Genomic DNA, 72,089 nt, shown 5'->3' with positions numbered 1-72,089 from the left:
CTGGGGTCATAATGAGGCCCAAAGTCATCCCAGCAGTAATTGGATTTTAGATGGTTGACGTGGTAAACCAGATGCATCTGCATTGGGGTCTTACTGTCCATGACGTAGTTGACCTTATTGATCTTTTCCAGCACCACATAGCGCCCAGACCACACGTTATGCAAAGCACTGGGCTTGACTGGTTCCATGATTCAGACCATGTGGCCCTCCAGTACAAGCCATGCTCTATTCTCCTCCTGTACAAGATCCTTAAACTAAACATCCCATGCACACTCCACCCTCGAGGCCAACACACGGACCTTAGCCACTGAAACACCAAAAGCCACTTCTACTCTTCTTATCCTACCCCAAACTGTCCCTCTCCCCAAATACCATTATCTTCCTTCGCCTCTTCGGCTCAAACGCATACACTCTCCATGGGGAGCTGTGCTCACTCGCCAAACACCTCTTTGATTATCTCTGCCCCACTCCAGCAATCCATATTAAGGGTCACCTTCCTACTCGCCAACTCTGAGACCCATTCGCCTTGACCTCAACAAGACGTAAACATACAACCCATGCTGGCCTTCCTCCTCGCTGATCTACACCCCTCCCCCAACCTTAGCTAAACCCTCTGCTCATGACCCTCTTGACACTTGGGCTGAGTCCAGGAGAGGGTCTGAGAGGGCAGGTCCCACCCAAAATCTGTAAATGCCACTTAGCAGCGCTGTGTGGGTGTTGTATAATGGTGCCTGAAGGAAGACAGGAGTCAGGCAGGCTTTTCACCAGGACTTTATTTCCCCAAACTCTAGATCAAAGAGGCATGAAAAATGTCCAGGATTAACAGGGCCAAACGTGGCCAACAAGGGTTTGGGTGCTGTAGCTTCAATCCGCTACAAGACTCATAAAATAGCTCCCGTGCTCGGAGGAGCCGGGAAGACGCTGCTCTTCGCGTCCTCAGCTCGTCCCCGTACTCGCGCGTAGCGCGCGGGGGCGGAGCTGGTCGCGCGATCGAGATCTCGCGAGAGCGGGGCTCTCGCGATACCTCTACACACCTCCCTTTTCCCAAAAGCAGAGCGGGTTCACTGTACTACATAGTCATTGTATCTCACCGGTCTTCTGTGCTCCCTCCGGGGCCTCTCACTGATTACAGGGCATGGTCTCTGCTGCTCTGGTTCAGGACTTTCACATGGTTCTTCCCGTTCCACTACGGTTGCGTCTCTTTCTCCTTCGCCTCCCTCTGCTTCTTGTTCCTCGTTTCTCCAATTATCTCTTTCGGTTTCTAAGTGGGGTGTCTCTTGGGTCCTCGCTTCTTCTTGCCTTTTCTGGTATAGTGCTACCCTTTCCAAGTTCCAGGAGCGCCCGTCTTCCGTGCGGACGTGATTTGTCCCTTGGTGAGCTACCTTTATGGGCCTACTGTAACGGGATCCCGTGGCTTGGTCCTTTCTTGGCAGTTTGATTTTGACCCAGTCCCCTTCTCTTATGTTGGGCGCTTGCTTCGTCCTTCTTCTTTCATCACTCCACTCTTTCATGCGTCTCTTGTTTCTCTCCATGCGCCATACTACTTCAGTCATGTCAACTGCTTCATCTTCCCTTACTTTCGCCAGCCATGGAGGAATGAGGGTGGATGCCGCACTCCTCCCTCTCAACATTTTGAATGGGGATATTTGAGTAATTCCATTTGGCGTAAGCCTGTGAGCCGCTATGGCTTCTTTGACGGTTTTGAGGGGGTTCATTCCTGACGCTGTTGCCAGTTGGATGGCCCCTTTTATGAACCTGTTCGCCCTCTCCACCAGTCCATTTGCTTGGGGGTGATACAAGGCCGCTTTCTTTTGTTTGATGTGGTTCTTTCTCAAAAATGCTTCCATATCTTTGGAAACTAGTTGCACTCCATTGTCTGTGACGACTTCTTTGGGGAGACCTTCCCTTTGGAATATTTCAGTGAGTACCTCTATGACCGTCTCTGTGGTTATGTTCGGGACAAACTCGGCTTCGACCCACTTGGATAAGTAGTCGACCAGCACTATGCCATATTTATGTTCCGTTTCCATCGCCTCCAGGGGCCCTATGAAGTCAATGCCCACTTTGGACCATACCGCTTCTGGTATCTCCGTGGGAATGAGAGGCGCTTGTCGGACCTTGAGTCTTTTGTCACTGTTTAGGCATTCATGGCAGCGCTCTATCATGGCGCGTATTTCCTGGTCCATGGACGGCCACCAGTAAGCTTCTCTCACCCTGCGGCGAGTCATCGTGTTCCCGAGGTGCCCCGCGTGGGCCCTGCAGAGTATGGTGCGCCTCATTCCTGTGGGGGGGATGATCTGATCCATTTTCATGATTATTCCCTCCGTTTCCGACAACTCATCTTGCACCTTCCAATATGCTCTCATGCCCTCCGGCAGCATTTTCTCATGGGGCCAGCCTTCTTTGATCCAATTGCGTATCTTGGCCATGATTGGGTCCTTCCCGTCTTCTTCTTCCCAGTGTCTTTCACTGAGTTCCAGGTAATCTGGGGCCCTTATGTCTGATATGGATGCGACTATGCATTCCCCCTGTAGGAATGTGGTAGCCCTTTCCTTGTTCTCTGGCAGTCTCGACATGCAGTCGGCTTGCGAGTTTTTCCATCCTGATATGTGATGGATTTCGAATGTGTATTCTTGTAGTTTTGCTGCAATGCGAGCTAGCCTGGGCGTGGATGTTTTGGTGCCTCCCGGGCTGAGCATGTGGATGAGCGGCTTGTGATCTGTCACCAGCTTGAACTTTGTGCCCCACACGTATGTTCTAAAATGTTCGACTGCCCATGCGCATGCTAGCATTTCCTTTTCAATCGTTGAGTAATTCCGTTCCGCCTCTGATAGTGCCTTCGACGCAAAGGCCACCACATGTTCGGTGTCACCTCTCCTCTGCGTTAGCACTGCTCCTAATCCGTATGCACTGGCGTCAGTGGTAATGACCGTATCCCACTCTGGGTTAAAGGGTTGCAGACATGGAGCTTTCATGATGTGTTGCTTTATGGTGTCCATCGCCCTCTTCTGAGGTTCCCTCCAAGAAAATTCTGTCCCCTTTTTGAGTAGATCGCGTAGGGGTGACGTGGTTTCTGAAAACTTTGGTATAAATTTCGCGTAATACTCAGCCAACCCCAGAAAAGACCTCACCTCTTCTTTGGTGGCTGGTTCAGGAGCTTTGGTGATGGCTTGCATCAGGTTTTCTTTCGGGCTGATCCCCTTTTCCGAAATTCTGTACCCCAGATATTCCACTTCTTTTACTCCAAACGAGCATTTATCGTGGCGTAAACGCACTCCTGCATCTTGTAGTTTGTTGAGAACCACTTTGAGGGTGGTATCATGGGTCTGCTTGTCCTTTGCATAAACCAATATGTCATCCTGAAAATATACTACATTTTCGACTTTCCTGAGTAGGACGTCCATCATGCGCTGAAAGGCCGACGCAGCCGACGACAACCCGAAAGGCATTTTAGTGAATTGAAACGTGCCAAAGGGCGTAATAAATGCGGTAAGTGGTTTCGACTCTTCATGGAGCTGTATCTGATGATATGCATTTCTCATGTCAAGCTTTGAGAATATTTCGGCCTCTTTCATTAATAATATGAGTTCGTTTATGCTTGGGAGCGGGTAGTTGTCCGTGATGACTTCTAAATTCAGGCTGCGCAGGTCTATGCACACCCTTAATTCCTGTGAGTGGGGTTTCTTTATCAGGACGACTGGGCTCAGCCATTCGGACGCTTCAATTTCTTCTATCACTCCTTCCCTCTTCATTTTGTCCAGCTGCTGCCTCAGGGTGTCCCTTGCTGTGGCCGGTACTGGTCTCACCCGGTGCTTGACAGGGACGGCATTTCTTTTGAGCACGATCTTGTGAATGAAACTTTTAATGTGCCCCGGCTCCTCCGAGAAAAGTGTGGGGTAATCGCTCTTGACAACAGATTCATTTCTCGTATGGACTGATAGGACTTGATCTTCTGTGCTGGGATCCAGTCTGATTTTTAGCTTGTCTTGATCATCCCAGCCCAATACTGCAGGCCCTTCATGGCTGAAGTAGACTCTGGTGACGGTTTCCCTTCCTTTGAATTCGACTTTTCCGTTGATATACCCTAAAAGTTCGACTGAGGCCCCGCCAAACACCGTGGGCTTGTGTCGTGTGGTGAGCACTTCCACTTTCTCTTTACCCACCATGTCTTTATATGTCTGAAGGGGTAGGATGGTGAGGTCCGACCCGGAATCTGCCATAACCCGAGTCTCTCTTCCATCGATTCTGATGACGCAGTGAGGCTTCTCTCTCCTGGCTCGGGTGCTGTTCACCATTATGACCGTGGGTCTCCCCTCCTCATCTGACGAGGATTCCCTTTCCTTTGTGTGGTCTGTGGTGAGGCTCGCGACTTTCTTGTTCCTCCATCGACACACTATCGAGAAGTGTCCTATGCGTTTGCAGATTGAGCATTCCTTGTCTCTGGCTGGGCACTCTCTGTCATATGCCAGGTGTTTGGTGCTGGAGCACCTATGACACTTGAGGGGTTCTCTCTTGCTGTTTCTTGACTCTCTCGTGTCTGGTGCAGATTTTTCCTTTCTCGGACGGAATCCAACTGCTTGTATTTCCGTAGGGACTTGGGCCCCTGTAAACTCTTTCCTTCTCCCCGCGGTTTCCTCTACCGCTCTGGCAATTTCCACGGATTTTTCTAACTGCAACTCTTTTTCGAGGATGAACTTATCCTGGACTTTGCGACTGTTGGTATGGACGATTAGCATGTCGCATATGCGGTTTTCCGCGTCGGTACCGAAGTTACACAGGGCTGCTAGTTCCCTTAATTTCGTGACGTAGTCATCGACGGGTTCGGACTGCTCCTGTTTCCGTGTGTAAAACCTTATTCTATGGAGTACAGTGTTCTCTTTGCTGGCGAACCGCTTAATGATTCTTCTAACGGCCTCCATGAACACATCGTCATTGACGTCATCTACTGGTATCGGGGTAAGGCCCTCGAAAATTCTTTGCCCTTCCACCCCTAAGGCGTTGAGTAACATGGCCCTGCGTCTCACTGCTGAAAATCCAGATCCACCCATTGCCTCCACGTAGGTCGTGAACAGGGGCTGCCATTGTGGCCAAGGAATGGCAGGCCTACCTGGTGTCTGTAGAAAGGGTGGAGGCGGTGTGGCTCCCTGCATGTTTCTGCGCGGTTCTTGTGGTGATCCTCGTCGCCAATTTATGTTGTATAATGGTGCCTGAAGGAAGACAGGAGTCAGGCAGGCTTTTCACCAGGACTTTATTTCCCCAAACTCTAGATCAAAGAGGCATGAAAAATGTCCAGGATTAACAGGGCCAAACGTGGCCAACAAGGGTTTGGGTGCTGTAGCTTCAATCCGCTACAAGACTCATAAAATAGCTCCCGTGCTCGGAGGAGCCGGGAAGACGCTGCTCTTCGCGTCCTCAGCTCGTCCCCGTACTCGCGCGTAGCGCGCGGGGGCGGAGCTGGTCGCGCGATCGAGATCTCGCGAGAGCGGGGCTCTCGCGATACCTCTACAGTGGGCCTTAACAGATGTTAATGGCACTGTGGTGGGCTCAACTACATGGGCTTCAGGACCCACGTGGTAGACAATCCTGGCTATGCCTCTGCGTTCTGACCAACTCTCCATCTTCTCCGAGCGACATCCCTCCCTCTCTGCTAAACCCTTTAAAAAGAAACCCCACCACATTACTGCTCCCTCTCACTTCCCTTAAGCCTCATTTCCCAGGACGCTGAGAACGAAGCCCAAGCTGACCTTCCCCCCATCCTCCACTCCACAGACCCCACCAACCCCAAACAGCAGCGCCCGACCCTCAAATATGTTCGCGAACGCCCAATGCCCTGTGGGCACACCCTCTGGTCATCGTATGATATTGCTGACCCCATATTGTATGGTAGGCCCTCATGCCTGCACACACGTAACCACGTCACTTTTTCCTAGCCGCACACACCTGACCCTGTCGCACCCCTTCCCAGCCAAGATAGATGTCGCCCCCACTCCCTTCCAATGCTCATAAACCCCATCCTTCGATGGACCCCCGCCATCTTTGGCGTGGAGCCTTTGGCAGAGCCCCACGTATCCAGGTGCCACCCTGTGCAGCCACTGCCCTTGTACCTCAGTTTGCTCCCCCAGACCACCAGCCATGCTACCGACCCTGCTCACGACCTTAGCACCCATCTTCGTAGCTGAGCGCGGTCTCGCAACCCGGCTGCACTCGTCCACACCTCTGGAACTCGCCCTAACACCCCTCCTGCTGGATGGCCAAGGATGCCACCGCTCTTGCCCCTTCAGGAACCAGGTGATGTCAGCTGCCCATCCTGCCCACAGCTCTAACACCCCCCTTCATTAAAGTCCCCGCAGCCCACAACTGCCGCCGCGAGACCTGGGTGGCATTCCAAGCACAGACCACTCCTGTACCTGTATTGGCACACCGCTATATCCCTCCTCCTACTGCCCCATCTTGCCTGCCAGCCCCATTAGGTGTTAACTCATGCATTCCGTCCTCACGTTCTGACCTTTCCTTTGCTCATTCCCTTTGAGGCTTTCTACAGCTTCTGCCTGGCCGTGACACCAACATGTTCGGGGTAGAACTGGAGAGGTGTTCCACAAAACTCTGACCTGCTGGAAATGAAGTATTTCACGCATCTGGCGCTGGAGAGGTGTTCCACAAAACTCTGACCTGCTGGAAATGAAGTATTTCACGCATCTGGCGCTGGAGAGGTGTTCCACAAAACTCTGACCTGCTGGAAAGGAAGTATTTCACGCATCTGGCGCTTTAGTCGAAATCACCCATCCATGTCAATTTCCGTGACTATACAAATGCTGCACCATCTCTTGCTATTCTTACCCAGTCCACTATATCAGTAATAATGTGTACTTAGTGAACACAGTGCTGTCAGGGATCTGGGGGTCACCGTGATACTGTCCCATGAAAGAGCTCTCCCCTTGCAGTGAAGTTGTGAATTGTAAATGTAAAATCATATTCGGCGCCCGCACTCTACCAGCTTCCCACCTCACCAACCTTAATCTCTCTCCTGCTGCCAATCCCCATCTGCCTTCACGCCCCTGCCACCCTCAACCCCCTGACCTTCACCCCATATCCCCTTTTTGCTCCCAAGTCAACCCTCGCCACCCTGGCTCCCCTCTTGACACCGCCAAATCCTCTCCTTGAGGCCATCCTTCTTGTCCGGTGCCCACATGTCTGTGCCATATCCTGCGTGCCGCTTAAATAAATCAAAAGAGAGGAAGATGGGGTTGGTGAAGGGGCAGTAACCCCTCCTTGCCGTGGCAGTCACACAGACGATCGAGCAGAGCAACACAAAATAATTTCCCCAACCACCATCCTACACCCCCCAAGCAGCTCCCATTCCCAACTCCAGTACCGCCTTCTACCCACAGATCCACTTTTTCATGTAAATGCCAGGGCCATATCCCTTCCATACCCCCTTTGGTCCAAACCTCCCTCTACTTTACTGGGTACCATTTCCCCACACCTACGTGCCCCCCCCCACCAGCTCCCATTCCCATACTCCCCCCCCAGCCCAATATCATGTTCACGGCCGCCATTCCCATGCTCGCTACAGTTTCCCGTCATGCACTCCGTCACCCCACTATCCATGCCTTCATCCGCGCCCCTCTGTAGCTTCGCAGTTCCGGGTAGGCCATCTCCTCCAGGCGGGGATCCCTACGCATGCCCCAATGCTGTCCCAGAGGGAGCCATTCCATCCCTACCCGTGTCCCCTTTTTTTGCACCCCACCTGTGTCACACCGCTCCCCTCTGCCCATCTTCCACCAGCCTCAGGGAAGCCTCCCAGCCCTTCCAGGGCTTGAAGCGGGCGCCGCTCCTCTACTTTCTTTAATTATGTTTTATTGTTCATATACTTTATTTTAAAGAAGAAACCGTTCAGGAATGGTTAAGTTTGAAAATAAAAGTGTAGGAAGCAGTTGAAATGTGCAGTTTAGTGCACTGCACCTTAAAGAGCAGGCGCATTTGTTGGTGGGTTTGTGTTGTGCTTGTGAGGGATGTTGTAATGGAGTTTGTGGGGAGTGGGGCAGGCCAAAAGGGAGCATAGTTCCACTACATCTTTGCGTGCACTTTGACCACTGGCCCCTTACCCCTCTCAGCAAATGCTGAGCACTGGCAACCCTGGGGCTGTCCTGTACCCCCTGCATTTGTCCCACCCCAGGGGTGGGACACCTGATCCCCAAGCCCTTCCTCACATACCCCTTCACCCCCACCCCGCTTTCCTACATACCACCTTCTGCCCCCACGCCCCCTCACCTGTCTCGCCCCAAACCCCTCCTTCATAACCTACCAACCGTATGCCCCTGCTCCTGTCCAGGCACGCTTCCAAATGCCTGCACCAAAGACCACCTCCCCCTTCTCTCCCCCTTTGCAATCCATCCACTCAGGGAAACTGTCCTTGCCCAACCTGGAAATTAGCTGCAGTCCACTAAGAGGGCCAAAAGGGGAGAGGGCCTTCCTTCCTCCCTCCCTGGCAGACCGATGATTGCCCAGGCACCCCTAACCCCACTAATCACTGGGGACATCACCCCCAAAATCTGCCCTGCATGAGCACACTGCAGTATGCACCCCCCAAACCTCATCATAGAGCAGTGCTGCAGGGGTGCTCCTGGCCTGGTGCCCACGGGGGTCCAAGTTCCAGCACTGCTATCTACCCCTCCCCACACCCAGACCGGTCACACGGGGGGTGCAGCTATGCCTCCCCCACCCTGCTGCTTCACAATGGTCTAACACAGAATCCTCTCAGAGCCCTCCTGCGGGGGGAACCCAGCCCCGGCTGGCTGGACACTGAACAATACCGCCTCGAAGCCTGTGCCCCGGGGACTCCCCACCCTAAATCGCCAATCCATGCCCCTCACCAATGCTTGGACTCCCCAACAGCCCCTCATAACCTACTGACGCAAGGCCCCCTCCCTGGGACCACTCTCCCCGTCCCGCACCCAAATTGCCAACAGACCCCAAACCGTGTTTTTACCCACAAATCCCCTACAAATCGCATGCTACACCCATCCATGATCCCCACAGTTTCCTGCAGGCAAGCCAGCACCACTACTGCTTCTGCATAGGTGACGCTCCCCATGCTCCCGACATTGGGCCTCACCACGAGGTGGCCGTTAGCCCTTAAATGCGGCCTTAGTAGTATTTTAGCACCTGGAATACTGTTCTGCCTGATCACGACCCTGCAAAATTAGAGCCGGATTCAATAGGGACCAGCGTTATCACAGCCGGCGGTAATACCGCTGTCAACAAAGCGCGTTATTACAGACCTATCACAACTCTATTTCCCGCAGTGTTAACGCCCGAAAATCAGCGTTAATACAGCTGGAATTACCCCAGCCTCCAGCTGAAGGTAAATTAACCTAGGAGCCAGGAATAAAGCCACAGGTGGATACAATGCACACCAGAGGGCTACATAAGACCCACCCAGGCCCCAAACACACTTTCCAACACCATGCTGCCATTCTCTGCTGGGAGCTTTGACATGCAGTTATACATGCTGCGCCTGGAGCTACAGATGCTGGGCAACCAGGGCAGGGCACAGGGAGCACAGGGGAGAGGGGGGAATGAGGATGAGGAGGAGACCAGCCCCATCAAGGTATGCACCCCTCCCCAGGGTCAGGCTATCACCCTGGTCTGTAAAGAGGTACACCCTCGTGTTCAGCTTCCAGCCCCGGCTGGTGAAATGAACAAAATAATGGCGCGCCCCACAGCCCAATACTGGAGACCCGCCCTGAGTGGGGAGCTCAGAAAGGGTGGAGAACGAGACATGGATTATGGAAAATAAGGGTGAAGGAAAATGCATTTAGGGGGGAAAAAGAAAGAGGGAAAGAAAGAAAGAAAGAAAGAAAGAAAGAAAGAAAGAAAGAAAGAAAGAAAGAAAGAAAGAAAGAAAGAAAGAAAGAAAGAGGGAAAGAAAGAAAGAAAGAAAGAAAGAAAGAAAGAAAGAAAGAAAGAAAGAAAGAAAGAAAGAAAGAAAGAAAGAAAGAAAGAAAGAAAGACAGAAGATGAAAGATAAGGACTGCCGATCGTCTATGTTGATTTACGTATAAATAACTAATAATCTGTTTGGCCAGTTGCAGCCTTGTTTTCCCATAACTATGTCAGGGCTAAGTTTGTAGACATCAGGCGCCGAGCGTGAAGAAAGTCATCTAAATGTATAAAGGAAGTGGGGGAGGGGGTGGGTCCAGTGGCAGAATGCCCGTGTTATAACAGCATCTACTTCCCGGGGTTTTTGATCGACTCAGAGGGCATGGATTTCCAGAACCTGCTCTTCTTCATATAGGGATTTTCTAGGGATCACTGAGCTCGTGGTGACGGCGGATGCAGTGGCATAGAGGGGGGATGTTGACGTTTCCAATGAGCCAAAGCTTGCAATTGCCCATTCTTTGGGCTTAGAGCTGTGTCTGATGGCAGAACATGTGGAACTCAGAAAGGGTAGGAGGGATTAACTACAGAAGGCCATCAGAAGGCCAGCTTTGCCTGTGATTATGCACACAGAGAGAAGCGTGCAGCCTCCACGTCTGCATGCCAGACATAGCGGCATAGCGGAGCGATCCCCCATTGGCTGCCCCCACCTCTTCTGACCACAGTATGTCATAATTACATCACGCAATAACCACAGACAACTTTGTAAAGTCTTTGGAAAACAAGGTCACAGTTTTATTTTGGAGCAACATAAAAATGGGACGCTCTCAGCCACCTACTAAAGAATTACATGTACAGGGTTATCCATGTCATTCCCAGTCTGCCAGAAACATAAGCGGACATACGCTTCTAGTTGTACTGCCATTCAGTGAACATTTTCGGGAACACTGACAAGAGATGCTGTAGCCCAATACCCTGGGGTGGAGTCAGTGCCCGTCACTTGGATTGGGCTCGAGCCTGGCCATTCCTGAACCACTCACAGCCAAAACCGCAGCGTCAAAAAACCATCACTGGCTAGGACCGCCCGACACTGCACCTGTGACAGAAAAAGATAATTAGAAACATAATACCACAACACGATGCAATATAAATTAGATCATTTACACCATTACTAACACTGTCAAACTTCACTCCTATTGGTAATGCGAACGCCTCACCAAACTGAACTGCCTCTTCATCTAGATCGCACCCTTTTACCTTGCCATTTCCCTCCTACTACTTTCTTAATTAACGCTATGCTCCCAACATAGGGTGAGGGTGGGTGGGGATCAAAAGGTGGGGGGAGCGGCTGGAAAAGAGACTGACCCTCAGCATCCCCGCGCCTTATATGCGTTTCCCCAAGAGCCTGCCAATGGAAGTCAGGCCCTGGGAATGGTTCTTCCGCCTCACAGGAGAGGAAGAGTAGGCGCCAACCACCCCCGGAAGGAGGCGGCCAGAGGGGACAGCCTGCTATGTAGGCTGTCCCTCTTGCGCGGTCAGCCTCTCACCCTGGAAGCCGCACAGCCTTCATGCCCGACACACCCTGAGAGACGCATAGTCTGCATGCCGGACACACCCTGAGAGACGCATAGTCTGCATGCCAGACACATCCTGGGAGACGCATAGTCTGCATGCCAGACACATCCTGGGAGCCGCATAGTCTGCATGCCAGACACATCCTGGGAGCCGCACAGTCCTTAGGCTGTGTTCCGCCACTCTCTCCACCAAGCACCAAGGCCGAACGGGGCAAATTGGACAAGTAGAGCTGCTCAGAATGAAAGGTCCCTCGGGTCTGCGGCAGACAGTATGGGTGATATTGCGACAGGGTCTGACAACATCGACAGAGGCGCCCCCGGAGCATTGATCCTATGACACATGCATTCCAAATACTCTAAACAATCTAATTAACAGGGCTTTGAACACCAAGAGGATGTTAACCCAATCACTACCACTATGGCAATGCTAGGACACTTCTACTGCAGCTGTGTGAATCGTGCTAACTCAGAGTACTATGTTATGGAGCCATGTTCCATCATGTGACAATGCGTGTTACATCGACACACACTTTCTTCATGGGGGGTTTCAACCTACTTCGGGAAATCCTTTAAATGCGCATGTAAATATGGTATCCCTGGGTTTCGAGTCAGTAAATTTAAGGAAACATTGTGAAGGAAGAGCTCAAGAAAAAGGGAATACGTTTGACAGGTTAATTAGTCCTTATGTTATCAAGTTGTCATTCTCCTCACAGGCAGTAGACTGGTCCGACCATGTGGCTTCAACAGTGTCGATCTCCTCACAGGAGGCAGACTGGTTTGAGCATGTGGCTTCAACGGTGTCAATCTCCTCGCAGGCGGCAGACTGGTCCGACCATGTGGCTTCAACAGTGTCGATCTCCTCGCAGGCAGCAGACTGGTCCGAGCATGTGGCTTCAATGGTGTTAATCTCCTCACAGGCGGCAGACTGGTCCGAACATGTGGCTTCATCGATGTCAATCTCCTCGTAGGCAGTAGACTGGTCCAAGCATGTGAGTTCATCGGTGTCAATCTCCTCGCAAGTGGTAGACTGGTCTGAGCACGTGGTTTCATCATGTCAATCTCCTCCCCGGGTGGTAGACTGGTCTGAGCATGTGGTTTCATCAATGTCAATCTCCTCACAGGTGGTAGACTGGTCCGAGCAAATGTCTTCATCAGTGTTAATCTCCTCACAGGCGGCAGACTGGTCCGAGCATGTGGCTTCATCGATGTCAATCTCCTCGTAGGCAGTAGACTGGTCCAAGCATGTGGCTTCATCGGTGTCAATCTCCTCGCAGGTGGTAGACTGGTCTGAGCACGTGGTTTCATCATGTCAATCTCCTCCCCGGGTGGTAGACTGGTCTAAGCATATGGCTTCAATGGTGTCAATCTCCTCGCAGGTGGCAGACTGGTCCGAGCATGTGGCTTCAACGGTATCAATCTCCTCGCAGGCGGCAGACTGGTGTGAGCATGTGGCTTCATTGGTGTCAATCTCCTTGCAGGCAGTAGACTGGTCTGAGCATGTGGTTTCATTGGTGTCAACCTGCTCACAGGTGGTAGACTGGCCCGAGCATGTGGCTTCATCGGTGTTAATCTCCTCACAGGTGGTAGACTGGTTTGAGCATGTGGTTTCATCGTGTCAATCTCCGCCCCGGGTGGTAGACTGGTCTGAGCATGTGGTTTCATCAGTGTCAATCTCCTCACAGGTGGTAGACTGGTTCGAGCAAATTATTTCATCTGTGTTAATCTCCTCCCAGGCGGTAGACTGGTCTGAGCATGTGGTTTCATCTGTGTCAATCTCCTTCCAGGCGGTAGACTGCTCTGAGCATGTGATTTCATCTGTGTGAATCTCCTCACAGGCAATAGACTGATCTGAGCATCTGGTCTCATCGGTGTCAATCTCCTCGCAGGCAGTAGACTGGTCTGAGAGTTTGGCTTCATCGGTGTCAATCTCCTCGCAGGTGGTAGACTGTTCTGAGCATGTGGTTTAATCGGTGTCAATCCCCTCGTAGGTGGCAGACTGGTTTGAGCATGTGGCTTAATCGCTGTCAGTCTCCTCGCAGGCGGCAGACTGGTCTGAGCATGTGGTTTCATTGGTGTCAATCTCCTCCCAGGCGGTAAACTGGTCTGAGCATGTGACTTCATCGGTGTCAATCTCGCAGGCGGTAGACTGGTTTGAGCTTGTGGCTTCATCGGTGTCAATCTCCTCGTAGGCGCCAGACTGGTCTGAGCATGTGGTTTCATCAGTGTCAATCTCCTCACAGGCAGCAGACTGGTCTGATCATGGGGTTTCATTGGTGTCAATCTCCTCCCAGGCAGTAGACTGGTCCGAGCATGTGTTTTCATCGGTGTCAATCTCCTCCCAGGAGGTAGACTGGTCTGAGCATGTGGTTTTATCTGTGTCAATCTCCTCACAGGCAGTAGACTGATCTGGGCATGTGGTTTCATCTCCTCACAGGCGACAGACTGGTCTGAGCATGTGGCTTCATCGGTGTCAATCTCCTCGTAGGGGGCAGATTGGTCTGAACATGTGGTTTCATTGGTATCAATCTCCTCGCAGGTGGTAGACTGGTCTGAGCATGTGGTTTCATCTGTGTCAATCTCCTCCCAGGTGGCAGACTGGTCTGCGCATGTAGTCTAATCAGTGTCAATCTCCTCGCAGGCAGTAGACTGGTCTGAGCATGTGGTTTCATCAGTGTCAATCTCCTGGCAGGTGGTAGACTGGTCTGAGCATGTGCTTTTATCAGTGTCAATCTCCTCCCAGCCGGCAGTCTGGTCTGAGCATGCGGTTTAATCGGTGTCAATCTCCTCGCAGGTGGTAGACTGGTCTGAGCATATGGTTTCATATCTGTCAATCTCCTCGCAGGCAGTGGACTGGTCTGAGCATGTGGTTTCATCAGTGTCAATCTCCTCGCAGGCAGTGGACTGGTCTGAGCATGTGGTTTCATCTGTGTCAATCTCCTCGCAGGCAGTGGACTGGTCTGAGCATGTGACTTCATCGGTGTCAATCTCCTTGCAGGCAGTAGACTGGTCTGAGCATGTGGTTTCATCTGTGTCAATCTCCTCGCAGGCAGTGGACTGGTCTGAGCATGTGGTTTCATCTGTGTCAATCTCCTCGCAGTCAGTGGACTGGTCTGAGCATGTGGTTTCATCTGTGTCAATCTCCTCGCAGTCAGTGGACTGGTCTAAGCATGTGACTTCATCGGTGTCAATCTCCTCGCAAGCAGTAGACTGGTCTGAGCAAGTGGTTTCATCTGTGTCAATCTCCTCGCAGGCAGTGGACTGGTCTGATCATGTGGTTTCATCTGTGTCAATCTCCTCGCAGGCAGAGGACTGGTCTGAGCATGTGGTTTAATCAGTGTCAATCTCCTCCCAGGCGGCAGACTGGTCTGAGCATGTGGTTTCATCAGTGTCAATCTCCTCGCAGGCAGTGGACTGGTCTGAGCATGTGGTTTCATCGGTGTCATACTCCTCGCAGGCAGTGGACTGGTCTGAGCATGTGGTTTCATCTGTGTCAATCTCCTCGCAGGCAGTGGACTGGTCTGAGCATGTGGTTTCATCAGTGTCAATCTCCTCGCAGGCAGTGGACTGGTCTGAGCACGTGGTTTCATATGTGTCAATCTCCTCTCAGGCAGTGGACTGGTCTGAGCATGTGACTTCATCGGTGTGAATCTCCTTGCAGGCAGTAGACTGGTCTGAGCATGTGGTTTCATCGGTGTCATACTCCTCGCAGGCAGTGGACTGGTCTGAGCATGTGGTTTCATCTGTGTCAATCTCCTCGCAGGCAGTGGACTGGTCTGGGCATGTGACTTCATCAGTGTCAATCTACTTGCAGGCAGTAGACTGGTCTGAGCATGTGGTTTCATCGGTGTCAATCTCCTCGCAGGCAGTGGACTGGTCTGAGCATGTGGTGTCATCTGTGTCAATCTCCTCGCAGTCAGTGGACTGCTCTGAGCATGTGACTTCATCTGTGTCAATCTTCTCGCAAGCAGTAGACTGGTCTGAGCATGTGGTTTCATCGGTGTCAATCTCCTCGCAGGCAGTAGACTGGTCTGAGCAAGTGGTTTCATCGGTGTCAATCTCCTCGCAGGCAGTAGACTGGTCTGAGCATGTAGTTTCTTCCGTGTCAATCTCCTCGCAGGCAGTTGACTGGTCTGAGCAAGTGGTGTCATCGGTGTCAATCTCCTCGTAGGTGGCAGACTGGTCTGAGCATGTGGTTTCATCGGTGTCAATCTCCTCGCAGGCAGTAGACTGGTCTGAGCATGTGGCTTCAACAGTGTCAATCTCCTCACAGGCAGTAGACTGGTCTGTGCATGTGGTTTCATCGGTGTCAATCTCCTCGCAGGCAGTAGACTGGTCTGAGCATGTGGCTTCAACAGTGTCAATCTCCTCACAGGCAGTAGACTGGTCTGTGCATGTGGTTTCATCGGTGTCAATCTCCTCGCAGGCAGTAGACTGGTCTGAGCATGTGGCTTCAACAGTGTCAATCTCCTCACAAGCAGTAGACTGGTCTGTGCATGTGGTTTCATCGGTGTCAATCTCCTTGCAGGCAATGGACTGGTCTGAGCATGTGGTTTCATCGGTGTCAATCTCCTCGCAGGCAGTAGACTGGTCTGAGCATGTAGTTTCATCGTTCAATATTACATCAGAATGGCTGATGACAGCAGGTCAGAGGAAAAGAGCTATTTGTAGCAAACAAAATGTACACTTGGTAGATGAGAAATCATTGGGCCTCATTACACGGACGGCGGTGGACCAAGGTGCTGTTAGCACCTTGGTCCATGCCGGTAAAATACTGGCACCGCCTTGGTGGAAAGGGGAATTACCGCCCTATTCCAAGGTTGGTGGGGCGGTAATTCCCCCTTCCCCCATTGCCCCTCCCCATTCCCATTTTTGCCCCATAGGGCATAATGGGAATGGGGAAGGTGCTAATTACGGCACCGCAAATTGCGGTACCGTAATTAGCTCCCTGGTCCCTTTGCGGGTTGGTTTTTAACGCCTGCAAAAAGCAAAGGGACCTCTTAGTAAGGCGGTAAGGGTTAACCGGTAGCGGTAAAATACCGGTACCGGTAAACCCTTACCGCCTACCGTGTAATGAGGCCATTGTCTGAGGTTTCCCTCTGTCTTTACATTTTGATGCATCCTCTGTACTGTTGATGAAACTGTAGTTAAACTACAGGATTCAGCATTAGGAATAATGGACAGAGTTGCGCAATTTGTTCCCCAAGTAGTTAAACACCTAGAAGCAGAAGCTTAGGCGCTTAGAGCGAAAACAGTGCAGGGAATATTGTAGAAGCTAAATGAGTGTATTATACATTGGCTATTGGCATAGCCTTTACACCTAATATAATATTTTCCTTGTTAAAAATGATAACAAATCCAGGACAATTTCCCTTCCATGGGTCTGTTGGCAATACAGTGGTCGCGGTGGTGTCCGGCGGCATTACCACTATATTACAAATTGGCAGTAAGATTTTATGTTTATGTTTATTTTTATGTTTATTATTTGATAATGCGCACAAAACCCAGGGGTAGCCGGGCGCAGCGGGTACAAGGTTACTTAAACTTAGGTTACATACATACAGAGTACAGTGCATACAGGTCAATACAAGCAGTTGAGATGAGAGCTAGCATGTTACAATGTTAAGAGTACATCTATACAGAGAGCTAGAAGGGTAAAGGCAAAATAGTCTTAGACCCGGATTTCGGGAGTATCACGACAGTTAGGTACCGCGAAAATTAGTTGTCGTTAGACCAGAGCCAGTTTTTTACCTTGCTTCTAAAAAGCTGGAATAGGATAAGTTTGCTCTCAATGCCGTGGGCAATGCATTCCAGGCCTGGGCAGCTCTAACTGGGAAGCTTGCTCCGCCCACTTTGGATCGTCTAAATCTAGGGGTTTCTAGCAGGAAGTGGTTAGTAGCTCTGGTGTGGTGGCTGGACGATTTTCTGGTCAATCTGGCTGAGATGTAGGGGGGTGCTGTGTTGTTGAGCCCTTTGTGTGTGAGAGATAGTGTCTTGAGAAGGACTCTGTCGCTGATTTTTAGCCAGTGGTGGTCTTTCCTGATGTTGGAAATATGTACTCTACGGGGTATGTCGAGGGCTGCTCTAAGAGCGTTATTTTGTAGGATTTGCATTTTATTTATGATGGTTTAATTAGCTCCTGCATAGAGGGCGTTACAATAGTCCAGCTTCGACATTACTAATGCGTTAGCTAGCGTCATGCAGTTAGTTTTGGAGACGTAAGGTCTACAGGTCCTGATTAATTTACAGGTGTACGCTGTAGAAGATGCCAAGGTATTAACTTGTTTTTTGAGAGATAGAGTGGAATCAAGGTAAAAGCCTAATGTTTTTACCTCGGTTGCCACCTTGATTGTGTTACCATCTATGTTGAAATTGCGATAATTGGCGCTTAGTTTTTTTAGTGTGGAGTCGGAACCCAAGATCAGTATCTCAGTTTTGTCATCATTTAGGCAGAGGCCGTGGGAGGCCATCCATGCCTGAATGAGGAGGTACATTTTGTTTACTAGAGCTGTGTTTTCGACAAAGTTGCCTGATAGTGGTATGAGAATCTGCGTATCGTCCGCATAATTAGTATAGGTTACCCCTAATCTGTCAAGTTTGTCGAAGAGTGGCTTAGTAAAGATATTATACATTGTTGGGGAGACACATGAGCCTTGTGGGACACCACAAGTGATATGGATTGGGTCCGCTGCAGCTACAGGGGAGAACACTCTCATCGTACGGTTAACTAGGAAGGATTGTACCCATGCTATAGCTTCACTTGAGAAATGGGTGGCAGACGCTAAGTGGTTGCATAATACTGCATGATCCACCAGGTCGAAGGCCGCTGATAGGTCAAGGAGGAGGAGCATAGCTGTTCTACCTTTATCCTTCAACTCGTCGATTTGTGTCTTGAGGTCGATTAGGGCCGTTTCAGTACCGTGAAGTGGTCTGAAGCCAGATTGTTGTGAACCTAATAGCTGGTGTGACTCCAGATAGTTTTGGATCTGGAGGTAGGCTACTCTATCGATGATCTTAAGGAGAAATGGGACCGTAGTAATGGGCCTGTAGTTGGTGGGGATTGCTGGGTCAAGTGTCTGTTTTGTTTTTTGAGTAGGGGCAGTACCCAAGATTCTTTAAGGTTTGTGGGTACAGTACTCGTATTGAAGGAGGCGTTGATTAGTTTCGAGATGAAGGGTGCTAAATCTCTGGCTGCATCCTTGATGATTTGCGCAGGGCAGCTGTCACCTTGGCAGTTCGATGGTTTAAGGGATCGAATAATCTTTTCAGTTTCCAGTATAGAGATGTTAGTAAACCTGAAGGGTTTACAGTTGCTTTGGGTGGATGTGCTGGGTATCTCTTTCAGGGGGGTGGTATGAGTTCCACTAGGGCTCAAGGAGGCTTTTTTCTTAGCGATTTTAGTTTGAAGGGTTGTAATTTTATTTGCTAGGGCATTTTGGATGCTAGTGCACCAGGATTTGTCCTTGGGGACATTGTCTGTAGGGGGAATTGGATTTTCCAATTCCTGGAGAATAGTGAAGAGTTCTTTGGAGTTCGAGTTGGCTTTACTGATTCTTTCATTGAATTAATCTTTTTTAGTTTGAATTATTTCCTTCTTGTATCTTTTGGCAAAGTTGGCAAGTGTGGTTTTATTGTCAGCAGAGGGAGTGTGCCTCCAGATAGCTTGGAGTTTGCGTTTTTGATGCGCATTTCTTTGAGTTGGGGGGTGAACCATGAGTTAAGGTGAACTTCACGTTTACTTTTATGGAGTTTGATAGAGGCAATCAAGTCCAGAGCTTTGGTCATGGAGTTGTTAAATGACTCAACTAACTCACTGGGGTTGGATTCACTGGAGCTGGCAGTGAGAGCTGGTAGGAGTAGTGGGAGAAGTTTTTCAGCCGTGATTTCTTTTTTGCTTCTCGTTGGCTTGGGGGGTACTATTTTATTCTTGTTGGGTTTGGGAGGCTCTATGCTGGCTGTAAAGCATATAAGATAGTGGTCCGTCCATATTTGAGGTAGAATACTAGAGATGGTGATGTCACAGTTATGGTTGGCTATCCAGTCTAGTGTGCGTCCTTTTATGTGTGTAGGAGCTAGGACTTTTTGGGTAATGTCATGATTGACTAGAATGGATTGGATAGATTGGGCTTGTTTGTCCTCAACGTCGTTAAAGCCCAGGTTAAAGTCACCTAGTAAGAGGAGCTGGGTGGAGTCTTTAATGCTATTAGTGAGGAGACTGGATAGGTCTTCCTCAAAGTTGCCTAGTGGGCCTGGAGGTCTGTACACTAGGAGTATCGTTAGTGTGCTATTGTTGGAGATCGGTATTTTAGCCGAGAGAAGTTCGCATGATGTGATTACTGGGTGTGGGGTGAGTCTAGCAGCTAGCTGCGTTTTGGTTATGATGGCCAGGCCGCCTCCTCTAGTGTTGGGCCGGTCGACTCTTAGGATATTGTAATTGTCCGGTATGGCAGTCATGAGGGCAGGGCCAGCTGCCTCATGGAGCCAGGTTTCAGAAACAGCAAGGATATCTAAGTTGTCCATAGCAAATAAATCAGCTATTTCAGTATTGTGTGCTATAAGGGACCTAGCATTAATAAGGGCTCCTGATAAAGTAGGAGTTGTAGTGGTGTCTTTGACAAATCTTGGACTAGGGTGGTTAGGTCTCCTCTGTTTGTGATATGGGTCACCTTGTGGTTCAGGACGATTTACCGTCGCTGAGGCTAGGAGGTCAGGATTAGTGGCAATGGAGGTGCGTGTAGGGACTGGTGGACTGGTTCTTTTGTTTTTGATGTCATAAAGTCGTGGCAACCTAGCTCTGAGTCGCATGTTTCCCTCTTGCAGATTGCATGGGGAAGTGTTGGTGAGGGCCATTATTGTGGTGATGGTTAGAATGGTCCAGGCTAGGGACCAGGATGTGTATAGGAGGCAAGTCTGTAGGGTGCGCATGTTGGGCGAAAATGACACAGCGGCAGGTATATTGAACAGATCCGGTAGGGACTGAGATACAATTATGCAGATGCCATAGCACCAAAGTGTGGCAGTCTTGATCAGGGCTAGCGTGCCTTTATACTTCAAAGGGGCATCACAGGCATCACAGTTAAGCTAATGCTAGAGGCATGACTAGACAAAATGCAATATAAGGCAGATTCGATTGTCTACACAGTATGCAATTGTGGGCAGATTCGAATTTTGCAATAGCAAAGGTAGTATAACAGTATAGCAGTGGGGCTTTGTCAGGCTGTAACATATGAGATATACAATATAAACATATATTGTGATATATAGTATAATATAGCATTATATATTACATATAATATGACATGTGTAGTGACAGGTACCAGGCAACACATTTTGCGCATTGAGACTGGTTTACAAATACATATAACAGCTGTGTTGCATTGGGTTAGTTAAGATGTAACTCTAAGAGGTGAGTGTGGCTGATTTTGCTATTTCATACAGAAAACAAGCTAGGCATGGCTGGTTCTAAGTGGCACGGCATAGATTAATGACACGATAGTACCGTGTATCTATGTGTCCGTAACAGTGGTGGTATAGCAAGTAAGCTGAATCAGGGTGTGCCTGCTACTGATATGCTGGGCAGTTATGCATATTAAGATAAGGATAGATGGACTAAATGCCGATGCAGCCTGAATGGGTGAAATACGCTCTTGCAGCGTTAGCGTCGTAGTTAGATATACTCTTCATGAAGTTCGTTTGAATTGATTATTTGCAGCCCGGCAGATTCTGGTTGCAGACTAGACAAGACATATATCGTTGAGTTACATAAACCGCATTTCCCGCGCGGATAGGATGCAACAGGACTAATTAGTTTGACAAAGAGGTTTGGAGCTTCGTGAACGCGCAGCAGCTGATGCACACGCCCGTTCTGCTCGTGTGATCAGGCAGATCCGAGAAAGCAGATTAGTAGGTCGGGTGAGGCGATTAGCAGATGTCGGATATTTTGAAGCCAATGAATTATATAATAGGTCGAGACAGAGTGATAAGGATGTTTAGTTTCAGATTACAGATGACGCAGGCGCAGGCAGGCGCAGGCAGGCGCAGGCAGGCGCAGGCAGGCAGGCGCAGGCAGGCGCAGGCAGGCGCAGGCAGGCGCAGGCAGGCGCAGGCAGGCGGCACCCTTAATGAGTCCCTTCGTGTAGCGCCGGCTTACGCCTTCCGGTGACCCAGCATCACGGAAAAGCAGCACAGAGCCAATGGGCTTGCAATCTGTTGCTAGGCAGCATGTAAATACGAGTATGCAGCCCTTTTGATATTATTTCCTCTCGTGTGCAATGGCGGGCGGGGGCCAGCTGCAATAAATGCACAAATGGTGCGGATGGATCGAGTAGCAGAGACTTGATTGTAAAGTGGTCAAGGGGGTCACTTGGAGATAGATTGCAGACGCTTACCCCCGGTTGCATACATGCCAACATTCTGTGACCAAAAATCTGTAGGAATCTTAAAGTTTCAAAAATAGTCAGGCGAGGAGGTAATGATAGGAATAGGGCGCGTCAGCAGCCCATTGTCATTGAATGAGCCCGCCGCCGCGGGTGCATTCAATGACAATGAGGCGCCTGCCACGCCTTCTGCCATCACGCCAGCTCGGGGGAGCCCTTGAAAGACTCACTGGAGTTGACGTGGTGGGGGGCTAATGGTGCCTTTTGTGAAAGGCACTCGCGGAGGAGGGGCGCCCTTAGCCCACCGCCGTGGGTGCCTTTGACATTAAAAGCCCGCATGCTGCGCCTTCTCCCGCTACGCCAGCTCAGGGAAGTCCTTGAAAGACTCCCCCGAGTTGGCGTGGTGGGGGGCTAATGGTGCCTTTTGCCAAAGGCACCCGCGGCGGAGGGGCGCTTTTAGCCCACCGCCGTGGGCGCCTTTGACATTAACAGCCTGCATGATGCGCCTTCTCCCGCTACGCCAGCTCGGGAAGTCCTTGAAAGACTCCCCCAAGCTGGCGTGGTGGGGGACTAATGGCACCTTTTGCCAAAGGCACCCGCGGCGGAGGGGCGCTTTAGCCCACCGCCGTGGGTGCCTTTGACATTAAAAGCATGCATGCCGGGCATTCTCCCGGTACGCCAGCTCGGGGGAGCTCTTGAAAGACTCCCCCCAGCTGGCGTGGGCAAAAAAAAAAAAATGTAAAAAAAAAAAATACATTTTTTTTTACCAAAAAAATCGGTATTTGGTGTAAAAAAATCGGTAGGCGGTAGGACTGCTTAAAAAGCGGTATCCTACCGCCTAAATCGGTAGGGTTGGCAAGTATGCGGTTGGGTTCTCAGGCCGTGTAGTGTTGCTGCAGTTCATCTCCCGGCGTAGGCATCGGCTCCCATTCCAGCAGGGCTCTTACGTCTGCTCCGGGGCTCCTGCTTGCCTGGAGCTCGGGAAGGGGATTAATTCTGTCCGGTGGAATAACCACCGTACATGGTTTTTGAGTGGTAATTTCACCCAGAATCGGTGAATTACAGTTACTGCCAGCATGTCAATTGCAAATTCTGCCGGCGGAAAAATATCGTCATCGCTGGAACGGGAAGCCTGCTGGCGGCCATCCTGAAAAATCAAATCCACTCAAAATCACCATTAAGGGACTGTCATCCAAGCCCAAAAGACACGCCAAATATATCCACAGTCAAAGCCAAAGGGACGGTGCACGCGCAGGAGATCACTATGCTGGCAGGGGAGTTGGTGGCCCATGCAGAGGAACTGTATAGTCCAAACAGCTGCAAGACATCCTCCCAGCGCAAGAATGTCATTTGGACTGTAATAAGGGACAAGGTGGCAGCTGTGGGTAATGTCCCACGGGACTGTGAGGACATGCAGAAGCTCTGTAATGAACTAAAAGCCAGGGTGTGGATGCTCGTCTCCAACCACCATAGGGACACAGCTCACACCGTGTTAGGAGAGGGTGAGGAGCATCTTCCTCCTACCAGGCCTGGAGGGCATTGGCAAGGCGGAGGTGGAACTTGCCAGCCATGAAGACACTGGTGAGTACATGGGTGAACCATGGGTCACATGCACAACAGCTACCATGGAATGTCAACAGACACACCTGCAGTCACCAAGCAGACATTCAAAATAAGCCAATCGGCTTCCTCATTAACCCAGATGCCATAGCACACACAAGCTGCACCGCAACCTTGTACTAAATGTAATGACATCACCTCTGCTCCCCCCTGTCCCAAATCTCAAGATGCTCCAGACATGGCCTCCCCCTTATCTCCTCCCATTCCCAGGTGTCCAGCATTGCCGTGACTGTGGCAACGCTCTCGATTCTGAACTGCAAAGATTTCTTTGCTTAAATTGGGTCTCTAGATGTAGTTCATATGAGGTGTCCTCCCCAGGGCGAGGGCAGTAATGCCATACATCTTTGCCTGCCTCATTGGCCTCACAGAACACGGGCCCTATTCTCGTGAATTTGTACTTTAAAGGGCCTGTCCCTTTTTGCTCTTCTACCAACTAACATTCCGTTCCCACCATGTTCAGGCCCCGCAACTGGACACAATTAGTGCTTATCTCTGCGCACCATGGGTGCCTCTCACCTTGACTTCCCTCCTGGGGAACGGGAAAGGGAAATTAGGTTTTGGAGATAAACTACCAGAGCTGCAGCTCCAGACCAAGGCCTGCATTCTCTTCTGTTCATCGTGTGCTACCCCTTAACATACAAAACGGTCACACTTCTGGCAAGTTAGTTCACCAATCTCGCTTTGACCACAGTGCCTCACTGACTCCATCTTCCACTTATTTCAAGCCTTCCCACACATCACGCTATCCTACATCACTACAATACGTCAACTAAGCAACAGGCCTATACTGCTGCCCTATTTATGGTCTCAGCAACCACAACATTAAACCATTTGTTGCATTTTCTGTGTTGCTATATGTGTGTATCTACTGTGCATCCAACCTAAAAAAAACAACACATGCACTATCTGTGGCGCAAACTGCACTCCGCTCCGTCGACATTGCATTCTAATAGGTTTTCCTCAACCTGATCCTTTTTGCCTGGCTGGGCCGTTGCACGTGGATCCCAACAACCTGCCCTACAATGTGAGTACCTGACATTTTATGGGACTGGCTGGCATGGTCGTAGTATGGTGGTATATTCAGTTGTCAGGAGATGTCACATTGAAGTGGTTTGAAGCAGTAGCGTATCGTGAGACCAAGGTGACTGTTCTCAAAGTCCCAACAGTAGAAGTCGGGTTGTTGAAAATAGAAGCAGCAGCCCAAGGAAAGCATCCTGACAAATATACCAACGTACAGTTGTAACTGAAGAAGTCCTAAAGAATTGTGTATTGCTGACCACCTTCTTTTTGAACGGTGGCCATTTATCTGAAGGAAGAGGCATTAGCAAGGAAGACCCTATTCAGAGCAGCATAGCATTTATACTGATTCAAGCTCTGTGATAGTGTTGCAGTATTAAGGTCAATCAAGACAATTAGTGATTCTAACGATAAGACGTTATCTACTTGAATTAGGACTGGCAATGTTGCTGTATTTTGTTTTCCTATTGAAATATATGTAAGAATTATTTGACATCATTGAAGTTGGGCCAACAACACTAAGATCTGGTGTACAGTACATCTAATCACTTGTTTAGATGAGCGCATTAGATGATGGTACACTTTGCTTAGTAAGTATTAAGACGAGGCTGATTTATTTATTCATTTATATATTTGCATAGCGCTTAGCCCTGAGGCATCAAGGCGCTGTTACATTACCAGTTGCTCAAATGACAATATAATACATTTGTTACATGCACAGTTGATCAGATAGAAAGGTTTTTGAGATTCACATTGCACTCGGAGGAGAACTTTAAGTGAACAATAGTGTTTTTAGGGCTGTTTGGAAAATCCAATAGGAATGCTACGTTCCTAAGGTAGGTGGGAGATGGTTCCAGTGTTTGGCTGCAATGGCCAGGAAGCTGGATCCTCCGGCTTTGGCCCGTTTGAGCTTTGGCTGGGTGAAGCGGTGGGCATAGGCTGCTCTAGTAAGCCTGAAAGATGACACAATCTTTTATTTTTTTAAATAGGTATGGCGGGGCATCCTTGTATAGGCACCTGTGCATCATGGACAGTGTTTTAAAGAGAATCTGCACACGATAAGGTAGCCAGTGGAACTTCTTTCGATCTGCAGTGATTTGTTCAACTTTGGGGATGTTCAGAGCTGCTCTAAGTGCATTATTTCAGATGGCTTGCATATTCCAAATGTTTTGGACCGTGGTATCTGCAAAACGGCCATTACAATAATCAAGCCTAGATCCTTTGGTGTCTCGAGCAATAGTAAGGCAGAGGAGGCAATGGCGCTGACGTGCCACGTGAGGAATATGGTGGCATCTAAGTAAATGCCCAGCATTTTGACAAAAGGTGAGACTGGCAAAGTGGTGCCGTCAAACTTAAAGGTGGAGAATTGTGGATCGAACTTTTGATTGTTGAAGGTGGCACCACCAGAAGTAACTCCAACTTTTCGTTGTTCAGATATAGATGGTGTGTGGCCATCCAGGCAGTAAGTTTAGGGTGGAAGAGCTTTTGAGATAGTCACCGGAGAGGGGGAAGAGAATTTGAGTATCGTCAGCATAGTTAATGTAGGAGATGCTGATTGAACCAGTGGTGCGAATATTGGTATTGTGAATATGTTGTACGATGTAGGCAAATAAGCAAGATCCTTCAGGGACGTTGCAGGTGATAGGTGAAGGGGTGGCGTTGGCATTTTCAAAGAATACTCTTATGGATCTGTCTCCTAGGAAGGAGGCGATCCAGGATTTTGTGATCCACCAGGTCGAATGCCGCTGACAGATCAAGAAGTAGCAGCAGGGCCGGTTTGCCCTCATCTCTGATTTCATCAATTTGACTCTTTAAGTCAAGAAATGCTGATTCTGTTCCATGGCCTGGGCAGAGCCATGACTGGTGAATACCCAGGTTGTGGTTGGCATCAAGATGTCGATGGATGTGCAGATAGGCTGCACTGTCCAGGGTTTGCGGTGGATGGGGACAGTGGTGATTCGCTGGTAGTTGGTAGGGATTCTATGATCTAGAGTAGATTTATTAATAATAAGGAGTACCCAAGCTTTCTTGAGGCTGTTGGGGACTGTGCTAGTAGAGAAGGAGGCGTTGGTGAAGGAGGTGATAAGGGGTGCAAGGATGTCAGAGCAGTCCTTGATAAGGCTCGCTGGGCAAGTATCACCTTTTCAACACAATGGTTTGAGACCTTTTAAATGGTTTTGACTTTGTCTTCAGAGACGTTGGAAAGGTGAAACATGGGAAGATCTTGGTGGTTAATAGTGGAGGGGTTAGGGCTGTCTGCGGTGCTTGGGAAGGTTTGATCAGGGATTGTTTAGAGTCTGTTTTTCTGTGCAGGGAGTCAGTTTTGGTAAGCATGGTGTTTTGGATATTGGTGCACCATGAGAAATATTTGGCTATAGTAGCTGGGGGTTAGGCAGGAGTTTCCAGTTCCCTGAGAATAGGGAAGATTTCTCTGGTGTTTGATTTGGCCTTGTCAAAGCGGGCATTGTAGGTTGAGGATTTGGCAGAGAGGAAGGAATTTTTGTAAAGCTTCAGTGAACACTTTTAGCTTCTGATGGTAATTTCATCCAGCTGTCTTCAGCTAGCCGATTGTTAGAGCGGAGCGTGTGAATTTCTGTGGTGAAACACGATTTTCTTTGGGCATATGTTTTGAGTTTGCTGGCGTTGTGGGCAATGGTGTCAATGGCTGGCGTTGGGGTTTTGACATAAAAGTTCATAAGTGTGTTAGGGTCTTTACGAAAAGGGTCTCCGATAAGAGTGAGCAGAGCAGAGGGACAAGGTGCTCCTTGGTGAGGTTTCTAGAAATACGGGCAAGTGAAGGCGACAAAGAGTTAGCAGTAGATGGGACGTGCCCAATAGGTGATATAGTAAAGTGTACTATGTTGTGGTCAGACCGAGGCAAGGGGAGCTGAAGAGGATGGACAGCTGGCGGTCGGCAATCCAGTCTAGGATGTGACTTTGTTGTGTGTCGGGGTGCTGATACATTGTTGAGAGCCAAGCGCACTGAGTGAGTTGGATATAGAAGGGACTACTTGATCTCTAGGATCTCCCAGGAGAATGGACTTAGAAGAGGGTTTAATGTGGGTGCCGACAGTGTGTAAAAGGTTTTCTTCGAAAGACATGACTGGGCCCTGAGGGCGGTAAATGGTGTGAAGAGTGATGGTGCCAGAGTCTGAGATGGTTCATTTGACTGACCGTATATCGATCTTGTCAGCCAGGGTAGAGATCAGTTCTCTGATAGGGAGTGAGTGTCTTGCTACTCCTCTGCCTTTAGCCTTCAATCTGTCAGATCAGAAGATGGAGTATCCCTGTGGGAGGGCAACAGAGAGGGCAGGACCAGATGCGACATGTAGCCAAGTTTCTGTGGTTGCGAGGATGTGGAGGTCTAAGGTGGTGATGAGGCTGTATATGCCGAGGGCATGCGCTGGGATGGACCTTGCATTAACTAGAGAGCATTGTAACAGTAGGGAAGGTGTCAAGCTTGTCATGCAGCCAGGGTGGAGCCTTAATGTTGTTATTCAGCTGGGTAAAATGCTTTGTGGGTTTGTGGGTGCTGCGTGTGTTCATCAGCCAAGTTCTAGGTCTAGGGGTGGTTGCAGTCCACATTTCTAGGTGAGTGTTTCTTGTGGAAGTGGATTGCGGGTGGCCCTCAAGCAATTTTTTTTTTGTCTGGGGTAGGTTGCAGTCCACACTCCTAGGTGAGTGTTTCTTGTGGAAGTGGTTTGCTGGGTAGTCCTAAAGCTAGTGTTTCGTCTAGGGGAGGTTTCAGTCTGAACTCCTCCTAGGTGACTGTTACTTTTGGTAGTAGAATGAGGGAGCCAGGTGGCCCTGAGGAGAGGTGATTCCTGAAGAACAGTGCCGCTCGGGGGGTCTGGGGTGCTTGTGACTGAGGGCCAAACAGAGAGCCCTGATGCATCATGTTAGTGTTAGGCGTGCATAGGATGGTAGTGCCAGGATGAGTAAGGGAGGCCCTGCGGGTAGGCTTAAGGTGGCTGCCGAAGTGCATTAGCGGTGGACGAAAAAGGTGCCAGGTTTGGGGAGTATATGACACATGGCAGAGTGGGCTGTGGTGCTAAGTGCAGGTTTGAATGCCATTGTAGTAGCTCTTGGGCCAAATGGGTGCCAGCAGTGACTTCTTTGTGCTGTAGGTGCTAGGGGGAAGTGAGCCAGAGGTATTCTGGGATGGTTTGGGTGAAACATGCACAGGCATGTGGTTGAGGGATTGTGTAGCCTCTTAGTTCTATGCGCTATACCATGTGGTGGGCAGGCAGGACTATAGTTGCATTTGGTAATGGGTGTGCCATCAAGCTTTGAGCTAGCAGGGTGTGTGACCCTGTGTGGATTTGGCGCTCAGTATTGACATCAATAACGTACAAAGCATCATGGAAGAGTGGAGGGAGGAAGAAAGTCTGTGTTGGGAGGGATTGCAAATAGGGGTTGAGTTCCGGCATGCCACATAAGCAAGATTTGACACATATGCAAATGAAGCGCAAGCTCAGTGAATGCGCTTTACCTTGTAACAGAGCCATGGTGGTAGCGCCAACAAATATGCTGGGTGGGCGGTACGATCGCGGGATATGAGCATGCAAAGAGCTAGATGAGGGTGCCAGTGTCCCGGTCCAGCTAGGATAGGCCAAAACAGGCAGTAGCCTTCGGCTGATGCCGTCTCCACCGCAGGGCTCTAGACCCATTGATTCTAGCAACAGCCAATCAGCAGGCATAGTGCTGCTGTGTGGCTACAGGCTCTTGGATGCGGTTACTTCCATGTCGGCCATCTTATCATGCCAACTCGGGCATTCATTAGCATGCAAGTGCGCAACACTTTGTTGCACAGGGGATCCTTTTGCTACTCTCCTGAGCTTGGGGCAACAGATGGGGCCAAGACAGGCTGCGGCCTTCGGCTGAAGGCAGGCCCAGCCTTATGGCTCCAGAGCTCCAGATAAAGGGGATAAGAGAAAAGGGGAGAGGGTCGAGAGGCGAGCCAGTTGAGTAGGCATTTGAAAGAAGACCTGTAGTGTGTAAGTTGGTTAAGGAATTGAAGTAAGAAAATTAAGGCAGGTCAGAGAATGAAAGAGAAGAAGAAGGGGTGGAAGAACATTGAGGAAAGAAGAAAGGAAGATCACGAACCTTTGAAAGGAAGTCAGCATATTCCGAAAAGGACAATGAAGAAGGTAAAGAAGGGTCTGAGGGTCGAGCGGAAACAAATGGTATTAAGCAGCCGATAAAAGACGATGGGGATGGTGGGACAAAGAGATAGTAAGGTCAGAAAAATAGCATTTTTTTGCCCCCAGTAAACATGTGTTGTTACATAAGTGGAGTAAGAGCAGTGAATGGTGAGATCGCTGAGGACTGTGATTTGTCCCACCGAAGCTCAGCCTCTGCAGTCCTCTGTGTCTTGCCCTCCTCCTGAGCCTGCCGGCTCCGGGGTCGTCTTGACATCCTCACAGTCCCCCGGTCAACACTGAGAGGACTTGACTTCTCCAGGCAGGGTCCTCTCACTCCACACTGGGTAAAGCCTTTAAATGTCCCGGAACCTTTCACAAGCTCACAAATTCTAGAGCGCCTCTGTTGGTTCTCGTTCCTAGTCTGCGTTAGTCTATTCAGCCTCCTTGTTCCAGTATTTCTAGATGTATGGGAGATGTAGGCTGTCCACGGTGTTTTATAAGTAGAGTATGGCAAGGCGTTACCCGTAGGTCTTATGGACACTTGAAGCGAATCAGCACAATATTTCATGAAGGCCAGTGGAATGGAGGGGGTATCCCTAATAAGAAAAAGGGGATACCATGCTTCATCCCATGCTGTCAGATCACCCCCTGATAGTCGCCTCCCCCCAGGTGGTCCTCCCTCATGTAACTGCCTTCAGGGTCAGGATCACGTAGTGGCGGCCGTCCCGTGGGCACATGAGGAAAGGCTACCACTGGGAATGGAGTGATGACATCAGATTCATCACAACACTTAGAAAAAATATCCTCTGAGGCATAAATATAGTCAAGCCAGGTGCTATGGTCGACACAGTTCCAAGTTTGAATAGGGGAAATAACCCCCATAACACAGCCGTTCAAACTCTGAAGACTCCAAGTAACCAAAAGAGTGGTCCATGCTGTCCCCTGAGTCGTTACTGAGGGACTGACAGCCGTGGTAGATCCACAATTTCCCTGTGGTCCAATACAGTCTGCATTTAGGTTGCCAAAAATCACAAAGCTACAGGAATTCCGAGAAGCTACCCAATAATCCAGCATATCCCCAATTTCATGCACAAATGTGCTTTGATTTATCCCACGAGATTCCAGGACCTGCAAACTCATCACGGCCTGCAGACCTTTTCTGACCACCCCAATAGCATCACTCGAGCTAGAACGCTCATCATGTCTAAGATAGACTACTGTAGTGCCCTTTATCTGGGGACTAGCCAGGCTAACCTCAACAAACTGCAAATCACCCAGAATAACGCCATCAGAGCGGCCTTCAATATTCCAAGAAACCAACATATCTCCGATGTCAGGACTAACCTGCACTGGCTCCCTGTCAAACAGAGAATTTCATTGAAAAAACACTTGCCCTTACTCACAAATGCTTGACTAACAAGGCCCCCCTCTACCTATCCAACCGCCTTTCCCTCCACACTTCCACCCGACCCCAAAGAACTGCTCAGACACACAGCCTATGTCTGCTGAGATTTTAACTTCAAAAAGCTGGGGGCATGAGCTTCCCTGTTCTGCCCACCAAGCTCTGGAACACTCTTCCGTCCACTATCATATCTGAGCCCTCATTCAATTCCTTCAAACAGAAAACAAAATCATGGCTCCTCGCTTAAATCTGATTCAGCCTTCTGCTTGCAGCAATCACCTAGAGTTATCTGCCCCCACTGAAATTTTGCCTCGCTTAATTTATGTTCCTATGATAAACTGCCTAATGTGATTGACTATGTAACACTGCTATCCAATCCACTCACTACTGTATGTATTTGACACTACGCTCAGCTTGACGAAGCCTACGTTCTGCTGTATATTTCTGTGCTTCTCTGCAAGTTGACGCTTGGTTGTATATTCTGCTTATTTCTGTAATTATGTCTATTAAATACACGTTATATATAACATTTCTGTATTTTCCTGTACATTTACGCTCTGTTGTATATCTTGTATATGGGCCTCATTACGAGGTGGGCGCAAAGGCATACCGGGTACCGTTAAGGACATCGGTGCCGGTAATCCCTTCGCCCTATTCCGAGGTCCCTTAGCGGGTCCCTTCCTTAATGCCTGGTTTTACCAGGCGTTATGGACGGGGCCCGTTAAGGGACTTCAGAGCTAATAATGGTACCGCACTTGGCGGTACCGTTATTAGCGCCTTCCCCCTTCTAATTGAGCCCTATGGGGGCTGAAATGGGACTGGGGAATGGCTTTTTCAATGGGGACTTACTGGTCCCGCAAAGGTCGGAATAGACCGGTAAGTCCCCATTGAACGAGGGCGGACTCGGTACCGCTATTGGAGGTAGTCATGGCGCTATTAGCGCCACGACTACCTTCAACCTCAGAAAGAGGCCTGTCTATTAAGTTTTCGCGGACGGATGCCTATGGGCCTGGCACGCACTACAAATCAATAAAATACAAACTTCAGAAAGTGTTCTTGAAATTGATCTGACAGCTGTTTCTGGTCCTGAGTAAGAGCCCCTGCAAGCCATGACCAATCATTCTCACTGCCAGTCATACTAATATTTGAACTTGTATCAAGACCTTCCGCATGTTGCAATTCCCCAACGGAAATAAGTAGCAAGGAAGAAAAATTCACATCCTGTTTTTTTAACAAAATGTTACTCCCCCCATCAGTATGTCATACTCTAGAGCATGGGTGCACAACATACGGCCCGCGGGCCAGTTGCGGCCCGCCATGCCCTTTTGACGGGCCCGCGAGGCACAAAGACTTTCCTAATGGAGGGCTCCATTAGGAAAGTCTTTGTTGTCTTCCGGGCCGGTGAAAACACTGGCCCTCATTGGCTCAGCACACAAACGCATCACGTCGCTCCTACGAGCCACGTAATGTGTGTGTGCTGCACCAATGGAGGGCCAGCACTACGGCTGGCGTGGTCCATAAGGCTTGATGCCGGAAGGCATTTCAGCCTTGGACCACGCCAGCCGTAGTACGATTCCAGCGTTCCAGCTTACCTGCCTTCCAGCACGTCTCCGGTAAGTGGTCTGTTTGTGTTTGTGTGTCGGGTTTGTTTTGCTTTATGTTTGTGTGTGTATGTTGCGGGGGGGTGTGTGTCGGATGTGTATGAATGTTTGTGTTTGAATGTATTTTGTGTGTATGTTGAGATGCGGGGGTGGGGGGGTGTGTCGGATGTGTATGAATGTTTGTATTTGAATGTATTTTGTGTGTATGTTGAGATGCGGGGGTGGGGGGGTGTGTCGGATGTGTATGAATGTTTGTGTTTGAATGTATTTTGTGTGTATGTTGAGATGCGGGGGTGGGGGGGTGTCGGATGTGTGTCGGATGTGTATGAATGTTTGGATTTTAATGTTTTTTGTGTGTATGTTGAGATACGGGTGTGGGGGGGTGTGTCGGATGTGTATGAATGTTTGTATTTGAATGTATTTTGTGTGTATGTTGAGATGCGGGGGTGGGGGGGTGTGTCGGATGTGTATGAATGTTTGTGTTTGAATGTATTTTGTGTGTATGTTGAGATGCGGGGGTGGGGGGGTGTCGGATGTGTATGAATGTTTGTATTTGAATGTATTTTGTGTGTTGTGTGTATGTTGAGATGCGGGGGTGGGGGTGTGTGTCGGATGTGTATGAATGTATTTGAATGTATTTTGTGTGTATGTTGAGATGTGGGGGGGTGTGTGAATGTTTGTATTTGAATGTATTTTGTGTGTATGTTGAGATGCGGGGGTGGGGGGGTGTCGGATGTGTGTCGGATGTGTATGAATGTTTTGATTTGAATGTTTTTTGTGTGCTGAGTTGGGGGGTGGGGGTTCGGGTCTGTATGGGTGCTTGTTTGAGAGTTTGCTGATTTGGGAAGGTGGGGGGTTCAGGTCTGTATGGGTGCATGTTTGTGTGTGTGCTGAGTTGGGGGGGTGGGGGGTTCGGGTCTGTATGGGTGCATGCTTGAGTGTGTGTGTGCTGAGTTGGGGGTGGGGGTTTGGAGTTGGGGGGTGGGGGGTTCGGGTCTGTATGGGTGCATGTTTGTGTGTGTGCTGATTTGGGGGGTGGGGGGTTCGGGTCTGCATGGGTGCATGTTTGTGTGTGTGCTGAGTTGGGGGGTGGGGGTTCGGGTCTGTATGGGTGCATGTTTGTGTGCTGGGGTGGGGGGTTCGGGTCTGTATGGGTGCATGTTTGTGTGTGTGCTGAGTTGGAGGGTGGGGGTTCGGGTCTGTATGGGTGCATGTTTGTGTGAGTGCTGATTTGGGGGGTGGGGGTTTGGGTCTGTATGGGTGCATGTTTGTGTGTGTGCTGAGTTGGGGGGTGGGGGGTTTGGGTCTGTATGGGTGCATGTTTGTGTGTGTGCTGAGTTGGGGGGTGGGGGGTTCGGGTCTGTATGGGTGCATGTTTGTGTGTGTGCTGAGTTGGGGGGTGGGAGGTTCGGGTCTGTATGGGTGCATGTTTGTGTGTGTGTGCTGAGTTGGGGGGTGGGGTGTTCGGGTCTGTATGGGTGCATGTTTGTGTGCTGGGGTGGGGGGTTCGGGTCTGTATGGGTGCATGTTTGTGCGTGTGCTGAGTTGGAGGGTGGGGGTTCGGGTCTGTATGGGTGCATGTTTGTGTGAGTGCTGATTTGGGTGGTGGGGGTTCGGGTCTGTATGGGTGCATGTTTGTGTGTGTGCTGAGTTGGGGGGTGGGGGGTTCGGGTCTATATGGGTGCATGTTTGTGTGTGTGTGCTGAGTTGGGGGGTGGGAGGTTCGGGTCTGTATGGGTGCATGTTTGTGTGTGTGCTGAGTTGGGGGGTGGGGTGTTCGGGTCTGTATGGGTGCATGTTTGTGTGCTGGGGTGGGGGGTTCGGGTCTGTATGGGTGCATGTTTGTGTGTGTGTGCTGAGTTGGAGGGTGGGGGTTCGGGTCTGTATGGGTGCATGTTTGTGTGTGTGCTGATTTGGAGGGTGGGGGGTTCGGGTCTGTATGGGTGCATGTTTGTGTGTGTGCTGAGTTGGGGGGTGGGGGGTTTGGGTCTGTATGGGTGCATGTTTGTGTGTGTGCTGAGTTGGGGGGTGGGAGGTTCGGGTCTGTATGGGTGCATGTTTGTGTGTGTGCTGAGTTGGGGGGTGGGGTGTTCGGGTCTGTATGGGTGCATGTTTGTGTGCTGGGGTGGGGGGTTCGGGTCTGTATGGGTGCATGTTTGTGTGTGTGCTGAGTTGGGGGGTGGGGGTTCGGGTCTGTATTGGTGCATGTTTGTGTGTGTGCTGAGTTGGGGGGTTTGGTTTGGGGATGAGGGGGCCATGGGGCATAGTGTTTGGTTGGGGGTGAGGGGGCCATGGGGCATAGTGTTTGGTTGGGGTGAGGGGGCCATGGGGCATAGTGTTTGGTTGGGGGTGAGGGGGCCATGGGGCATAGTGTTTGGTTGGGTGTGAGGGGGCCATGGGGCATAGTGTTTGGTTGGGGGTGAGGGACATGGGGCATAGTGTTTGGTTGGGGGTGAGGGGGCCATGGGGCATAGTGTTTGGTTGGGGTGAGGGGGCCATGGGGCATAGTGTTTGGTTGGGGGGAGTGGGCCATGGGGCATAGTGTTTGGTTGGGGGTGAGGGGGCCATGGGGCATAGTGTTTGGTTGGGGGTGAGGGACATGGGGCATAGTGTTTGGTTGGGGGTGAGGGACATGGGGCATAGTGTTTGGTTGGGGGTGAGGGGGCCATGGGGCATAGTGTTTGGTTGGGGGTGAGGGGGCATAGTGTTTGGTTGGGGGTGAGGGGGCCATGGGGCATAGTGGTTGATTGGGGGTGAGGGACATGGGGCATAGTGTTTGGTTGGGGGTGAGGGACATGGGGCATAGTGTTTGGTTGGGGTGAGGGGGCCATTGGGCATAGTGTATCTAGGGTCAATAAAATATATATAAGTTAATTAAACAGGCGAGATACAATAACTAAATAGAAATAAATTATAACAATGGAAAATGTGTAGTACAAAATAAAAGTTTGAAATGCAAATAAAAATCGTTACCCCTCAAAAACATTCTTTTTCCATGTGTTTAGTACAAACTGGGGGTTTAAAAAGCCTCCTGCCATGCCCCGCCTACCGCCCCGCCCACATTTACTTTTCGGCCCACTATAGCCCTCATGTAAGGTACTTTCGGCCCTCTGTCAAAATCAGTTGTGCACCCCTGCTCTAGAGTCTAAGGAGGTTTTAGCCTCATTTGGGTCATACCCCAAAGGTCATAACTTATCGGCTTCCGCCAAGAGCATCGGAGCAATAACCTGGACCTTATGTGCAACTAATCACGATCTTAGGTGTGCGCACTGACAAACTCAAGTTGCTCAATATCTGACGATACAATGCCAGTTAGAGTAGGAATCGATTTGAGCAAAGCCACGACACTCGACCGATTACAATAATACTCTCATTAGAAATCGGTCGTCTTCTAACAACAGACAGTTGGTTAATTTAACCTGTGAACGATTATTCTCAATAGACTTTATAAAGGATTGATTCACTTTGGGATTCCTTAACAGGGCTGTCCGTTTTGTTTGCAGCATCATAAAGGAATCACCTCTAACCTTTGTAGGGTGAGTAGTCAATATAGGGCGAATAGATGGTTCAGGCGGAAGAGCCAGGGATTTCAGTGTAGGGTCACTAAGTGCGGCATTCCCTTGGTTAGTCGACCGAGAAACTGGTTGCCAGTTTCCTGAGGAGCCTCTTCAATGGAGTACCGAGAAACTGGTTGCCAGTTTCCTGAGGAGCCTCCTCAATGGAGTACCGAGAAACTGGTGCCAGTTTCCTGAGGAGCCTCCTCAATGGAGTACCGAGAAACTGGTTGCCAGTTTCCTGAGGAGCCTCCTCAATGGAGTACCGAGAAACTGGTTGCCAGTTTCCTGAGGAGCCTCCTCAATGGAGTACCGAGAAACTGGTTGCCAGTTTCCTGAGGAGCCTCCTCAATGGAGTACCGAGAAACTGGTGCCAGTTTCCTGAGGAGCCTCCTCAATGGAGTACCGAGAAACTGGTGCCAGTTTCCTGAGGAGCCTCTTCAATGGAGTACCGAGAAACTGGTTGCCAGTTTCCTGAGGAGCCTCCTCAATGGAGTACCGAGAAACTGGTGCCAGTTTCCTGAGGAGCCTCTTCAATGGAGTACCGAGAAACTGGTTGCCAGTTTCCTGAGGAGCCTCCTCAATGGAGTACCGAGAAACTGGTTGCCAGTTTCCTGAGGAGCCTCCTCAATGGAGTACCGAGAAACTGGTTGCCAGTTTCCTGAGGAGCCTCCTCAATGGAGTACGTGGAAATATTCATCAGCAACTCATCTTCATCCACAGATTCTGCATCTAATAAGTCTGCAGCCTCATTAGCAGGCACCCTCCTTGATCAAGGAGACTTCCAAGGAGCTGTTTGAAGTGAGGACCTTTGAGAAGTATTCACTTGATTGATCATTGGTAACTTAATGGTTCTCAGGGGCGTTCTTGAGCCAGAATTATTAGTGCAATTTGAGGATTTAATCTTCTTCGTCTTCTTTTGCAATTGTAACCCCTTCTTGCCCCCAGGCTTTTCCTTACAGCATTGATAAAAAATAGAATAGTTAGCAGCCTTTTTAGAATTATTTAACTCCGAGGCCACCATACTTGTGAGTTGAGAGTCAATCAAGACAGTCGGGATCAGGATCAATTTCTACATCTGTTCCTGCGTCCATTTCCACTCGCCCTTCGACACCATCAGGTGCAACAAACGGTGACTCCATGAGTAAATTCAGAGATTGGAAAACTTCAGGGAAGCCAAATTGGAATCACGCAAAACTAAGGGAGTGGCTATTTTATTTGAAGCAAGAAGGAAGCCTTTGATATAAGAGGCCTTTGAGTTCAGGGTGGTTAACAGAAACTTTTGGTCAAGCAAGATTACATGAATGTTCTCCTATAGCCAGACCAGTGAATTGAGAACAAAGTTCAAGGCCAAAGTAGTTCCCACATTATGAGGATCTGGTGATGGAACACGTGACCATGAAGTAGATGCACGAGGAGTACCGTGCCGCAACAGGTTCCTCAGATCAGTAGTTGTGGCAGGGGTAGAAAGAGTCGACTGCATGAGCCTTCCAAGTGAAGTTACACTGTTAAGATTAATGAAGGTAACTCTAAAAAAAAGGATTATAAATGTTTCCAATAGATGATGAAAATGTGATTGAATTTGTTACACGTGTTTACCAGTAAAAGGAAGGTCTGAGTAGAGGATGTGTGGGCTCAGTGGGAAATGCATCCGGAGGTGGCGCGACTATGGAACCAGGCTCATCACCTGCCCATGGCAGAGGCTGCTTCATTAGAGATACTTCCCATTAATGCAGCCAATTAATTTCGTGTAACTGGGCTCTGAAGGCTTGTGTGCTGCTTCATTAGTGAAGAGAATAGTGGGGCGGCTGGAGACGGTGGTCGAAGTGGGCGGGAGCGGTTGGGCGCGCTGTTCCTCTACTTCTTTTTTAATTAAGTTTTACTGTTCTTATACTTTTATTTTTTTTTTAAAACATTCCAGAATGGTTTCTTTTTAAAATAAAAATGTAAGAATAAGTTGAAACTTGCTCTTCAGTGCACTGCAATGAACGCTCCCTTAAACAGCAGACACATTTGTTTAGGGGTGTGTATGGCCAGGGGGAAGGGGGCCTTGCGATAGGGTTTGTGAGCAGCGGGGGCAGGCCAGAAGGAAAAATACGTCCACTACTTCTTTTCGTACACTTCAACCACTGGCTAAAGCCTACCACGGGGCTGATGTGCCGAGACTCCCCCCTCGGTCAGGACACGGTGCCTTGTTTCAGAGACCGCGGGTAGACTAAACATGGAATTAGAGGAGGAAAATGGGTGGAACCGGCCCAATTATTGTTAACAAGCAGTCTAGACTTAATTAAAATGAATTTGCAGCTGCAATTTATCATGGCACCCCAGCTGCTGCTCCTTTGATATCAAGCACCTGCCGTGTACCTGCTCGGAAGTGAGGCAAGAAATATACAGAAATGAGACCAGTGCTCAGGACTGCCTCCAGCACGCACTGCGCCACGAGACTGGGGAGACTGTGGAGGAAGGATAGCTCAGGGGCAACGTGCTTGTCTTGGAAGCAAACATCGCAGCACAGCACAGATTGTAATCCCAATCCTCTGCTTAGAAACCACTCGCTGGAATTAAACGTGTTATAAATGAGCAATTATAAATTACAGTTATTTTATAATTTATTCAGTGTTGGATATTGGGGCCATGTTTTACCTGGATCTGGAAAAACCCTCTGAACACTGCACATCCAGCAGTTAATGATTTCAGGATGTTATTTCCCATGGCTGGAGTAATTCTGCAATCCTGCAATACAATATTTCCATTGCAAGCACTGAGATGTAATCCTTACAGAGGTTGGCTACATAAATTATGCTGTTAAGTTTAAAGTAAGACTGTTGTGTTCAATTGCATGTCTGTGCTATGTTGCTTCAGTGGTGCTAAATTACAGCGGGAACAAACATTTCAGGTTGTGGTAGGACACTCCACTGGGTGACTGGTCTGACATTTCCTGGCCTGCAACCTTTTGCTCTACAGATGATTTGCACAACAACTTCCATCAGCCTTTGCTAGCATATGTAGAGTGCGAAGATCACCATTGCTCACCGCGTCAAAAGCAAGTGCTCCTGCAGGGCGGCTTGACAGGTGATGACGCTCCAGCTGCCATGCTTCCAGGTTCCTTCCTCTAATCCTAGAAACTGATCTGCGCTGACTATTTAATGCTTCTATGCCGTTATGGGATCTTCAGTTCCTGCTGTGGGTGAATATATGGCTCTTTAGTATCGTGCATGCAATGGATGGGGTTCACAGAATAACTCTGAGTTCAAAAAATTGAACCAACTCAGGAAGAAGGCATAGGTTTCTGTTTTATTACCAATTATCTAAAACAGGGAGGTTACAATGGACATCAATGGACGTTTGTTCAGTTCTCGACAGATTTCACATAAAAAAATCCTCAAATGCAGAAAATATGACATACTACTTGGCAAATAAGAAAACCAACAAGGGATTGTGATACGTCCAAGGGGAACATCTAAGTATAGTTTCTATAAGGGCTGGGATTGTGATTGGCTGTCTGCTGTCAAGTGGACAACTTATACCTCCCTCTAAAACATGTCATCTTGAACACTATTAAGTACATGGTATACTATTGGCTCTCAAATTATAAGGCCCCTCGTTATACGGCCCTCTACAATTGGTTGGTATGCTTGTGCCATGTCCAGAACAATCGGTTCACTTAGCAGCACGTAAACTCATTCCCAGGTGCCAGGAGGTGGACTTGACATTACCTCCCCACCCATTTAGCCCAACATCTCTCAACAACCATGCCTTCTGCCATGCAGATTGTCTTTGAACTGGGCCTTGCAAAGTATCCTTGTCTGTGGGAATATAGCGGAGTACAGGCTTTCACTATCAGTGTTCTAGGACTCCAAGCTCAACTCTATTTCCATCCTCAGCTCACGTGACAGGAGAACATGATTCTGGTCTATTTTGCATCATTAAATAGCTTAAATGAATGAAACTTGGCACTCTTGGTGTTCTTTCTTTGCCCCTCGATAAGGGATGATTCATCCTTCTAACGTTTATTGCTTTCAAGAATAGATAAGTGACCTTGGCTACTTCTGTTTTGATGCCATGCCAGACAGCCCTGCCAGGCTCTTCCATGATCTGAGCTTATACTTGCTGCGACACAATTCCAGGCCTTTCCTCTCCATGGGTTTCAGCTTACTAAAATTCATGACACCAATGTCTAGTTCTATATAATGGCGGCTTTGCGAGTATTATCAGTGCATCACGCTCGTGTCTTGTGACGGTACTAGCTTCTCTATCTCACTTTTTCATATTCCTTCAGGGAGTTCTTCCATTAGGTTGTTGTATCTTCGGGGATAGATTCAATAGGGTTTTCTCAGAGGATACCTTTGCTCAATCACTCATTGCGGAATTGGCACAACTGCTTGTGTCAAACATGGCGCAGTCTCCGACTTGCAACATATAGGGGGCAGGGGGTGGGATTTCCTGCAGAGGCATGCAGCTGCTCCTCTACATTCCCCCCTCAGGTTGAGTGACCGACCACCTCTTCAATGGTCTCCACATCCTGGCATTTTCTCTTGAACAAATGCATCTTCGGAGTCCAAATCCTCATCACCTCCACCATGGTGCCGGCTGATTTAACATGCTCATCCACACTTTAGGTCATACAGTTGCATTATCCATTTGAATTACAACAGACCCATCATCCCACATACTTCTTGTGATTCTTGGGATACAGGAACTTCCTTCATTCAGCTGCTGCAATGCCAACCTCTATAAATTTTCTCACATCTTTATGTGACAATTCCTTGGGTCCACACCCTGATTCGACTTCGATCATGATCTTCATTCCTACTGCCTTATTTGCTTTCTTCTTCTTCTTCTTCTTCTTCTTCTTCTTCTTCTTCTTCTTCTTCTTCTTCTTCTTCTTCTTCTTCTTCTTCTTCTTCTTCTTCTTCTTCTTCTTCTTCTTCTCCTTCTCCTTCTCCTTCTCCTTCTCCTTCTTCTTCTTCTTCTTCTTCTTCTTCTTCTTCTTCTTCTTCTTCTTCTTCTTCTCATATTGTGCAATTATTATCCTAATCACACAGAATCCAAAAATCACCATGACCAATATTGCTCTGAGGATCTTAAATATGTTTGCCAACCACTGCGGAATCCTTGAGATGCAGGTTTGTTAACAACATTATGGCCTCAGTCAAGATCCCATTCTAGTCATCATGAGAAGGTATGAATGTGCAACATGAAGGCCCAATTTTGGCGCAAACTCCTCCTTACATCACTGTGATCATATCAAGGACATATCTTTTCTGCAGGACTATTAGCCATATGGCCCTCAGCTCTTCTTTGATAGCTTTGAATCCCGTTATGGTGGTATTGATCATCTGCAGGAGCTTCCACTTGGTGTTTGCTATGATTTGGATCCCAGGCATGAAGATAGTCATGAAGATTGAAGCAGTCTTCCTGCACAACCTGTGTTCATAAGGAATGGCATCATATGCTTCTATTGATTTGGCTGAGAAGTAATTCTCTCTTCATGTCGATTGAGAAATTCAAGCGATCTTCTATTTCTCAAATGGGCATCTGCTTTTGGAAATTCTCCAATGTTCAGGTCACTCTGAGGAATCACTAATGCTGGAACATGTATAAGCACCAAGGAACATGTTCCTCCCCAATCCTTGGTAAGCTTCTAAGCTTCATGTAGGCACTAGACCCACAAGTCCAACATTGATCCATCAGGACGGCTGTCCCTGCTCCCATCGTGAAACGTCAACTATAGTTTTGCAGTCCTTGTTGTCTCCCACATGCTTTTTCCCATATCGTTGGAAGCACAATGTCACATTAGCCAACAGGATCACAGTCATGGGACCTGATTCATCTTATACCCATGTCAGCAATTTGGCATGCTTAGCCCATGTCTTCAAACACCCATCATTTACTCTCTTTACATACATACTCTGGCTTCAGTAGATGAGCTGCACAGAACATCAGCCCTTCTTCCCATCCCTTTCTGGATTTCACTCATCCATAGACTAAGACTTGAGTTTCCTCCCAACATCCAGGCGATCAAGCTATTTCTCTCACATCAGGGCAATTCACTCTCTTCATCTCTTCAATGACCACCTCATCCTGTCCTGTTGCAGGATACACAAGCATCTTGCTCTTCCATCGGAGTTCCTTTTCCATCTGTGTGGTCTTGATGTAGTCATCATGGTATGGAAACAACAATTTTGATCTCCATTGCAAATTGGCCCAACTGCCTTGAAATTGTCCTCTGTTCATGCATGCTGCAAGATGACTAAGGCACCTGGCATTGTGTTCTGGAACTTCTCTGGCAATAAACGTTTGCACTGTATTCATGGCATAGGGTATGACCAACTCTCCTTAGATGTTCTTTCTCTCACCTTTCTCATTTGCAGATACCACATGTTATTCCTCAAATGTGCTGCATTATCTAAATAGGTATTTATCCCCTCACTATCCTCCTCTGCTTTTCTTCCGTGTCTCCCAAAAGTCGTGTAATACTCATGAAGCAAATCAAAATTAGATCTCATAGTGGGGAGAGCCATAGGGACCTCTCCCTCCACAGAAGTACTAACATGTTAGAGAGTGTGAAAGATGAGGAAAAGAAAGACAAAGGGAACAATCATGCAAGCACATATTATTCATAAGAACAGTGGCATCCATCTTTCGCGCCATCCTACTACTCGTTGCACTTGTTTGTCGCCTTGAACTGTGCCATTTTCCTCTTTAATAATTTTTAATACAATTCATCACATTTGTTTTATACTTGTAATGGCAAAATCTGCTCGATAATGGCAATAAGGAGCCTCCTTATCACTGGACCATTTGTAAGATCCTGTAAGAAAGTGTAAACATCAATGTTTCTTCTTACAAGAGCAGGGTAAGCTTTGGAGTATAAACACAAAGACAGCAAGCAAAAGTCGATGAACCTCATTGTCGGTAAGCACCATATGATTAACTGCTTAGGACAACTATTCTCCATGAAATTAATCTGGATACTGATCTCGTTTCCAATTTCTAATCAAGAACTGACTTTTAGGCATGACACTGACACTTCAATGTGTATTTCTAAAGTTCATTTTCAGACTACTGAAATTTGCAGCAAGTCTTTTCACTCACTGCTAAAATATCTATAAGGAGTGTTCATTTGAATTTCAGTCCAAAATAAATCCGGTTTATCCACTGGTAGTTGCTTTATCTTCCTTCTTCATCATTGATCGCGTCTGCACACACTGAAATTCTTCTTTTTGTCTTGGTTCTGGATTGGCAATGGTGGGAGGGTGGCTATCACCTTTGTAGGCCTTTACATCGCCTAAGTGAAGCCAAGCTCATCTCTCTTGGTCTTTCACAGCTGCAGGAGTTATAATCTCAATGCAAAAGGGACCACTAAAACGTGGCTCATTCCGCCTTCTAGTAAAATGTTTGATTAGGACTACGTCTCCAACATATAACTTAGGTGCCGATAGTAATTGAATTGGGTTGGTTGTTGAATTGTCTTCTTCTGTGTTCTGAGACCAAGCCCCCTTGCGCTTGACTTGCCCTGAAATGCGAGAGATGCTAGAGTTCATACATGTCAAATAATCACGAATTTAATCATCTAAAATGTTTGTTGCACTCTGCTCATCACTTCTTCTTCTGGATGGAGGTATACGGGGTGTTCTCATATGCCGCCCTGTCACTAGTTCATGAGAGGTGAGGTGATGGTCTGATCCTGGCTTATTTTGAAGGACATACAAGGCTAAAGTTGGGCAATATACCCATCCCTTCTTCAAAGTCATTTTAACCTTGGCAATCCTTTATTTATAGAGGCCGTTGAGTCTCTCACATACACCGTTTGCTTGCGGGTGATAAGCAGAATGTTCGATAGAAGCCCTATCTGTTCAAATAGCTCATTAAATAAATGCGGCCCATTATCAGATCTCAGCACATCACACACACCTCATCTCGGGAAGACTTTGCACACTAAATACTTTGCTGTGAAAGTGGCATCAGTGTGTGTTCATGGACCTGCTGTGATCTACCTAGAAAAGGGACACACCACCACTAATAGATACCTGTATCCTTTAAATACCTGCAGCATATCGACATAATGATATGTAAATGCTGAAACGGACCATTCAGTCGAGGTATTACACCCTCTAATCATCCTCAGTGTATGTCCAGCAGTAAACCTTTGACACCCGATGCAGTTTACTGTAAATAATGCAACGTGTTCCAATAAATTTGGCATGAACCAGTCTTCTGCAATTGTAGCAGCAAGACTTTCCCTAGTTACATGTGCAGGATAAGGCAGCTGTTCAAGCGCGACCTTCAATAATGCTACTGGCATCACCGGGTTTCCAGTGCTATCTTTTTGCCATAATGCTTCTGCGGGGGATAAAGAACACCCCTTAAATTCCATAATTCCTGCTCTTCTTGTGGCGTACCTTCTTGAATCTCCATTAGTTGGGTTATCGATAATTTATTAAACTCCTCTTGCACTAACATGGCTGTGACTACGTTTTCTTTAACATTCTCAGTATCAAAACTTGAAATGTCTGGGGACTATGCAACCCTTTTGGCTTCTTCGTCTGCATCTTTATTCCTGTGCAAGATAAAATCTGTTTGCTTAGTGTGTGCTGCACGGAGTTAGCCTCTACGTTTCCAATGTGCTAAACCTGTGTGCACGGTTGATGTCACGTAGGTGGAGTCACTGTACACCATCACTTCCGGCCCTTCATGTTTCTCAAGCCTCTTTCACTGAAAAGTGAGACATAGTCTTGCACTTGCTACAACTTAAAATTCTCCATTTTATATATGTCTCACTACTGCTGTGCCTGAATGCCTTTCCCCACTAACCTGATCCATTTTCGAAGAACTATTAATAAGGAGTTTCCCCTCCTGCTAAATCATTCTCCTTCATGCTGGGTATATCATCATAAAATTCAACATAATTAGTACAGTCATGCACATGATTGCCTTCTTCTATTGGCTCAGCTATAAACATGGAAGGATTCACTATTTTACATCTTACAATTTTAATCTCTGGGTTTGAAATCAGTACCTCATATGCTGAAGCTCTTTGGGATGCCAATGTGCCCTTGGATTTCTCTAAAATGGCAAACAAAGCATGCACCATGAAGAGAGTCATACAGCAGCCCTTAACAATACTTGTAGATTTCTCAATCGCAAGCACGGCAGATGCCAATGACTGTTTGCAAGGAAAGCGTCCTTTCATAACTGGTTCTAAAATCCCACTGTAATACTCTAAACGCTTGTACCCCAATGTAGTTCTCTGTGTAAGCACCACTGTCATGACTGTCCCATTTGCGTGTGAAAACAAATACAATTCCTCAACATAATTGGGAATATCCAAAACAGGGGCTGTACAAATTGCTTTTTTCAGTTCCTCAATCCCTTCCTCCATTTCTTCAGTCCATTCTATTTTTACTTTTTCCACCTGTGCTTTCTTTTAAGCTTGCAGAAGTGGTCTTATATACATACTATAATCAAACGCCCAGGCTCTGACATAGTTGCATAACCCCAAGAACGTTTGCATCTGTTTTACTGTGTTTAGTTTTGGCATTTTCATTATCTCCTAAGCTCTTTCAGGCATTACTTTCTTTCCTTCATGAGAAATCAATTGACCTATGTATAACACATTTTCTTGACAATTTTGCAATTTCTCCTTGTCTACCTTATATCCCTCGTCTGCTAAAATGGTCATCAACTGAACAAAATCTTGTCTGCACTATCTTCTATGGTGCTACAAATTAAAATGTCATCTACGTATTGTATCAACTGTACTCCTAAGATCAATATTGCCTAAATCCATCTGTAGGACTCTATTAAAGATCGATGGGGACTAACAGTCCCTCTGGGGCAAACAAATATGTTTCAGTTGGGTTTGGAAAAACCAGAATGAAGTCAAGTCTTGTGAGTCCTTGTGCAATGGGATCGAGAAAAATGCATTTTTCAAATCGATCACCCTGAAAGTTTGAGCTTCCACCAGGATACTGCACAGTATCGTCGACGGATTAGGAATTAGGAACTAAAGGAATCTCAGCATCTACAATCTGGTTAGTTGGTCTCATATCTTGTATAAATGTATAAATCTACATGACTTCGGTATTACACAATTATTTCGATGACACCAGAATTCCTTTTCTCATCAGTGCTGAGATAGTCTGGAATATACCCTCATCAGCTTCTCAAGACAAGGGGTACTGCTTTCCTCGAGGTCAAATTGCTCCTGGCTTAAGCTTTATTTTAACCTCCCCTATTCCCTTCAATAAAGGGTCTGTAGTCCAAAGGACACTCAGCACCTTCTCCAAGTCTTCCTGAAAAAATGCTGGATGTTGCCACATTATTGCCATTCGCTGTGGGACTATCCTTTTCTCTATTCTTATCCAGTATGTAATGCATATAAAGAACACCATTTCATCATCTGTTTGGTCTTCTCTGAACATTTCGTCATCAGTGATGTCAGTCAATCTGTACCCTTCCTCGATAGCTATTACGGTCCTCCATGGTCTACCCTCATCATATACTCCCTCAAGCATTGCCATTTCCTTTCGTACTATAGCTGCCAATGCTATAGGCATAGTCTGTCCCTCCTCTTCGTCCATAGGTATTCGCGGTCTAAACAAGAACTCCTCAGGTATCCTCACAATCTGTCCCACTAAGCCAGGTAGCCATATCAGTAGAATGCTCACTCCATACAGAAACATCTCTGGATCTACTGGAATGCCTCACAGAGCCACTTGCCCTGTAAATGCCAGCATGAATGCTCCCACGTTTAAATAGTGTATTCATGGAGTGGAACACACTATTCCTTGATCAGTGAATGAAATCATAATGTTAAGTTTTGTCATTAAATCTCTTCCCAAAATGTTAACCGGTGTCTCTCGTGAATATAACAAAGGAACAGATATGTCACACTCTCCTATAGAGACTGGTAATTCATTAGTAAAAGGAACTCAAATCGTAGTTCCAGAGAATCCTTGAGCATTCATGGCAATTCCTGACATTGGATATTTTCCCTCTCGTATACATGAACAAATAGCTCCAGTGTCTACTAGAAAAGAAAAAGATTTGCCTCCTATCGTTATATTGACCCTTGGTTCCTCTTGGGGGTAACTATGTAACCTGTCCTTAAGCACCCATTTACCCCTGGGTCTGGAGCGCTATACTAAATAAAACAAACATACAAACAAACAGATATTACTGAACACATCAAATCACCCTGTGAGCTGCCCTATTGTGAGTACGGGCTCATCCTCGTCCCTGTGAAAGGATTCTCTCCTACCACAGTGACACCTCCTATTGTGGGTGTCAGTACTTGTCCTGTGTTTGCATACTCTGTGTCTGCATGGGGGCTTGTTGCGACCGCCCTTACAGAGGATTCATTTGCACTTGTTCTTGCTGTTGCACCTGCTGCACTCGCTGCGTTTGTGACTGATACAATGTCTGATCTTGGGCGGACCCTTCTCTAGTTTGTGTATTAAATGGTGGAGGATAAGCTGTCCCCCCTCCTGAAGAATTGCCCATTCTGTACATTCCCTCTGCTCCCACATATGAATGCAATGTGCCCTGTCATCCCACAAGTCCAACATACTGGGGGCACCTGTCTGATAAGCCCTCCTTGAGTACTCTGATTCCCATTTTGTGTACCTTGAAACCCACCTTGATTATTTTGAAATCCTCCTCTTCCTCTATAACCCATACCTCTGCCTCGTGGCACAAACCCATATCCACCTTGGTCCATCAGACGTAAATTGCTTGTTTGCGATGTAGCGACTGCTTCCTGCATTCTCAGTCCTTCTCTGCTTGTCAATACTGCCCCTTCTATGGCAAATATTTACAATTTGTTCCGAACTAACTTGGCTTCCTCAATTTTCTTCTTATTTCTCTCCAGCAATAGCCGGCAATTGTGTACTATTGTCAACTGTATCTCAGCCCAAGCCTTTGCTTCCATCCCCACTTGTTTCTTCATGTGTAGCTGCACTGGTTGAGGCAACTCCTGACATAAAATGTGGTAACATAATGCCATTGTTTTTTCCCACGGCTCGTGAGTTTCAATTTTCCATTTCTCCTGAATATTCTGAATGTAAGCAATAGGGTCTTCATCTACCTTCATCTTGCGTGTCACAATTGCACCCATATCTCATATGTCAGGATACTGGACCCTGAGCGCTCTCCAAACATCTTCTCTATAATTATTAAACGGCGCCCCATCATGCATTGTATTCTGCACTGTCACACTTGAATACCCCCCTATTCTCCAAATGTCATCAGCTCTTTCCCCAACAATATCTGCCAAGTGACCTTAATGTCCCCTGTGGCCACGTATTTCCTCCTGTCATTTTTTCTAATTCATATATCCATTTCCCAGTGCCCGAAGTCAAACTCGGGAGCTTACACCTCAAATTATCCTTGTCCATCTGTGACCATGGAATATACTGTGGTCTTGCCTCCTTGTGGGTAATGACCTTAACCTGCTCACATACGGTGGTGACTGTCCCTTATCACTGTACGATTATCCTCGTGGACGCTCAGGATATGCTATGGGTTCTGGCTTACTATCCTTAGGTTGTTCCAGATCAGACCATCTCACTTCCTTGTCCATTTGCAAGCTTCCTTCAGGGGCACACACGCTCTCTCCTCCTATCTCGAGGGCGGATTCTCTTTCCTCATCTAACATGACTTGTCCCCAACTAGTGTGACTATCATGTGCCTTTACCCTTATCCAGATTCAATCTACTTAAAGACAATGCTCCACATTCATCACTGAAATCGCTCCCCTCCTCCCTTCGTGATTGAGGCATTAGGGATCGATCACCTTCCCTCAACCTTCATACTCGATATTGTCACGCCCGACACCCGTCCTCTCATTGGTTCCCCGGTTTCACCTTCCCCTCCTTCACTGAGACATCCCGCTATTCCCAGTAGGGTTTCCCAATCAGCCGTTAATGGCAACTCACTTATGCTGCGGGGGTTTCGTGAACGGCTTCTGCCCCGAAAGAATGACCGCTGTCAGCCTCGTTTGTCTTATTACCGGCATTGGCAGCTACTATGGAGACTACGATCAGGCAGAGTCAGGCTGTTATGCCGACTTCCGGGTAACGTGACGGTCTCCCGATCACATGATCCACTTCCTGCTTGCCTGATTGGTAAACAAGCTGGATAAAAGCTGCGACAGCACAAGCGGTCTTTGCTTCACAGCTGTTCTAGTTACACTGTTCGGCATCTATGTCTCATTGCAACTCACCTTAACTTCACAGATTTTTGGACCACAGCTTACGAACTTTTGGACTTCTTATTGGATTCTCCCTGGCATTGTTGTTCTTCTTCACGTACTTCCAGCTTCATCGGATCATGGCTTGCTTTACGGACTTCTTTTGCTCAGCCCTATTGACTATCCTTGTATCACGTTTCCACCAGAACTACGCTCTGCTCATCAGGTGTGTGCGGTCAACAATTCTTCCGTTCGGCTGCAGTTGCTGTTCACGCTCCCGCCCCGCAAGCATCCCCGGGCCAGGTTACAGTATTGGGTAGGCCTCCTTTTGGTAAAACCTTTTCCTTGTGTTGCTACGCCTGTTGATACTAATTGTGCTTGCCTGCGCTAATACCTGGTTTTATTACAGCGGCCTTGGGGACAACGGCGTAGCGTGGTTCCAGCATCTCATCATCCACACCTATGGCCCAAAGGACCACACAGAAAGTATATTTATACCTCTCTGTTGGGAACTTGGGGACGGAGGCCCCTATACTCTTCACGACAGATCAACTCTTGACAGACTGTGAAGCCTTCATTGTAGTTTCGAGTAGGGAGGGATCAGCGGGTGACCCTGCGGCCGCTTTGGTACAGGCAATTACAGTTCTACGGGCAGACATGGCAGCAGCCAATACTGCTATACACCAACGTCTTGATTCAATTCAGAGCGCCCAGCATTCATTACCTGCTGATTCAGAATTCAGGGATTCCACGGCCCAACCCTCACCTTCACAACTCCATGCACCAAATGTTATCCAACAAATCCCTGTAGTCGTCCCTACCCCATTCCCATTGGCAGCCCCGGAGAGATTTCATGGTGATCCTAGGAAGTTCCGCACATTCCTCAACCAATGAAAGTTTCATTTCCTGTGTAGGCCTTTGGCATTTCCGGATTCCACTACTAAAGCAGCCTTTACCCTGTCTCACTTGGCTGGTACGGCTGCGGCTTGGGCCAACCCGCTCCTCGAAAATGATAGCCCAACACTTTATGATTTCGACTTACTAGTGGCAGAGATGACTCATGTTTTTGACACCAGACATAAAGCCCAGTCCCGAGATCTCGAGTTGCTTGACTTACACCAAGGCAAGTACTTACTTATCGAGTACATCACCTGATTTAATCAGTTAGCAGTCAAAACTTCATGGCCTGAGAACAAGAAGGTAGTACTATTTTATACGGGGTTGAATAACACCATGAAGGACACCATGGCAGTGGTACCCTCATTGCCGGCTTAGTATACTGAACTAGTGGATCTTGCTGTCATGATGCCTACCTCCAAGGAGCCAGGTCCGACCCAGCAACCCCAGAGGCAGGCATCATTTCCCCCAGGGAAGTGCCAGCGGGCCCAAGCTTGGGCCCTTTGGACACAGTCCTGGCGCCTTAGGCGCCAGACTCATGTTGGACCCCTGTCCTGGCGCCTGAGGCGCCAGGCTCATAAAGCTAGACATGTGTTCAAGTGTTTTAAGGTGCACTTACCTGATACAGACCATGCTACTACATCCAGGCCCTTTTGAGGCCTGAATGGAACTACTTTACCTGTGGACCTACTTTCCCCTGGGTGTGGTCGGGGAAGGATACATACCTGATCGGTGGAAGGATACATACCTGGAACTTCTTCCAAAGCTATTTAAACCACGCCCGATCAGCAACTCACGCTTCGCGTTGTTCTGCTCCTCGCAGATGGACACTCACCGTGTCAGCTCCTGCATCTGGACTTCAGCCACGCCTGTCAGCATCCTGGGTCACCTGCTAAGAGAGAATTGGAGAGAAAGAAGACCTTACCTGCTAAAGCTGCATCACGGAGACTTCACACCGACGATCCTGAAAGGGAAGACATCATTTTAAAAGCATTTCACTTCGATCTCTGCAGCGCTGCATTTCACTCACCTTTCCTGGGCACCTCCATCTTCAGCAGCGATCATCCGGATCCGCAGCCACTTCCCAGAGCATAGAGGGAAAAAGACAAGAACACAAGGTGAGAGAAGGAAGGGAATAGGAAAAGCTCAGTTTCCTTCTAAGACTTACCTGTTGGGTCATTCCCATTTCATTTCGGTTCCTGCCGCTTCCTGGCATTCCGGACCCCAGCCCCTATGGGGAAAAAAGACAAAGACATTGAATGAGCGAATGCAAAGACATTACCCGAACGCTCATCCAGAACTTACCTGTCATTTACTGGAACTGCACGTTTCACTTCGGGTCGGCCCCATATCTCCGGCATTCCGAACCTCGGCCCCTAAGGCGAAAAAAGACATAAGCGTTAGCGCTTGCTGCAATAAGACAATGAACATTATTATAAGGCTTGAACTTTTTGAACTTGCTACAGAACTCTTACAGCGCCTCACCTGAATAGTCAAGCTTATTTGAACTCTCATTAAACCTCAATCCAGTGAAGTAACTGGGTTTCAACGCGCCCCTGCATCAGAAGCAGGATGGAGAACTCATCCTTCCAGAACCTAAGGTGAGACTTCACGGGAATTGAGGAAGGGTATCGTGGAGGGCTGGAAGGGAGTGGGAGGCTTGAGCATTATTCCGTCAGTAGGTAATACTCCCTTTTCACGCACAGGGGAATATTCCTGCGAGCCAGTGAGTCCATCTTCAGAGTCCTGCGCTTAACCATAGAAGAAGCATCAGCACTCGAAGCCAGACCTGCGCCTCCGTGGGAATCAGGTGAGCGTGACAGAACGCGAAGCCTACCCATAATTTCCCACTCGGGCGCTATGGAGACTTCCGAGACAGATCAGCTGGCCCAGCTTTTGGGGGAATTACGGGCAGAAGTGCACTCAGCCCGCCAGGAGACTAACACTCTCAAAAGAGAACTGATCCTATCTAAGGAAAGAACAGATGACCTGGCCAAAAGGTTATTGCAGGCCCAGGCAGGGCACACTCCTTTACCTAATTCCGGAGACACTTCCACATCAATGGGTTTGAATAACCCGGTACAAATCAATCTACCTGGACACATGCCTTTGGCCCCGCCTGAACGTTTTGCTGGGGATCCCAAGAAATATGCTGTCTTTATGAACCAATGTCGTTTACACTTTCTAAGCAGACCCGGGGCCTTCCCTAACGACCAGACCAAGGTAGCCTTTATACTATCTTACCTCAGTGGCAGTGCTGCCGATTGGTCTATTCCATTGGTAAATCAGGATGATCCCATTCTCCAGAATTTTCAGGGTTTCCAGGCCAGCATGGAAAGATTGTTTGCTCGACACTCTCAAGGACAGGCCCTTGATAACGAACTGCTATCCTTACGACAAGGTAATCAGGATCTTCTGTCCTACGTTGCCACCTTTAATAGACTGGTTGTGGAAACTGGATGGCCAGAAAACAAAAGGATAACATTGTTTCATTGAGGCCTGCGCGGAGAGCTTAAGGATGTTCTAGCTCAGATAGTAGATCCACCTCAGGTCTGCGCAGACTACATAGACTTGGTGGTTCAACTATATCACAGACTTCAAAATAGAAAAGCAGATCGGTTCAAGTACGAAACCCGAGTACCGATCAAAACCCACGCTAACTCCAAGAGTACCGACGTATCCGAACCTATGCAAATCGGCGGTGTTAAAGGACCATTAACACAGAAGGAACAAGAGAGAAGGCAGCAAATGCAACTTTGCCTGTATTGCGGGACTTCCGGTCACTTTCTTCGAAATTGTCCGGTTAAACCACCGAAGAAGGTGGTTGGAGCCACTGATAACGATTTATTGACACCTGATTCGGGAAACGACCTAGCCCGACAAGCGAAGAGGTCCGCTTGCCGAGCTTGAAAACAAACTTTTTGACCTCGCATTTTGTCATGCCAATGGTGCTAGTGGACCCAAAACAGCCTCAGCTGTTGCATGCTATAAAAGCATATATCGACATTGGAGCTATTGGAAATTACATAGACCGTGAATTGGCTTCCAGGATTAAGCTCCCTCTCCGCCCGAAAGTAACCCAAGATGTCATTACTACAGTAGATGGAACCGAAATTGCCTCAGGGCCTGTAACGCATTCCACTGTTGAAATGACACTGGTGGGTCAGGATGGACATCGGGAAGCAATCGTGTTTGATGTGATCAAGGCCCCACAATTTCAAGTAATTCTTGGAATTCCTTGGTTAGAAACACATAATCCCAGAATCGACTGGCGAGCAAAGAAGATACGTTTTCCTGATTGTGAACCAACTTGTTACCCAAGAAATCCAGTTAAGGGACTAGCCTCAGCAACTTCCACCCCTGTACAGCTACCGTCTGAATACCAAGAATTCCAAGACGTTTTTCAGAAGGAACAGGCTAACACGTTACCTCTCCATCGGTCATACGATTGCCAAATCGATCTGGTACCCAATGCTCAACTACCTTGTAGTAGGATTTATGCTCTTATGGAACCTGAGAACCTACATTTGCGTCAGTATTTAGATCAGTACCTAGCCAATGGTTTTATTCGCCCGTCCAAGTATCCTGTCTCCTCAGCTCTGTTCTTCGTGCCGAAAAAAGAGGGCGACCTTAGAACATGTATAGACTATCGCGCCCTAAATCAAATAACGATTAAGAATCGTTATCCTCTGCCCCTGATCCCTGAGCTTATCGACCAGGTGAAAGACGCTTGTGTGTACACCAAGTTAGATCTCCGAGGAGCTTATCACCTGGTGCGTATATAAGAAGGCGACGAGTGGAAGACTGCATTCCGCACCAAATTTGGGCTCTTCGAATATCAGGTGATGCCCTTCGGTTTGTGCAATGCACTTGCCGCCTTTCAGTACTTTATGAATGATGTTCTTCGGGAACTTATCGACGTCTGTGTCATTGTTTATATTGACGACATCCTGGTGTACTCCTCTTCAGAATCCGATCACAGAAAACATGTTAGGGCAGTTCTTGAGAAATTGCGCCAGCACAGACTATTTGCAAAGCTCGAAAAATGCGTTTTTCATACCAAAGAAGTGGAGTTTCTCGGATTTATCCTGACACCTCAAGGAGTCCGAATGGACTCGCGAAAGGTGGACGCCATCCTCAAATGGCCATCTCCTAGCTCGGTGAAGGGAGTTCAGAGCATGCTCGGCTTCGCCAATTTCTATCGAAGATTCATCCCGGAATTTTCCCGAACAGTCCAACCCATCACAGCTCTCCTAAAGAAAAACAAACACTTTGAATGGACTCTTGAGGCCGAACAAGCCTTTCAGGACCTGAAAACCAAATTCACCTCTGCACCTATATTCAAGCACCCGCACCCAGATCTCCCTTGCATTGTGGAAACCGACGCATCCAGTTCGGCCATGGGAGCTGTCCTGTCGCAAAGAGACCCAGAAACTAACCAACTACACCCTGTGGCCTTTTGGTCCAGGAAATTTTCTCCTCCTGAAATCAACTACGCAATTACCGACAAAGAGTTACTGGCTATTAAATCTGCTTTCAAGGCTGGCGTCACTACCTTCTCGGGCAAGACACACCATTACCGTAATTACGGACCACAGAAATTTACAGTATTTAAAGACGGCCAAGGCTCAATCTTCACAACAACTCCGATGGGCTCTATTCTTTGCGGAATTTGATTTTGTAATTACCTATCGCCCTGGCTGCTAGAATGGTAAAGCAGACGCCTTATCCCGGATTGGCATGGAAGAACCCAATTCGAGTTTAGAACTTGTGCCAATCATACCAGAACAAAGAATCTTAGGCCTAACTTCATTGCAAACTATTGAGGACATCCAAACGCAAGTAAAACAACTTCTAGACTCTTCAGCCTTACTGGAATGGAGTCAAAAGGGTCCTCATTACACCGTTAAGGATGATTTACCCTACTTCCAGGAGCGGTTGTTTCTGCCTAGTAAAGAATCCAAGAACTTGTTATTGCCCATCATCATGAATCATTAATGGAAGGACACCCTGGTATCGCTAAAACGGAGGAAAAAATCAAACGCCACTTCTGGTGGCCTTCTTGGAGAAAAGACATAAAGTCTTTTGTTTTGTCTTGTGGAATTTGCGCCCAAAACAAGGGTCAAAAGAAAAGGCCAGCCGGCCTACTTCAACCCTTGGACATTCCACCGGCACCATGGCACACCTTGTCAATGGACTTTATAACTGACCTGCCTCCTTGTGCTGGTTACAACACTATCCTTGTAATTGTGGATCTATTCTCCAAAATGGCCCACTTTATCCCTTTAAAAGGTTTGCCTTCAGCTTCCACCTTGGCCAAGGAATTTCTGGAGAATATAGTTTGCATACATGGTTTCCCTTCCATATTAGTCTCGGATCGTGGAAGTCAATTTATCTCCCATTTTTGGAAGAAGTGTTGCCAACTAGCACAAATAGATGTGCGGCTATCCACCAGCCACCACCCCCAGACCGACGGACAAACCGAGAGAACCAATCAGACTCTCGAGCAATATCTTCGGTGCATGTTACACCAATCCGAGTTAAATTGGAAAGACATCCTTTGGATCGCAGAATATGCATACAACAATTCAGTGCATTCTGGAACCGGACAAACTCCTTTTTATACTTTGTATGGTCACCATCCTCGGACCTCTGATCTAGATCCACCTCTGACCCTGGAAATGCCCGCAGTAAATCATCTGCATTCCACAATATCCCAAGCCTTCAAAGAAGCTGCAACTCATTTACAGCAAGCCAAGAAAAAGTATAAAGAAAACACTGATTTGCACCGAAGTAAAACTCCTCCTCACCAAGTAGGAGATCAGGTATGGCTAGCAACGAAACATTTACCCCTCAAGGGCCCGCGAACTTTCAATCCCAGATTCATAGGACCTTATCCCATCAAGGCTATAATCAATCCCGTGGCCTTTAAACTGGATTTACCGTCTAACATGCGTATTCATCCAGTTTTTCATGCATCACTTTTGAAGCCAGTACAACCAGGGACCCGACTGTCCAAGCCTCCAGACCCAGTTCAAATAGAAGGGGAATTAGAATTCGAAGTTAAAGACATTTTAGACTCCAAGGTGTTAAAGTCCAAACTCTTCTATCTTGTTGACTGGAAGGGATATGGACCTCAGGAGAGATCGTGGGAGCCTAGTAACCATGTTCACGCACCTCGATTAATACAAAGGTTCCACCGGAGATTTCCGAACAAGCCAAAACCCCCGGAGGGAACAACCTTGGGAGGGGCCTTGAGGGGGGGTACTGTCATGATGCCTACCTCCAAGGAGCCAGGTCCGACCCAGCAACCCCAGAGGCAGGCATCATTTCCCCCAGAGAAGTACCAGCGGGCCCAAGCTGGGGCCCTTTGGACACAGTCCTGGCGCCTTAGGCGCCAAGCTCATGTTGGACCCCTGTCCTGGCGCCTTAGGTGCCAGGCTCATAAAGCTAGACATGTGTTGAAGTGTTTTAAGGTGCACTTACCTGATGCAGACCATGCTGCTACATCCAGGCCCTCTTGAGGCCTGAATGGAACTACTTTACCTGTGGACCTACTTTCCCCTGGGTGTGGTCAGGGAAGGATATATGCCTGATCGGTGGAAGGATACATACCTGGAACTTCTTCCAAAGCTATTTAAACCATGCCCGATCAGCAACTCACGCTTCGCGTTGTTCTGCTCCTCGCAGCTGGACACTCACCGTGTCAGCTCCTGCATCTGGACTTCAGCCACGCCTGTCAGCATCCTGGGTCACCTGCTAAGAGAGAATTGGAGAGAAAGAAGACCTTACCTGCTAAAGCTGCATCACGGAGACTTTACACCGACGATCCTGAAAGGGAAGACATCATTTTAAAAGCATTTCGCTTCGATCTCTGCAGCGCTGCATTTCACTCACCTTTCCTGGGCACCTCCATCTTCAGCAGCGATCATCCGGATCCGCAGCCACTTCCCAGAGCCTAGAGAGAAAAAGACAAGAACACAAGGTGAGAGAAGGAAGGGAATAGGAAAAGCTCAGTTTCCTTCTAAGACTTACCTTTTGGGTCATTCCCATTTCATTTCGCGTCCTGCCGCTTCCTGGCATTCCCGACCCCGATCCCTATTGGGAAAAAAGACAAAGACATTGAATGAGCGAATGCAAAGACATTACCCGAACGCTCATCCAGAACTTACCTGTCATTTACTGGAAATGCACGTTTCACTTCGGGTCGGCGCCATATCTCCAGCATTCCGAACTCCGGCCCCTAAGGGGAAAAAAGACATAAGCGATTAGCGTTTGCTGCAATAAGACAATTAACATTATTATAAGGCTTGGACTTTTTGAACTTGCTACAGAACTCTTACAGCGCCTTACCTGAATAGTCAAGCTTATTTGAACTCCCATTAAACCTCAATCCAGTGAAGTAACTGGGTTTCAACGCGCCCCTGCATCAGAAGCAGGATGGAGAACTCATCCTTCCAGAACCTAAGGTGAGACTTCACGGGAATTGAGGAAGGGTATCGTGGAGGGCTGGAAGGGAGTGGGAGGCTTGAGCATTATTCCGTCAGTAGGTAATACTCCCTTTTCACGCACAGGGGAATATTCCTGCGAGCCAGTGAGTCCATCTTCAGAGTCCTGCGCTTAACCATAGAAGAAGCATCAGCACTCGAAGCCAGACCTGCGCCTCCGTGGGAATCAGGTGAGCATGACACTTGCTTTACAGATCGACACTAGGCAATCAGAACGAAGAACCGAAGCTGGCTTCTCCAATATTAGCCTTGCCTACCCGTCAGAAACAACTAGCGAACCCATGCAAGTGGGTGGGATTCGGAGTCCCATCTCTCCCACAGAGAGGGAGCGTTGGAGAGCAGACAATGCGTGTTTCTATTGTGGATTGAACGGGCATTTCGTCAAGACCTGTCCCCGGCGTCCCAAACTAAAGAATCAGGTTTTTCAGAGTGCTCGACCATAGATCCGGGGACCGGTTCGAGCATGCCATGTCTTTCCTTTGAAACCAGACCGGCGTTTGGCTGTATTAGGCCTTTGTTGGTACAAGCCATTTTGAAACCCACGCTAGATATCTCACTCCCTGTCACTATAGTCATTGATTCAGGTGTCACTGGGAATTACATTGATATTATGTTAGCGACTTCCTTGAACCTCCCGTTGATCAATAAGTCCTTTCTGGAACCCGTTCAAGCAGTAGACGGCACAGCCCTAACCTCTGGACCAATCAAACAACAAACTGCCCTCCTTACGTTGGTTATACAGAACACCCACGAAGAATCCATCACCTTTGATTTGATTTCCATGCCACAGTTCGGTCTAATCCTAGGTATTCCATGGTTGAAAGAACACAACCCGCTGATCGACTGTAAATTGGGACAGGTACAGGTACATTTTACAACCGAGTTATGTCAAAACTTCTGTCTCATTTCATCTGAAGGGGTTGGTTCACCATCACAAGCATTAGGTGCCATTGCCCAGATCTCACTTAATGACAACAAAGTCTCTGTTCCTGATTCTCATCTGGTAGGGGTTGTTGCTATCGGGGTTCCCACTGCATACCATGATTTTCAGGAAGTGTTTGACCGGGGTTCTTCGGAAACACTTCCACCACATTGCTCTTACGATTGTCCCATTGATCTCCCCCCCAACGCCTCGATACCCTCAGGTTGTATCTGTCCCGCCTCCGCCAGCACTCCCTTTTTGCAAAACCCGAAAAATGTCAATTCCACGCCAACAAGATGGACTTTCTGGGGTTTCATATCACTCCGGGGGGGTTGGCCATGAACCAATCGAAGGTACGGGCTGTCCTGGACTGGCCCAGACCTAATAATCTCAAGGCCCTGCAGTCCTTCCTAGGCTTTGCGAACTTCTATAGACGTTTTATATATGGATTCTCGTCCATTGCAGCACCCTTCACTGCCTTGACCAGTCCCAGTGTTCCCTTCCTTTGGTCAGAAGCTCATCAAACCGCCTTTAATATGCTGAAATCCGCTTTTACCACTGCCCCAGTCTTACAACACCCAGATCCGGAGCTGCCCTTTGTGGTAGAAGCTGATGCCTCCTCCTTTGCCCTGGGGGCCGTCTTGTCTCAACGCTGCCCCACCTCGGGTCTCCTACACCCTGTGGTCTTTCATTCCCGGAAATTCACTTCCACCGAGTGTCATTATACGGTGACGGAGAAGTAGTTGTTGGCAATCAAGGATGCCTTTCAGGTATGGCGGCATCATCTCTTGGGGGCCAGACATCAGGTCACCGTATTCACTGATCACTGCAATCTCCAGGATTTGCCCTCTCTTAAGTGCCTCAATAGCTGCCAGGTATGCTGGCACCTGTTCTTTGCCTCCTATGATTTTCTGGTTAAACATCGGGCGGGGCAGGTGCATGGGAAGGCGGATGCTTTGTCACGTTCTCCTGCTGGGGTTTCTTTGCCCACCTGTCCTGAGACCATACTGGCCAAAAAACACATCATCTGTCTCTGTACTCCCCCGGTGTCTCTTCTGTCTTCAATACGTACCTGGGTGGCTCAACATCCGGATCAATGTCCGACTGGGATCCAGTGTTTCATGATGGTTTACCCTTTGTTCAGAAAAACAGTACTGCCCACGACAGATACTCGCAATCTTGCCCTTGAATGGTCTCATGACATAGCGATCAATGGTCATCCCGGTCAGAAACGTACACTAGTACTCCTCAAACGCTGGTGCTGGTGGCCGTCCATGAAACGGAATGTCGAGTGCTATGTGAACACTTGTTCGATATGTGCCCAGGGTAAACATCGTCGGCGACGCCCCTTGGGTCTCTTACAACCATTACCTGTCCCTCCCAGGCCATGGCATACCCTGACTATGGATTTTGTAACCGATCTGCCTCGAACCCAGGGTTTCGACACTATATGGGTGGTAGTTGACTCATTCACCAAAATGGCCCGCTTCATCCCCTGTTCAGGTGTCCCCTCTGCTCCCGTCTTGGCCGGTCTTTTCTTTAAGTCCATCTTTTTTCTCTTTGGTCTGCCCACCATCATCATCTCTGATAGGGGCTCTCAGTTCACGTCTCGCTTCTGGCGGGTGTTTTTTTTGGTGTAGACACTCGTTACTCCTCGGCCTATCACCCAAAGATGGATGGTAAGACCGAGAGGGTGAACCAGTCTATGGAGCAGTACTTACGCTGTCTTATTTTGCAACATCAAAAGTCCTGGTTCAGTCTCCTACACCTTGCAGAGTTCGCATATAACAATGCCCCTCACTCGTCCACTGGCCTCTCCCCGTTCTATGCCATGTATGGTCAACACCCCCGTACGCTGCCCATCCCAGACCTCGCTCTTTCTGGAAACCCTGCTGCTACAGCCTGTGTTCGGGACCTTTCTACTATCCATTCTCACACTCTTGCTCACCTCCTTGAAGCCCAGGCCTCTGAGAAGACGGCAGCCGACCGGAAACGTGCCACTGCCCCCTATGCTGTTGGGGACAGGGTGTGGTTGTCCACTCGTCACTCCGTTTGCCCGGTTGTCATAAGCTGTTACCACGGTTTGTAGGTCCCTATGTGGTTTCAAAGGTCATCAACCCTGTTGCCTACCGGCTTTCGGTTCCCCTCTCGTGGCGCATACACCCTGTTTTTAACACCTCCTTGCTGAAAACCTGTCCCGGTCCTACCCATCTTCGGGGGTCCCCCGCTCCTCTCCCTGTGGGTGGTCCGGATGAGTACGAGGTTTCCGAGATCCTGGGTTCCCGTGTGTTGAGGGGGCATTTACAATACCTGGTGGTTTGGTTGGGATATGGTCTGGAGGAGAGTTCATGGGACCCTGCTGCAGATGTTCATGCCCCTCGCCTGGTCTCGCGTTTTCACCTGGATAACCCTTCCTGCCCACGTGGTCGTGGGCCTTTAGGGGAGGGGGACTCTGTCACGCCCGACACCTGTCCTCTCATTGGATCCCCGGTTTCACCTTCCCCTCCTTCACTGAGACATCCCACTATTCCCAGTAGTGTTTCCCCATCAGCTGTTAATGGCAACTCACTTATGTTGTGGGGGTTGCGTGAACGGCTTGTGCCCTGAAAGAACGACCGCTGTCAGCCTCGTTTGTCTCATTACGGGCATTGACAGCTACCATGGAGACTACGATCAGGCAGAGTCAGGCTGTTACGCCGACTTCCGTGTCACGTGACTGTCTCCTGATCACATGTTCCCCTTCCTGCTCGCCTGATTGGTAAACAAGCCAGATAAAAGCTGCGACAGCACAAGCAGTCTTTGCTTCACAGCTGTTCTAGTTACACTGTTCGGCATCTACGTCTCATTGCAACTCACCTTGACTTCACAGATTTTTGGACCACGACTTATGAACTTTTGGACTTCTTATTGGATTCTCCCTGGCATTGTCGTTCTTCTTCACGTCCTCCCGGCTTTATCGGACCTCGGCTTGCTTTACGGACTTCTTTTGCTCAGCCCTATTGACTATCCTTGTATCCACCAGAACTACACTCTGCGCATCAGGTGTATGCAGTCAACAATTCTTCCATTCGGCTGCAGTTGTTGTTCACGCTCCCGCCCTGCAAGCATCCCCAGGCCAGGTTACAGTATTGGGTAGCCCTCCTTTTGGTAAGACCTTTTCCTTGTGTTTCTACGCCCGTTGATACTAATTGTGCTTGCCTGCGCTAATACCTGGTTTTATTACAGCGGCCTTGGAAACATCGGCATGGCGTGGTTTCAACATCTCATCATCCACACCTGTGGCCTCAAGGACCACACAGAGAGTATATTTATACCTCTCTGTGGGGAACTTGGGGACGGAGGCCCCTATACTCTTCACGACAGATCAAGTCGTGAACGCTATTTAGTCTCAACTGTTGATAGACATTATCGATCCTTTCTCTGATGCTTTCTGCATCAAATCTTTCTTCATCTAATGCAACTCTAAATGCCCCTGACGTTGCTTCCTTTATCGGAAGGAACTCTTCTATTCTATACCATTGTATTTCTGGGATTGGCCCTACTGGTTCGTTACGACTGAGACTGGTGTCAAGACCTAATTTCCTCCTCTTTCGTTCCACATCTTCGTCTATGTCTCTTTGCTTTCTTGCATCCCTTCTAATTCTGTCTTCCTCTTGCCTTTGTTTTTCCCCTCTCCTTATTCCTTCCCTTCTTTCCTCTTCTTCCCTTCGTCCCTGTAATCTTTTGTTCCTTAGTCTTTGTGCTTCCGCCTCTTCTTTCTTCCTTTCCTGCCTATCCCTTTCTTGTATCACTCTCTGTCTATTGTCATACTTCCTTTGTTCTTCTGCCTGTTCTTCTTTTCTCTCTTGCTCCTTCTGGTATATTTGTTCTCGTCACTCTCTGCTCTTCCTTTTCTGCTCATCTTCTTTCAATCTCTTCTCTTGTTCCTTATGCTTTCTTTCTTGTTCGTCCTTGTCTTCTCTTTGCATAACTTCCTCAATACTCTTCCCATCTATTTTAAGTAAGCTCTGTCCTCCCATCCATTCGTTCTGCACGAGCACTATCTTGTCAACTTTTATCCTTCTCTCCTTTCCATCTCTTAATTTCCCTGTCTATTTGTATTGACAATTTCGTCCGCTCACTCCTCTCTTCTTTGTCTTGTATGAACTTACAGATCTCTTCTTTTCTCTTATTCTCGTCTGGACTATCATCACTATCGTAAGATGGGGGTTTGTATATCGGATTACTGTAGCCTGTTGCTGCTTTCAACTCCTTTAAAGGCTACAACCCTATTTCCTCCATGCTAGAGCCTTTTACTTCGGGCGAGGTTAAGGAGCTGAAGGCTCAACGCCTTCCTCCTTTCACTGACTAAGCATCCACTCCTCAGGTGGAGGCTCTTCCCTTTCTTCCTGGTATATTTTCCGAGACTCTAAAATCTCTAATCTTTCCTCTGATTTCTTCCCTGTCTATGCAACGTGCAAGTATGTGGTCATGTGTTGCAATACCGTTTTTGACAATGATCCCCTTTGTGGCCATGGCAGGAACATTTTGTCTGCTGTGTCTTTCACCCATTCCAGGAACATTTCATCTGCCGTGCCTTTCACCCATTCCGCACTATACTGTTTGAGCTTGGGCCTATGAGTTGGGAATGTTTTACATAAGTGCATCAGAGGAGTATCTCCCACAATGACAAGTTTCAATTGAATGCCAATACTTACCAGACTTTTGAAATAGCCTTTGAACTTTTGCTTAAATCACCACTTTTTTCAACGCTTTTAAAACAACAAATATGAGCGTGCACCATCAATCGCTGCTTAAGCCTCTCATTTCTTAATTAGCTAGCTCTATCTTTTGATTAGTACCAATCACTTCGCTATGCTTAATCATTATTGCTCATGAACTTTTTCAATTCTTTCACATCTTTTATCGCTCTTCGATATTTTTACTCAACAAACAGCATACAGACTAGTCGACATTACACATTAATAAACACTGTTATCACCTTTTTCTCTCACGCCTTTTCTTTATACCCCATACAGGGTTTGAAACTTCACCTTACGTAAACCTGTTCATGTGATATATGTTTCTGCTCTATCCCCGTTGGGATTTGAAACGTCTCCTTCTTCACCCAATATTTCCCATTACTAAAAAAATTATCACAATCCCATCCCCTTCATTTGCCATTCCCCTTAGTCTACTCACCATTCTTTCGTTAATCGACTCGAGGCCTTCGGTATCGACTCCTCCTCCAATAAAACTCCAATAAAACTACTTTGCTATCTGTCTGCAGAGTGCCCGTGGAAACCGGGCAGGGATTTCGTCAAAGGGGTCCTGCCCACCGTCTCGGTTCTTACAAGTTTATTTCTATCAGCCGCTCTCCTCAGGAAACCCTAAGATCTTCTAGCAAATGGCAGAGGATACTCGATTGTCCGAAAGATTAGGGACAAACTGGTTTGGATCTTTTCAAACCATCCACACCACTACCACGTGAACTTATGGTTTAGTATCGTGGATGCAATGGATGGGGTTCGCAGAATAACTCTGAGTCCAAATAATTGAACCAACTCAGGTAGATGGCAAAGGGTGCTGTTTTATTAACAATTATCTAAAACAGGGAGGTCACAACAGACATCAACAAACGTTCATTCAGTTCTCGACAAATTTCTCATAAAAGCATCCATACAGGCAATAAAATATGTCATACTACATGGCAAATAAGATAAATTTATGAGGGATTGCGATATGTTCAAGGGGAAAATTAAAGTATACTTTTTATAAGGACTGGGATTGTGATTGGCTGTCCACTATCAGGTGGACAATTTATGCTTACCTCTTAAACATGTCATCTTCAACACTATTAATTACACAGTATTTCATTGCCTCTCAAAATTAGCCCTTTGTTATACTGCCCTCTACAATTGGTTGGAGGTGGACGAGAAATATAATAAACTCACTAAACAAGTTTCAAGAGAGAGCACTCCCAACACCTCACCAGCAAGCTCGGAAGCAGAAGAGGAATCTGAAGGAAATTTGGATGCAGTGCAGGGGACAAGTAAGCCGAAAGGCCATGGTTTCCTGAACCAAATTAGACGCTTTAAAAGGGGAAATAGGAACATTCCGACTAAACAGGTCTGTTTTCAGATGAACAAGGAACCAGACACCTCACAGAATACAGTCGGAGCAGAGGCAGGAGAGGATCAGGAGGATCTAAGAAACCCAGACGGTCCAGATGCTTATCGGCGACTGAACCGTAATGACATATTAAAGGCCTGGATTTGAAAAAGGCACAGGTTGTACGCCGAAACACGTGTCATCCAACAGAACTTTTGGATTTGTAATTCATAGCAAAAGGAAATACACCAGTAATTTATCTTGGCGCAAATAAGTGCAGGCACAGTTGCAACTTTTCCTACAGTTTACAAACGGAGCAGAGGAACTCAGTGTCTCCTTAGTGACCTACACTCATGCGACAAAGAACCAACGACAAAAGACAAAAACCCTAAAAAGGCTAATAATCACCAAGTAACCCCGATTTGGTCGCGAAGGTACAGGCCTATGATATCTCAAAAAAGTTCCTAAATGTTAGAAAACTGTTCATTATAGATATCAAGTACCACGCAGACCACTCCTAGAATAACCAATAAAAATGGCTGAATACTTGGAAAATAGAGAGGAAGAAGCCAACAACTTATTCTCTCCCAGAGGTTACAATACCCATGTTTTCAGTTCAAGCACCCCGAAAAGAGAGGACCTTAGATACACATTTGTGAAACTGAAAAGGGCCTCTCGTAGAGAAATAGATAGGTATTGGGAGATAATCTCTTTGAAGAATTACCTATCCAAAGAACAAATACCAAGAGGACTTCGCATTCTTATTTTCCCACACTTTACCAAAGATGAGGACAAAGATTTAGCAGACAACTGGGAATCAAACCTCAACCAATGCTCAAAACAAATGTTGGGAATGCTAATTGAACATGTGCAAAGAGAACACAAAAGGACAACAGAACAAATAGATAATATCAAGCAAAAAATCAAGGGAGCAAAAGCTCTTGATGTTACAAAGGAAAAGAATTTTCAGAAAATTTATGAAATCCTCAAAGAATACCAAGATCACATAAAATTAGGAAACTCAGGAAATTCTATCGTGATGACAGAGACTACCAAGATGATAAGGTGTACACGTTTCAGGAGAAATATAATAAACTCACTAAACAAGTTTCAAGAGAGAGCACTCCCAACACCTCACCAGCAAGCTCGGAAGCAGAAGAAGAATCTGAAGGAAATTTGGATGCAGTGCAGGGGACAAGTAAGCCAAAAGGCCATGGTTTCCTGAACCAAATTAGATGCTTTAAAAGGGGATATAGGAACATTCTGACTAAGTAGGTCAGTTTTCAGATGAACAAGGAACCAGACATCTCACAGAATACAGTCAGAGCAGAGGCAGGAGAGGATCAGGAGGATCTTAGAAACCCAGACGGTCCAGACGCTTATCGGCGACTGAACCGTAATGACACATTAAAGGCCCGGATTTCAAAAAAGCGCAGGTTGTACGCCGAAACACGTGTCATCCAAGAGGGGCTGAAAATTCAAAATAAAAAACTTTATCAAATACAACAGAACTTTTGGATTTGTCATTCATAGCACAAGGAAATACACCAGTAATTTATCTTGGCGCAAATAAGTGCAGGCACAGTTGCAACTTTTCCTACAGTTTACAAACGGAGCAGAGGAACTCAGTGTCTCCGTAGTGACCTACACTCATGCGACAAAGAACCAACCACAAAAGACAAAAACCCTAAAAAGGCTAATAATCACCAAGTAACCCCGATTTGGTCGCGAAGGTACAGATTTATGATATCTCAAAAAAGTTCCTCAATGTTTGAAAACTGTTCATTAAAGATATCAAGTACCACACAGACCACTCCTAGAATAACCAATAAGAATGGCTGAATACCTGGAAAATAGAGAGGAAGAAGCCAACAACTTGTTCTCTCCCAGAGGTAACAATACCCATGCTTGCAGTTCAAGCACCCCGAAAAGAGAGGACCTTAGATACAAATTTGTGAAACTGGAAAGGGCCTCTCGTAGAGAAATAGATAAGTATTGGGAGATAATCTCTTTGAAGAATTACCTATCCAAAGAACAAATAGCAAGAGGACTTTGCATTCTTATTTTCCCAGACTTTAACAAAGATGAGGACAAAGATTTAGCAGACAACTGGGAATCAAACCTCAACCAATGCTCAAAACAAATGTTGGGAATGCTAATTGAACATGCGCAAAGAGAACACAAAAGGACACCTGAACAAATAGATAATATCAAGCAAGAAATCAAGGAAGCAAAAGCTCTTGATGTTACAAAGGAAAAGAATTTTCAGAAAATGTATGAAATCCTCAAAGAATACCAAGATGACATAAAATTAAGGAAACTCAGGAAATGCTATCGCAATGACAGAGACTACCAAGATGATAAGGTGTACACGTTTCAGGAGAAATATAATAAACTCACTAAACAAGTTTCAAAAGAGAGCACTCCCAACACCTCACCAGCAAGCTCGGAAGCAGAAGATGAATCTGAAGGAAATTTGGATGCAGTGCAGGGGACAAGTAAGCCAAAAGGCCATGGTTTCCTGAACCAAATTAGACGCTTTAAAAGGGGAAATAGGAACTTTCCGATTAAACAGGTCCGTTTTCAGATGAACAAGGAACCAGACACCTCACAGAATACAGTCGGAGCAGAGGCAGGAGAGGATCAGGAGGATCTAAGAAATTCAGACGGTACAGACGCCTATCGGCGACTGAACCGTAATGACACATTAAAGGCCCGGATTTGAAAAAGGCGCAGGTTGTACGCCGTAACACGTGTCATCCAAGAGGGGCTGAAAATTCAAAATAAAAAACATTATCAAATACAACAGAACTTTTGGATTTGACATTCATAGCAAAAGGAAATACACCAGTAATTTATCTTGGCGCAAATAAGTGCAGGCACAGTTGCAACTTTTCCTACAGTTTACAAATGGAGCAGAGGAACTCAGAGTCTCCGTAGTGACCTACACTCATGCGACAAAGAACCAACCACAAAAGACAAAAACCATAAAAAGGCTAATAATCACCAAGTAACCCGATTTGGTCGCCAAGGTACAGGCCTATGATATCTCAAAAAAGTTCCTCAATGTTAGAAAACTGTTCATTATAGATATCAAGTACCATGCAGACCACTCCTAGAATAACCAATAAAAATGGCTGAATACTTGGAAAATAGAGAGGAAGAAGCCAACAACTTATTCTCTCCCAGAGGTAACAATACCCATGTTTTCAGTTCAAGCACCCCGAAAAGAGAGGACCTTAGATACACATTTGTGAAACTGAAAAGGGCCTCTCGTAGAGAAATAGATAAGTATTGGGAGATAATCTCTTTGAAGAATTACCTATCCAAAGAACAAATAGCAAGAGGACTTTGCATTCTTATTTTCCCAGACTTTAACAAAGATGAGGACAAAGATTTAGCAGACAATCAAACCTCAACCAATGCTCAAAACAAATGTTGGAATGCTAATTGAACATGCGCAAAGAGAACACAAAAGGACAACAGAACAAATAGATAATATCAAGCAAAAAATGAAGGAAGCAAAAGCTCTTGATGTTACAAAGGAAAAGAATTTTCAGAAAATGTATGAAATCCTCAAAGAATACCAAGATGACATAAAATTAAGGAAACTCAGGAAATTCTTTCATGATGACAGAGACTACCAAGATGATAAGGTGTACACGTTTCAGGAGAAATTTAATAAACTCACTAAACAAGTTTCAAGAGAGAGCCCTCCCAACACCTCAACAGCAAGCTTGGAAGCAGAAGATGAATCTGAAGGAAATTGGAATGCAGTGCAGGGGACAAGTAAGTCAAAAGGCCATGGTTTCCTGAACCAAATTAGACGCTTTAAAAGGGGAAAAAGGAACATTCCGACTAAACAGGTCTGTTTTCAGATGAACAAGGAACCAGACACCTCACAGAATACAGTCGGAGCAGAGGCAGGAGAGGATCAGGAGGATCTAAGAAACCCAGACGGTCCCGACGCTTATCAGCGACTGAACCGTAATGACACATTAAAGGCCCGGATTTGAAAAAGGCGCAGGTTGTACGCCGAAACACGTGTCATCCAAAAGGGGCTGAAAATTCAAAATAAAAAACTTAATAAAATACAACAGAACTTTTGGATTTGTCATTCATAGCAAAAGCAAATACACCAGAAATTTATCTTGGCGCAAATAAGTGCAGGCACAGTTGCAACTTTTCCTACAGTTTACAAACGGAGTAGAGGAACTCAGTGTCTCCGTAGAGACCTACACTCATGCGACAAAGAACCAACCACAAAAGACAAAAACCCTAAAAAGGCTAATAATCACCAAGTAACCCCGATTTGGTCGGGAAGGTACAGGCCTATGATATCTCAAAAAAGTTCCTCAATGTTACAAAACTGTTCATTATAGATATCAAGTACCACGCAGACCACTTCTAGAATAACCAATAAGAATGGCTGAATACTTGGAAAATAGAGAGGAAGAAGCCAACAACTTATTCTCTCCCAGAGGTAACAATACCCACGCTTTCAGTTCAAGCACCCCGAAAAGAGAGGACCTTAGATACAAATTTGTGAAACTGGAAAGGGCCTCTCGTAGAGAAATAGATAAGTATTGGGAGATAATCTCTTTGAAGAATTACCTATCCAAAGAACAAATAGCAAGAGGACTTTGCATTCTTATTTTCCCAGACTTTAACAAAGATGAGGACAAAGTTTTAGCACACAACTGGGAATCAAACCTCAACCAATGCTAAAAACAAATGTTGGGAATGCTAATTGAACATGCGCAAAGAGAACACAAAAGGACACCTGAACAAATAGATAATATCAAGCAAGAAATCAAGGAAGCAAAAGCTCTTGATGTTACAAAGGAAAAGAATTTTCAGAAAATGTATGAAATCCTCAAAGAATACCAAGATGACATAAAATTAAGGAAACTCAGGAAATGCTATCGCAATGACAGAGACTACCAAGATGATAAGGTGTACACGTTTCAGGAGAAATATAATAAACTCACTAAACAAGTTTCAAAAGAGAGCACTCCCAACACCTCACCAGCAAGCTCGGAAGCAGAAGATGAATCTGAAGGAAATTTGGATGCAGTGCAGGGGACAAGTAAGCCAAAAGGCCATGGTTTCCTGAACCAAATTAGACGCTTTAAAAGGGGAAATAGGAACTTTCCGATTAAACAGGTCTGTTTTCAGATGAACAAGGAACCAGACACCTCACAGAATACAGTCGGAGCAGAGGCAGGAGAGGATCAGGAGGATCTAAGAAATTCAGACGGTACAGACGCCTATCGGCGACTGAACCGTAATGACACATTAAAGGCCCGGATTTGAAAAAGGCGCAGGTTGTACGCCGTAACACGTGTCATCCAAGAGGGGCTGAAAATTCAAAATAAAAAACATTATCAAATACAACAGAACTTTTGGATTTGACATTCATAGCAAAAGGAAATACACCAGTAATTTATCTTGGCGCAAATAAGTGCAGGCACAGTTGCAACTTTTCCTACAGTTTACAAACGGAGCAGAGGAACTCAGAGTCTCCGTAGTGACCTACACTCATGCGACAAAGAACCAACCACAAAAGACAAAAACCATAAAAAGGCTAATAATCACCAAGTAACCCGATTTGGTCGCCAAGGTACAGGCCTACGATATCTCAAAAAAGTTCCTCAATGTTAGAAAACTGTTCATTATAGATATCAAGTACCATGCAGACCACTCCTAGAATAACCAATAAAAATGGCTGAATACTTGGAAAATAGAGAGGAAGAAGCCAACAACTTATTCTCTCCCAGAGGTAACAATACCCATGTTTTCAGTTCAAGCACCCCGAAAAGAGAGGACCTTAGATACACATTTGTGAAACTGAAAAGGGCCTCTCGTAGAGAAATAGATAAGTATTGGGAGATAATCTCTTTGAAGAATTACCTATCAAAAGAACAAATAGCAAGAGGACTTTGCATTCTTATTTTCCCAGACTTTACCAAAGATGAGGACAAAGATTTAGCAGACAATCAAACCTCAACCAATGCTCAAAACAAATGTTGGAATGCTAATTGAACATGCGCAAAGAGAACACAAAAGGACAACAGAACAAATAGATAATATCAAGCAAAAAATGAAGGAAGCAAAAGCTCTTGATGTTACAAAGGAAAAGAATTTTCAGAAAATGTATGAAATCCTCAAAGAATACCAAGATGACATAAAATTAAGGAAACTCAGGAAATTCTTTCATGATGACAGAGACTACCAAGATGATAAGGTGTACACGTTTCAGGAGAAATTTAATAAACTCACTAAACAAGTTTCAAGAGAGAGCCCTCCCAACACCTCAACAGCAAGCTTGGAAGCAGAAGATGAATCTGAAGGAAATTGGAATGCAGTGCAGGGGACAAGTAAGTCAAAAGGCCATGGTTTCCTGAACCAAATTAGACGCTTTAAAAGGGGAAAAAGGAACATTCCGACTAAACAGGTCTGTTTTCAGATGAACAAGGAACCAGACACCTCACAGAATACAGTCGGAGCAGAGGCAGGAGAGGATCAGGAGGATCTAAGAAACCCAGACGGTCCCGACGCTTATCAGCGACTGAACCGTAATGACACATTAAAGGCCCGGATTTGAAAAAGGCGCAGGTTGTACGCCGAAACACGTGTCATCCAAAAGGGGCTGAAAATTCAAAATAAAAAACTTAATCAAATACAACAGAACTTTTGGATTTGTCATTCATAGCAAAAGCAAATACACCAGAAATTTATCTTGGCGCAAATAAGTGCAGGCACAGTTGCAACTTTTCCTACAGTTTACAAACGGAGTAGAGGAACTCAGTGTCTCCGTAGAGACCTACACTCATGCGACAAAGAACCAACCACAAAAGACAAAAACCCTAAAAAGGCTAATAATCACCAAGTAACCCCGATTTGGTCGCCAAGGTACAGGCCTATGATATCTCAAAAAAGTTCCTCAATGTTACAAAACTGTTCATTATAGATATCAAGTACCACGCAGACCACTTCTAGAATAACCAATAAGAATGGCTGAATACTTGGAAAATAGAGAGGAAGAAGCCAACAACTTATTCTCTCCCAGAGGTAACAATACCCACGCTTTCAGTTCAAGCACCCCGAAAAGAGAGGACCTTAGATACAAATTTGTGAAACTGGAAAGGGCCTCTCGTAGAGAAATAGATAAGTATTGGGAGATAATCTCTTTGAAGAATTACCTATCCAAAGAACAAATAGCAAGAGGACTTTGCATTCTTATTTTCCCAGACTTTAACAAAGATGAGGACAAAGTTTTAGCACACAACTGGGAATCAAACCTCAACCAA

The 72,089-nt window shown here is 47.2% G+C and overlaps 1 protein-coding gene across 1 annotated transcript; it reads right to left on the bottom strand.

The window, feature by feature from the left end:
- Nucleotides 1–14,219: 14,219 nt before the first annotated feature.
- On the bottom strand, nucleotides 14,220–59,906 carry LOC138563252 (dentin sialophosphoprotein-like). The gene is made up of 5 exons (XM_069642822.1): nucleotides 59,820–59,906; nucleotides 57,292–57,354; nucleotides 22,774–22,973; nucleotides 15,263–16,083; nucleotides 14,220–14,716 (listed from the first exon to the last, which is right to left on the bottom strand). Exons 1-5 carry the CDS (start codon nucleotides 59,904–59,906, stop codon nucleotides 14,220–14,222), a joined length of 1,668 nt encoding a protein of 555 aa, XP_069498923.1.
- Nucleotides 59,907–72,089: the final 12,183 nt, after the last annotated feature.

This window comes from Ambystoma mexicanum, chromosome 1q (genome assembly GCF_040938575.1).
Source record: "Ambystoma mexicanum isolate Mex_15411 chromosome 1q, UKY_AmexF1_1, whole genome shotgun sequence".
Classification (NCBI taxonomy): domain Eukaryota; kingdom Metazoa; phylum Chordata; class Amphibia; order Caudata; family Ambystomatidae; genus Ambystoma; species Ambystoma mexicanum.
The sequence above is the reverse complement of the archived record's forward strand: the minus strand, read 5'-3'. Positions and strand labels throughout refer to the sequence as shown.

Bases quoted from the DNA above. Each gene is read 5' to 3' on its own strand.
- LOC138563252 (XM_069642822.1), bottom strand. From the start codon at position 59,906: ATGACCATTGATCGCTATGTCATGAGACCATTCAAGGGCAAGATTGCG. The intron at 22,974-57,291 runs GTAAGTCTTAGA...TTGATTTTTCAG, and splicing joins AAATGGGAATGACCCAAAAG to GATGGCCGCCAGCAGGCTTC. The intron at 14,717-15,262 runs GCAAGTAGATTG...CCACATGATCAG, and splicing joins CTCAGACCAGTCTACTGCCT to ACCAGTCCACTGCCTGCGAG.